This window comes from Podarcis cretensis (assembly GCF_951804945.1).
Source record: "Podarcis cretensis genome assembly, chromosome: 7".
NCBI classification, from domain to species: Eukaryota; Metazoa; Chordata; class Lepidosauria; order Squamata; family Lacertidae; genus Podarcis; species Podarcis cretensis.
Genome location: NC_137176.1, coordinates 29,250,447 through 29,322,535, shown reverse-complemented (window position 1 = coordinate 29,322,535; position 72,089 = coordinate 29,250,447). Strand labels below are relative to the sequence as shown.

General features: G+C 42.4%; 1 long non-coding RNA gene across 1 annotated transcript; it reads right to left on the bottom strand.

The window, feature by feature from the left end:
* Positions 1 to 27,914: 27,914 nt before the first annotated feature.
* Positions 27,915 to 65,867, bottom strand: LOC307221005. Its single transcript, XR_013841272.1, has 4 exons — positions 65,548 to 65,867; positions 63,137 to 63,258; positions 32,746 to 32,815; positions 27,915 to 27,932 (listed from the first exon to the last, which is right to left on the bottom strand). It is a non-coding gene; the product is annotated as an uncharacterized lncRNA (long non-coding RNA).
* Between the last annotated feature and the right edge of the window lie 6,222 nt (positions 65,868 to 72,089).

Genomic DNA, 72,089 nt, shown 5'->3' with positions numbered 1-72,089 from the left:
GAGGCTGAAGTGATTTACCGGGGAGGACCTGGTTGGTGGCACCAGATTCGTGAAACGACCGGGGACTCCATACGAATGCCACAACGGCCATCCTCCAAGCTTTTGAAAGCAGTGGAACAGTCTATCTTAATGCTGGAGAGGGTTTGCAGGGAAGGAAATAGTATTTCAGATGTCCGGGACCTAAGTCATCCAGTGCTTTAGACAGCTAGTCCCAAATATCTGAAAGACCTCCCCCTAGCAAATAAAAGGGAATGCACTTTTCATGTGCAAAGGGGGACAGCTAAAAAGTTTTGTTTTCATGTTCATTTTTTTTTATTTTTACGATTACAGCTGAGGCTGAGAGCTCTGTATCACTCCAATGGGAACACATGTTCAAAATGTAATATTTGGGAGGAGATAGGAGAACTGTGGAAAATATGAAGGCAGACCTCACTCCCCCACTGACCCCCGCCAACATTTCATCAGACTTGCAGTACAATCTTATGCACATCTGTTCTGAGTTCAATGGGTTCAACTCCATAATAGTATGGCATGACTTGGCAGCCTGTGATGGACCAGGGGAAGGAGGAAGAGGAAGAAGAAGAAGAAAGAGCAAATGGGGCGCAGGAAGTCTGGCACCGAGAGATGGAGGAGTGAGGTCCGCTCCTTGTGACTCTGGGTGTCGGAGACTGAGAAGCAGAGCTGCTGGCTCTCTCCTCCACCTTTCTCCAATCCTCACTAGGGAGGAGAGAGGACTTCAAGCAGCCAGAGAGAAGGGCTGAATCAGAGGATGAGTTGGTGGCGCTGGAAGCAGAGGGGCAGGACCTATTCTTGTAGCTCCAAGCACCATCTTTGTAGATGGAACCAGATGCATAAATCCAGATCAGGCAGATGTGTGCATGCAGCAGACATCTAGGGTGAGTGAGTCCTGAGTGAGCCTGCTCCACCACACCTTTAAAAGTGTGTATTTTGAATACTTTGAATAATCTTTATATACACAATTGTCAGACAGAGAACTGGAAGCTCTTCTCATTCCCTTTCCTTATCTCTCATTTTATTTTTATTTTCTATGACTTCTAATTTTTGGTTTTTTTTATCCCTGCTAACTCTATATGTTTTGTTTTGTTTTGGAGTTAATGAAACAGGAAGGTGATGAGTATAAGATGAAGGGCCTGCGTGAAGGGAGAGGGTAGGGTGAATTGCCCCATGTGTGAGGCTGGGGGAAGAGGGGAAATCTCCCAGGTGAGAGCTGGGAGGGCTCACACTCCTTTGCATGGAATAAGGGTTAAGATACAACCTTTGTATCTCCTTCTCCTTCTCCTTCTCTCTTCTTTTATATCTTCCCTCTCTCTTTTGTTTTTATTTAGATTGGTTTGGCTTTTATTGTATTCTATGCAGAAAACTTCCAATAAAAAAAAAATGGATTATAAAAGCTTGGTGGGAGGACGTGTCAACTGCCGATACATCTCTGTAGCTTCTCTTCAGTTATGAGCCTCTTGGTTTGCTCCTCTACTTTGGGAACTTGATTTCTGGACCCTGTGCTTGCTTGCTGAGACTGTACCGCTACCAGCATGATTGAAGACATCTCCCTTACTTGCAAGAAAAAGTTGCCATCATTGTGTTAGGGCAGGGAGCTTCCATGAGGCTGAAGCCACCATTTCACATGGCTTCATATTTCTTTCTTTTTTATTAAAAAACTTGCATCTCATTATTCTCATGTCTGAAAAAGAGTGGGTTGAAATTATCTAGGCTTAAAATAACCATGTCTTTTTGGTATTATCCGTGCCAATTGCTGAAGCCATTTGGAATCTTAAACCCCGTATGAAATAAATAGTTGTGTCAACATGGAGATCACTTGCCAACATATATGCTGTGAATTGTATGTGTTAACATGATAATTGCTTCCATACATAGGAGTACTTGAGCCAAAGCAGCAGAATATGAGAAAAGAAACCTGCAGGGAGACCAAGCTCTGTTAATATTGGAAGCCGTCTTATACCAAGTCAGACCACCATTGCTCCACCTGGAACAGAGATCTCCACACACTGACCGGCAGTGGTTTCGGACAGGAGATATTTCCCTTCCTAAATGGAGATGTCAGGGATTGAACCCTCCTGCATACCAGGCAGATGTTCTACCACTGAGCTGCGGCTTATTTTGCAAATGCTTGGGATGGAAGGATAAATAGCAGGAAATAAGGCTCACTGCCTTTTAATTCACTCTGCAATGTGTGCAAGGCAGTGGGGGGGCGGTCTGCTAGGATGATTGAGACATTGCCCCACCAACCTCAGCCTGTCCTCAGCCAGTCCCCGCCTCCCTGTTGCCTTAGGTCAGTCAGGGGGTGGCTCTGGCTCCACCTACTGCTGATCTCCCTACCTTCCTTTCAATGGGCACCAGCCACTACTGGTGTACACAGAATCGAGGCTTCTCACAAAGCTGTTCAGGCTTTCTAAAGTTGCTGGTGTATATCGTCGCCTGCAAGTCACCATTTGCCTCCTGCAGCAGCACAAATTATTTATACAAAAAGTTCCCTGAGCATCATTCCTACAAGCATTCTAGTTTTCCTTTTTAAAGGGATGGCTGGCAATGCTGCTGAACTCGAGAGTGGTGGCTTGCTGAGCTACAAAGGGAGGAAGAAAAGCCAAGGGAGCTGCTGATATTTCCTTGTTTCTCTGTGATTCTGATTGTGGCATCACTCAGTTACCTGAGTGAAGGAGTAGCATCAAGAGATTCTGCTAATTGTTGGTGAACAATTGAGGTTTCGTGCCCACTAATACTCCATCACAATAAGCAATATTTGAAAATTTGGATGGAACTGAAGCCACAACAAATGCCAAGGTAGTGGCCAAAAGGAACAATTCATGTGAATCAAATGTGGAAGGTGAAAGAAATAGTTTTAGGCTTTAGATCTGGCTTAAATACCTGCTACTGAAGCTTTTGGAAATTAAAACTGCCACCTTGCACTGCACCCCAACTTTTGTCCACTACACGTCCCTTATGAGAGAAACTGACCCTTTGAGACTGTCCTGGAAATTCTTACCACCAGTGAAACTGGGGGAAATATACTGAAACAACACAGCTTATTGGGTTGCTTTTAGAAACCCATGTGAGATGTAGCAGGTGAGATATTCCTTAGACTTCAAGAGGCTGTTTTGCTTTATAGGTCAAACCAGCACTTTTCACTGCACTCGGAAAATGTTGTGTTCTTTACTGTTTGTGTTGTTTCTTTTGGAGGACTGACATGTCTCATATTCTTGACTGCTTGCAGTGTTTCTTTAGGATGGCTGATATGAATTGAAGGGGTGCGAAAAACAAAGACAAACAAAGATGAAAACCACACACAAAAAACACCCCACAAAACCACCACTCTTTGTTCCAGGTTCTACTACCCATAAGTTTCATTCCAGTTTCATTTGGGTCAGGTTTCCTGCCAGTGTACCTTAGTTCCAGTGATGCATCTGAGGAATTCTCTACCATTGGGCAACACTTTATGCTAAGCCGGGGGTCAGCAACCTTTTTCAGCCATGGGCCGGTTCACTGTCCCTCAGACCATGTGGTGGGCTGGACTATATTTTTTGGGGGGAAATGAACAAATTCATATGCCCCACAAATACAGTGGTACCTCTAGATACGAACGAGATCCGTTCCGGAGCCCTGTTCGCATCTAGAAGCAAACGTAACTAGCGATGGCACGTCTGCGCACACGCGCGTCGCTTTTCTCTGCTTCTGCACATGCGTATGACGACATTTTGAGCGTCCGCGCAAGCGGCGAAACCCAGAAGTAACACACTCTGTTACTTCCGGGTTGCTGCGGAGCGCAACTTGAACACGCTCAACCAGAAGCGCATTCAACCCGAGGTATGACTGTAACTCAGAGATGCATTTTAAATAAAAGGACACATTCTACTCATGTAAAAACACACTGATTCCTGGACTGTCTGTGGGCCAGATTTAGAAGGCGATTGGGCCGCATTCCAGCCACGGGCCTTAGGTTGCCTACTCCTGTGCTAAGCAGTAGCCAGAAGGTGACAGTGAGTGACAAATAATAATCTTTAGCAATGAGATGAGAACAGCAGTGGGTGAAGGGCTGGTGCAGGAGAATTGAAGCCTTAGAAACAAGAGTTACAAATCACGAGGGCATTTTGTTTTTTAAATCCTCCTATATTTTTCACACACTGCATTTTTAAAAACATAGCTGTTATGTACTGGGTTGAATAGGATCCAAACTGCAGCAGTCTGATTGGCCCTAGAACAATAGGATCCAAAAGGCAGCAGCCTGATTGGTCCTAGAACAATAGGATTCAGAATGCAGCAGTCTGATTGGTCCTAGAACAATGCAGCAGTATGATTGGTTGGCAGGAACTACCCAATCATGCTCCAGATAGAAGTGAATCCACAACCTGATTGGCTTACAGTAGAATTCCGGAATTAGCCAATCATGTGCAGCCCATTGTGTAAATAATGTATATAAAGCAGATACCTTGAGGGGACTTTCATTCATTCCTCCTCACCACTATGAGCTGAATAAAGAGCATGAAATCACTTTGCGACTCTGAGTATATTTCAATAGCTAAAAGGTAGAGGTGTTTGGAAATACATCCAATGGGTGTATTTTGTGACACGTTGATCTGTGCAAAAAATAATAATGGTGACCAGTCTACACCTGACAGTCAAAATGTTATATAAATTACAGAGGGTGACACAACTTGTTTTCCTGACTTTCCCTTTTTATGGAAATCATGGCCAGGCAATGTACTTTAAGAGGCAATTCTTTTCACCAAATTATGATGCCTGGTCCAGAAGTCTATTTAGCAACACAAATGGACAGTTTCTTACAAATGGTAAAGTTGCCTAATAAAAATTGGCAAAACCTAGAGGTGAAAGCTTCAGAGGTATGAATCACAGGAATTATATCCATAATCCAAAAAGAGATGTAATATTGAAAGCTGGACTCTTTCCCTCTTACAAGCTCAGATTCTTTACGAATGAAATAGATGGCTAAATTTGATAAGGGTCACTAATGGCTAACAAAACCTGTTCCAGATATCAGATCTGACTTGCAGGCTGTCATCAGCCATTCTGACAACTCTAATTTTGATTGCCCTTTTCTCAAACTTTCCCAGCTCTAAAATATCCTTTTTGAGGTGAGCCAACCAGAACTGGACACAGCATTCCAGATGTAGTTGCACCATAGATTTGCATAGTGGCATTATGATATCAGCAGTTTTCAATTCCTTCCCTAATGATTGCTCCTTAGGTACCTGATCATTGGCTGTCCCTGAATTAATCCTTTGCTGACATTAGCACCTTCAGTCCCCACTCTCCTCCAGAGGGAATCAAGAGTATTTGTCACCATGCAGAATTTGGCCCATTCCTGGAGCCATCTTAAGAGCTGGCCTCATGCCAGCTCTATGTTTTATTGATTTGAGGAATGAGTGAAAATGAGAACAGTAACTGTAAGGTTGAAACGGCAAAGGAACAAACCTAGCGAGTAAGAGAATCACTTCCCCATTGTCCCGTTAGAGCAACAGAACAAATATTGCAGGAAGTATGGAACGTTTCCTTCCTGGGCTAGTTTCTGCTTGATATGTTTACTAGCAAGAGTACCAAAAATATGGCCCCCTAAGTGTTCCTTATAGTACCCCACTGTGGTACCTCTGTTCCAAAGCCAGTCATAATCAAATCAATCAATCCAATATACACAAGCCTTTTTTCCTTCACACATCATCCCAAAGTGCCTCACAGAACAGAACAAAAACATAAACTATAAAATAAATTATACCCAGCACTGTAAATAGGCTATAATGCGAGAGGAACAAAGAGAATCTCAGTGTAATAAGAAAGGCAAAACTCTGAGTCCAACTCAAGCCCCAAACTACTGAATGGCAAACAATTCATATCCTAATTTGAAATTGGCTTTGAAATTGGTTCAGGTTAGGTGACGGACCGTGGTTTCAAATATTTATTTACGAATGTTCTACCCCATTTTTTTAAAAAAAGGAATGGGCTTGAACTGTACTGTTTTTGTTCAGGGAATCCAATATACCTTTGCAAATATGCTCTTGTTATGGAATACTAATGCAATAGTTAGAGGTAACAAATAATGAATTGGTTTTAAATTCAAGCCAGAAAAACAGAAGTGTGCATGTTCAAAGTGTTTGCAATTACTGCAGCATAATGTGGTCAGATAAATGTTGTGCTCTGCTGAAATTTCTTTTTCCATACTTGAACTCAGGTCTCTAGGATTCTTCTGCTGTTGCAAACAATCCCTAGGAGACTGGCTAAAAAAGCATAGCCATGACATCATTCATTTCTGAAATCAGGCCCCTCAACAAGAACCATTTGAACACAGCTGGTGTAGTCTTGTTAACTACGACAGATGCATGTTAATAATAATAATAATAATAATAATAATAATAATAATAATAATTATTATTATTTATTATTTATACCCTGCCCAGCTGGCTGGGTTTCCCCAGCCACTCTGGGAGGCTTCCAACAAAAGATTAAAAATACATTAAAACATCAGTTATTAAAACTTCCCTAAACAGGGCTGCCTTCAGATTTCTTCTAAAAGTCAGATAGTTGCTTATTTCCTTGACATCTGATGGGAGGGCGTTCCACAGAGCGGGCGCCACTACCGAGAAGGCCCTCTGCCTGCTTCCCTGCAACCTCATTTCTCGCAGAGAGGGAACTGCCAGAAGGCACTGGACACTGGATGAATGGATTGTGTAAAAGGATCCAATGTGATTTATTAATTAAAACGTTTATTTCCCGCCCTTCTTCTGAAAGGGTTCAGGGTGGCAAATGATAAAGAGCTTCTGCATGTAAGAGGGCACCTCACTGCATGAAAGGTTAGGCAGGTCACAGGCCAAAAACCATTCCCACAATGCATCTGTGGAAAGCATGCTCCGCAGAAACCAGCTCTATGTTTCCTCTGTGTCGAGAAAAACTGTGTTGCAATATATGGGACTCTTTTAGTCATGCTGACTTAATATCCCCATCAACTTCCACAGGCCACAGTTTCCAGCCTGCCTCTTCCTGCCAGCTCCCACATCCATTTGAAATGCAGCATTGTCCAACATTTTAATGGAGCAATCTGGCAGTGAAAGAAAGCACAGACTCAAAGCCATCAACTAAACAAAAAACAGAGATATACACAAAGGGAAGAAAGAAAGCAAACATGTCTATGACTGAATAAAGAGCCAAACTTCTGATAGGTCTTCCAGTCCACAAGCTGGTGCCAACCATCCCTGGGCAGAAAATTAGCCAACGGGAAATTCAAAACGTTGAAAGTCTTCCACACTGCCGCTCCTCCGTGCCCAGGAAGCAGAACTAATATAAACAACAAACATCATCACCCCAGTCCACCATTTGGATTCTAAAGTATTAATAAGCATGCCTGTCTAGTTTCATTCATATATATATATATATATACACACACACTCTCTCTCTCTCTCTCTCTGTGTGTGTGTGTGTGTGTTTGTGTGTCTGTATATGTATATGTGTGTATATATATATATATATATATATATATATATATATATATATATCCTATGTTTCCATAGCAATAACCATGCATTTATTACTGTCCTCCAATGATCGACATGGCTGAGTTCATTCTGAAAGTTTGGAAATATTCTGCAATATATGCTGTGACATTAGGCTCTCAGTTCACCAGATGTATATTTCTGTGGCAGGGCCAAAAGTGGCTTGCACAATTGTAGCCATAAGCCTTATGGCTTAAAAAGCTCCCGATTGTTCTTTGCAAGGGAGGCTTGCTAACAGTGCCAATCAGCTTATGAGCTGTGACAGCAAGCCTCTGGCAATCAGCTATGCTATATAGAGTTCTCCATCAGGGCGGGGCTTGCTGGAAGTGCCAGCATCTCTTTGCATTGCAGGTGATGCAATGGATCGTCCTTTGGAGTTGCAGCTTAAGCTACACCCACCAAGGAATTCTGTTTTGTTTTGACTCACCGTTGTGACATCAGGTGGTTGGCAAGTGGGAGGCTCCTCTGACCTGTCAAAGAGGCCTGCCATAAGGGCTAGTGAGCTTCAGGTCAAAAAAGGAAAAATAACATCCTAAAAATTATGAAGCTGACCAAAATAGGTTAAGGAGTCTAAGGTCACATCCACACCATACATTTATCCCTCTTTAATGGGCATGGCTTCCCCCAAAGAATCCTGGGTCAATAAAGCAAACTTAAAAATATCACCTCTCTGAATTGTACTAATATGCTCTCTAAACAGATGCAGCATATACAGTGGTACCTCGGGTTGCATACGCTTCAGGTTACAGACTCCGCTAACCCAGAAATAGTACCTCGGGTTAAGAACTTTGCTTCAGAATGAGAACAGAAATCATGCTCCGGCGGTGCGGCGGCAGCAGGAGGCCCCATTAGCTAAAGTGGTGCTTCAGGTTAAGAACAGTTTCAAGTTAAGAACGGACCTCCAGAATGAATTAAGTTCTTAACCCAATGTACCACTGTATATGCTTGTCAGAAATGCTGCCTGATGACTCATGAGCACCACGGTCCTCTTTCCAGACTGACCTTGAGGTTGATTTGTACAGTGGTACCTCAGGTTAAGAACTTACCGTAATTCATTCTGGAGGTCTGTTCTTAACCTGAGGTACCACTTCAGCTAATTGGGCCTCCCACTGCCGCCACGCTGCCACCTTGCAATTTCTGTTCTCATCTTGAATCAAAGTTCTTAACCTGAGAGTACTATTTCTGGGTTAGCGGAGTCTGTAACCTGAAGCGTCTTTAACCTGAAGCGTCTGTAACCCGAGGTACCACTGTACTTGCATTCGAAAGCCCTTTGTGCAAGAGTTAACTTTCACAAGTGATGTTCATGGACTTCTAAGATTATATTGTCTGAACCAAGGCTGCAATCCTCTGCACTCTTAGCAGGGAGAGGATGTCTCAGTGGGACATGTTTCTTGCACTGTAGGCCCCTGAGACGGCTTTCACCAACTCCTTTCCCCTCCCACCAGATGTTGTGAGATGACAACTCCCATCATCCTTCTCCACTGGCCATGCCAGCTGGGGCTAATGGGACTTGCAGTCCAAAACAATCTGGGCTGGGGAAGGCTGCCCAAAGTGCCTGTCTGTCAGGATAGAAACAAGCTAGCTCCTCTATGAAACAAATTATTCAGTACCAGAGAGTGAGACAGAACAGAGAAGAAAAGCGCAGAAAGGAGATTCAATGCCAGCTGTACTCTGGCATGCTGACAGCTTCCTTTATTTGGCATCTCGTAGCATGGTTGTACATGGGGTGTAACCTTCAACCCGTTTGCAGAATAGATCTTATCTCTGCCTTTGGCTCTTTCACTAGAGGACTCTCCCTTCCAGCCTGGTGGATCTCCCAGGGGCTGTCAGAGATGGCTCTGGCTGGAAACAGATGGACACAGGTGGTACCACCAGCTGCAAGCGCTTCAGCTCCTGTTGGCTCTGCTTATTAGAACATGCACTGTATATTTAATACATTGTGCCTCGTTGTGCTGAGGCTGGCAAAGTTGGAGAGGGAGGCGAGAGTTATTTCGGTGCTATGGTCTGCTTTCCTGTGAAGGAAGGGGAAGATAAGGGCTTCTCCTTGTTAAGAGTAATTAGAAGCCAGGAGTCAGGGGCGGAAATGTGGTTGTTCAGGCTGGGGAGGGGGAGACACACAAGCCAGCTGCCCTTAATTACAGCAAAGTCACATTTTGGGCCCTAGGACGTCGCTAGGTCCAATCTTTGTCGCAGAACACTGAGTGCTGTGGAGTAAAACTTCAAGGTGGAAAGTTAAGGGGCTGCATTTTTTGCTTCAGTGATACGGGAAATGAGCTGAAACTCTCCCCACATCCTCAGCAGTCCCAAAACAGAATCGCATTTGGAGATCTGAGGGTGATAAGGCAGTTAGCTTGACTCTGCTCTGTGATTCTTCAGTGGTGAGGTGGGTGGGAGAATGTGCCTTCTTGGGACCTGGAAATGGGGACTGCCTGAAAAGGAGACATTTCCAGGTGCTTTTGTACTGATTGATGGGGCTGGGAGTCAACAGGGCAACTCTTGCTCTCTGAAGCTTCCTGTGGGAGTCCTACTTCTTTCTCACCCCTCTTTCTATTTTCTCCAAGTCTCCAGCATGAGAGGAGACACACAGACAGGCTGGTACACAGCCCTCTCCTTTCCTTCTTTTTACAGGATTTGCCTTTATTTATTTGGTCCCATGTACAAATCGCTTCTCATAACATAAAAGGTAAAGGTAAAGGTACCCCTGGCCATTAGGTCCAGTCGCGGACGACTCTGGGGTTGTGCGCTCATCTCGTTCTATAGGCCAAGGGAGCCGGCGTTTGTCTGCAGACAGCTTCTGGGTCATGTGGCCAGCATGACTAAGCCGCTTCTGGCGAACCAGAGCAGCGCACGGAAACACCGTTTACCTTCCCGCCGGAGTGGTACCTATTTATCTACTTGCACTTGATGTGCTTTCAAACTGCTAGGTGGGCAGGAACAGGGACCAAGCAACAGGAGCTCGCCCCGTCACAGGGATTCGAACCGCCAGCCTTCTGATCAGCAAGCCCTAGGCTCTGTGGTTTAGACCACAGCACCACCTGTGTCCCTTCCCATAACATACCTCAAAGCAATTTCACAACAACAAAAAACTTTGGCTTAGTAAGGCTCGTTTAGGCAAAAATGTAAAACTGCTTCTTCATTGGTTTAGGAATAGCCACATGCTTCACTTCAAGAATGGCAGAGCATTAATGAGCTTATGGGATAGGATGGGTTTGTTGCATTTGGTTTGTTGCATTTGGGGGTCTCATCTTTGTACCACCACAGAAGCTACTACAACACCTGAAACTCCCATATGCTCCAGTCTCAGTTTTTCCTCCTACCTTGGTTCTCCTGTTTATTACAACAAGGATGGGGAGATTGTAGCACTACTGGATTGTGACTCCCATCATCCCCAACCATTGGCCATGGGGCTGAGGCCATTTGGACTGCAGCAACATCTGGAGGGCCACAAGCTGCCCATCGCCATTGAATGAGTAGGGATGTCAGAGAATTCTGACAAAAATGGAAAGCTCTTGCAGCAGAGAAGTCTACCCTTGCTGGTAGAGTCTGTGAAATAGGTCAGATTGTTCCAGACTGATTAGTTGAGAAGACCAGTTGAGAAGACCAAAGCTGGCTATCCCTGATGTTTGTGTACTAATTTGCATGTACTTTATCATCAACTAAATACTACCCCCCAGGCTATGAAAATACTATCACCCAGTTATTAATCAAAACCTCAGTGATCATGATCAGCTACTTATTTTATCATCTGTAGGTCAGACACAGGGTTATAGAAAAAGAAAAGTGATAAACTTAGAACTGTACGTTCAAATTGTTGGGTCAAATAATCTTTAGGCTGCCATTCCCTGACTGATGGAAGTTGTAGTTCCAAAATATATGAAGGGCACCATTTTGGGGAAGGTTCTGTAGGCTGAAGGTTTCCAATGAGACAATTAACGTTTCCTGAAATTAAACCAAGTCATTCTGCAGCACACAGCTTGATTACTAGATGTAATCAAAGACTGGCCTGCTGTTTTGGACCAGTTTTTTCCAGTCGGAATAAAAACTGTTGTTACCGATTCTAACTTTGCCTTGTTTTCATCTGTTTCACAGGCTTAAAAAAGAAAGAAAGCTCATCATCAAGAGAAGGGGGAAAGGCAACATTTACTGTAGACCTAGCTTCATGTCATGAACTTTGGAATAGAGAGATAAAGATTTTTTGCTCAACAACTTTGCGGGTATCAGGAATTTTATTTTTTGAAATATGGCAACCCTAATATAGACAAATCAGTCTCTTTCTGGTCTGTGTCACTCATGAGCTCTGCTGTGTTCTGTTCCCACGTTAATCTCTTAAATCTGCATGAAAATGCATGTTTAAATACACATTTGTGAATAATAATTTATGAATGTATTTTCTCCCAAAATATCCATTTCTACATTTTCTCTCCCAAAATATCCATTTCTCTCCCAAAATATCCATTTCTACATTTTGATACTTTAAAAAAATCTATGTCAGAATATTCAGCAAATGCGACATCTGATGGGTAACTGAGTTCTAATTATACATATTTGTCTGAGAGGTACAGACCAGGTCTGCTTGCATCCGAATCTGCAAAGTTCTAATTTCTCAAGCATCCCTAGTAATATCAGGGGTTAACTGTACCATGCAAAACTGACTCAGATTTTACCGTAATCTGATACAGAGATGAGGGACTGTAATGCTCACCTCTTCTTTTGAAATGAGCATTATGAGCCTCCAAAGGTTGGATCTAATGTCAGATACAACAAACTTTGCAGGCATTGCTAATAACAATCAAGAGTGTGGAGCAATCAGATGTCCTTCATGCATGTATGAACCAGCCCTTCATTTTGCTATTAACAGATCTTCTCTTAGGGAGAACAGCATGTCTAGTCATTCTGGTTTTACTGTCTTCCACAAGTCCATGGGAATAAGCACACTTGAAAACACAGAGTTTTTACATTTATGAGAAGATACAAAATCTTTATTTTCCCTTCTCCCCACACCCTTAAACTAAAGAAACAGCTTTGTCAGTTGATTCTTGAGATAATTGTGGTGCGATTGCAAAGCCCCTTCTAGCTTGGCACGGCTCTGGAACGTGCTCCGTGAGTTAGATTAGTATGCTTCCATGGTTGTTTGCTGGCTGCTAGGGCAATTATCTCGCTTTAATTTAGGTCACTAATGATATTATAAGCTGGTTTGATGATAATGTAATTTCTTTTGATGTTGTTGTTACTAGATCTGCCAGTGGGTTTTGGTTTTCGATACCATCCTCCGAAGGAAGGGAAGCAAGATGAAAGGGTGAAAAGAGGAGGGGGAAGTCAGTTCCATTCCGTGCTTCTCTGTTACAGTGGTACCTCGGGTTAAGTACTTAATTTGTTCCGAAGGTCCCTTCTTAACCTGAAACTGTTCTTAACCTGAAGCACCACTTTAGCTCATGGGGCCTCCTGCTGCTGCCGCGCCACCGGAGCACGGTTTCTGTTCTCATCCTGAAGCAAAGTTCTTAACCTTAAGCACTATTTCTGGGTTAACGGAGTGTGTAACCTGAAGCGTATGTAATTCAAGGTACCACTGTATTTGGAAGGAGTGCCTATTTTGGAGCAGAATACTGACCAGAGCCTCCAAGTACCCCTGTTTTCCAGAGACAGTCCCAGATTTACAGAAGCCGTCCTGGTTTCCAGTCTGATCCTAGAATGTCCCACTTTTCCTTAGGACATCCCTATTTTCATCAGAGAAATGTTGGCAGGTATGTCTTGTTGCCAACAGGATTTCTACCTTGTGACTATGCTCATCAGTTGGAACGACCACTGAAATCTGGGAGATCGGACAGCAAGTCTCGATTTCCTGTTGGGTTTGAAATCATTCCCAACAAGCTATGACAACAACCGGGCCTTCACTTCAACTTCCTTTACAGAGGTTGAAGTCTAATTTATAAGATAGATCATTCACATCAGTGATTCTGTCTTTGACATTTTTTTCAGCAGCAGCTGGTGTCTGAGAGTCTTGTATGATACTCCATGCACATTCCTGTTAACATACACAAGTGCCACATACCCCCTTTTTAAGATACCGTATTTTTCGCTCTATAGGACACACTTTTCCCCCTACAAAATTAAGGGGAAATGTGTGTGCGTCCTATGGAGCGAGTGCAGGCTCCTTGGCTTCAGCAATAGCAACACAAAGCCTCCGAAGCACAGAGGGAGCGCTCCCTCCGAGCTCTGGAGGCTTCGGGTTCCTTTAGCTGAAGCCTGGAGAGCGAGAGGGGCCTGTGCGTACTGACCCCTCTTGCTTTCCTGGCTTCAGTGAAAGGAACCCGAAGCCTTTGGAGCACAGCGCAAGATTCCGCTGCGCTCCAAAGGCTTCAGGTGGCTATCTCTGAAGCCTTTGGAGCGCAGCGGGACCTCGCAATGCGCTCCAAAGGCTTTGGGTTCCTTTTGCTGAAGCCAGGAGAGCAAGACTCTCCCGGCTTCAGCAGAGAGGGAGAGCTGCGCAGCGCCCCTTCAGCAAAGCGGGAGGAGAAATGGAAGGGGCTCCGTTTCTCCTGCCGCTTCACTGAAGGGGTGCTGAGCAGAGAGGGGAAGATTTTTTTTTTCCCTGTTCTCCCCCTCCTATGGTCCGGTGCATCCTATAGAGCGAAAAATATGGTAAATTGTTTTCAGCTTAATATATAGCAGGGCTGCAAGCTTTCCAAAGTTCACTAGGTTGGTTTGCAGCATGACCCTGCGCATCTTTATGCAGAAGTAAGTCTCTCTATGTTCAGTGGGGCTTGCATTCTAGAACGTATGCCCAGGATGACAGCCCAAATTTACTAATTGGTGGCACCCAAATTACAGTCAGAGAGCTAAAGGCATGTTTCTTTTTTATACTTATTTGGTTCCACAGCTATATATGACCAACAAGATATTTCAGTAAAATATCCTTCCTTTTATTTAACAATGTTTTGCAACTTTTATCAGCAATCCTGTGCTGGATACACAGTTTTCTGAAATGTGGGCTTTTCGTGGATTTCTACAGATTTCCACCACCATCCCATTTTTCATAGGGCAGGATGTGGTTCAATCCCACTGAATATGGCTCTGGGGAAAGAATTTTGATTTTCAACAAAAAGTAGAGAAACATCTTCTCAGATGCTGACATTAAAACATCTGAGGTCTGAAGTGAGGGAAACTGGGTTACTAAAATGGATAAACAGCACAAGCAGAGCAATTCTAACTCCTGATTGGCTGCACTGGAGCAGTGGTTCTGACCTTCCTCCTGACTCTGCTGGGCTCAACCAATGAGGGGTCTCCACCTCAGAGGTTCTTACTGCACAGAAGCCAGTGCAAAGCCCTAAACTGAGGCATTATGGAGATATGGAGTGGATATGGAGCTGCTGGAGCTAGGCTGGGCAAGGATCCATTGGATCCTAAATACGGATGTAAGGAGGAAGCATATTCTGTTCCACCCAGTATTAGTAGCATGTGGCACTGCTTCTCTTCCACTGCATTTCATCTTCTGCCAAAAAACTACATTATTTGTCTCACTGCCCAGTGTTGTGAAATTATGTAAACTACGTAATTATGTAATTTACATAATGAATTCTGTTGTCACTGTATTATTCCACCCCATTCATTTCAGCTCAAAGGAAACACGATGCAAATGGGGGGGGGGTTTGTAATCAATTACATATTGCTTGCAGACTGAAAGCAACAACAGCAAATGCCAATTGTATCTTCTGAGTTGAATTGTGTTCCAGACATGGGGTGAATAAGTGAACGTAGGCAATTCCCGTTTCCATTTTCAATGGAATTCTCTGGCATCCCCAGTGCTTTCCATGATTCTATGATGTGCTGGACCTGGAAGATCCTATTAGAGAAGATCCTGAAAGAGATGGAAGCACAGGCGCTTCCTTTCCCCCTCCCTGCGACCTTCTGTGGTGGGTGAGATCCGCAAGTGCCACTATACTTGTGGATCTCTGGACTGGACTGCTGGTATTTAGATCTCTTTTTGTTGTAGCTTGGGTGACTGATAAGCATTTTTAGCCATTAAATGGAGAATGTCTGTGGGATGCACATAATGTCCTTTTCTTCATCTCTCCCTCCCTCTCCCCAATTTGAGTGGTTCCGAGGTGATGGATGATTGGGCTTTGGAATACTTGATAAATGGCTTGATTATTTTAACAATTAAATATGTAATGAATATTTGGAAAGGTTCCACACAATTCTCATTTTCAGCATGGTTAAATATGGGCTTGCATAATTAATTTTCAAGAATGAGAAAGAAAAGTGGAGGAACGGTGAACAGATACAGGATATTTTATTAAATGCCATTCATGGGAAACTCATTAATATACACAGTGAGGGTAATAATAATCTCACATAGATGTGAGGGCAACGGTGGTTATTTGCTTGTCAAACCATTCAGATCAGCTAGATGGTTCCATAATGTAATGTCTATGTGATGTCCCACAAATCGAATGCTTTGTGCACATTCTGAAAGATGTAATGAAAAACTTAAGCTCTCTGCCATGCATGCTCAGAAGGCTGAGGACAATAAAGGGTAGAGTTTTAATTGTTCTGGTTGAAAGAAGGATGTATTTTTCTATGTAGGAAAGGAATATTGTAGGTTATGAGATCATTTCATATCTTTTGAATTTGGGGACATATTATAGACTAGGTTTCAGATGGAAAAACTGCCAAAGAGTTTCAGATTTGTATTAGTTTCTCATTTGGATCAGTTTCTCACTTTTCCAATCCTAAATTCAGTTCTCCACATTGCCAGAGCAGTTTGTGGGTTGTTTCTTTAAATAAATAATAATAAACCCTCATGAAAATTTCTTAGCATTTCAACGTGAATTTCTTCTAATATACACATTTTTGTATGCACTCTTAACTAATATGGACATTTTGCAAGCAATTTCCCCTAATATAATGCATTTTGTATGTCATTTTAACCAATACATGCCATTTAAGCACATTTCCCCCCCTCCCCAACACATGCGTGTTTGGTTGGACAACTGCATTGCAAAAACTGAAAATGTCACAAAAACTGCAAATTTCAAGGACAATTGTGTTTCTGATGATGTATCTGTCTGAGAAGTGTGATTTTGGTAGTTTCTCGTGAAAACAAAGCAAACAAAACCAAATTCCTCCCCATCCCTAATTAGCATACACTTGACTAAAAAACCCCAACCTCTGTCTTGAAAATGCATATTTCAACGGGGGGAAAATTAGATCAGCACTACTCAGAAGAAAGTCGCACTAATCTATGACTTACTCTCCTATTAAGGATATCACTTGTTTATATCTTCCTCGGAATGTGGGATGAAGAGAGAGGGAAGGGGTGGGATTTGCCTGTGCAGTTCTGCTGTCCTGCAACCCCTTGCCCACATTTGGTGGAAGGGGTGAAATAGCCTGTGTGCATGCAAACTGCAGGCATGTATTTTCTAGCTCTATGAACAGAACCCATTCCTCAGGCTAAGAGTACAAACAGAGCCTCTGCATGTTTAGATTGTACACATTACGCTTTTCGATCACACATGTGTGTGTGAGAGAGGGAGTGGATACAATCCCACCTCTGTTGGCATGTTTAGAGAAATGTGTGAAAAGAGCTTAAGTGTACACTGGAGTGCAGATGTACAAAGTGATAATAACCACTAGGATGTAATGACTTGGAAAAAGCTGCCTCTCTCCTAGTGGAAGATATACACCAAGGAATCAATGGAAAGGAGGTATTCTTTTCAAAATAAGATGCTCATTTTAGTTGGTCCCCCTGTGTCAAGGTCGCATGTTTGCCCAAGGCTGCACAGGTAAGGCCAGAAGGACTAAATTATCAGATCAAGTTTCATGTCTAGAGGACTAAATGCATTCAATATTTAACTTTCCTTTCTATCCATAGCCTCCTAAATCCTCAGAGGATTTAGAAATCACTCAAGTCTCCTTCTTAAGTCCTTTCTGAATCTCTCTAAGAAACAAAAATGGACAAAAAAAAAAAAATCCCTCTTCAAGCTTATGTTTCAGTTTCTACAGAATAATAATAAGGAATATCAGCAGAAATGTTTGAGGAGGCAAATACCTTCTGCTGTCTTTGCCAAGTAACGAGTAACAACCCCTGGTGCAGTAAACCTAAGGAAGCATCCACATAATCGCCTGGGATTTACAAACGTTGTGAATGTCCTGTCCTGAAGACAATTTCCATAATGCATCTTCATGTAAAGTCTTGACAGCAAATGAGGGTCAAACTAGATGTTACATTAATTGCATCATTGCATCTAATATGTAGGGTCGCTCTGGCTTTCTTTTCTTTTTAAATAGCTTTAGCTAGGAGGATGTTTAATGACAGGGATTGCAGCAATGTGGAGGAGACAAATTTAACCACTTCCTCCTCTGCTGCAGCCTTTCGGAAAACCCCTCATTTGTTTTGGTGTCGATGTAGGTAGCACCTTCAAATGAGTGGTTTTCAACAGGATGCAAGGAGAGTAGGAAATGAATTAATTCCAATAACTGCAGCCACCCTCCCTCTGAATGCAATGTATTTCCCCCCCCCCCCAAAAAAAACCCTTACTTATTAAATGTAAAGATGCACTTAGCATCATGTCTAATTTGGCTCTGTCAGCTATTCTATGCATCAGGGCCTCTCAGTAGCACCTCTGAAATTTGTTGGGTTTTTTTTGGTCATTTGACACGAGGGATGAGAGACTTTGGGTCCACCAGATGTTGTTGGACTCCAACTCCTATAAGCCCCAGCTAACAGGGCTAATGATCAGGGATGATGAGAGGCCTAGTTCAGCGACCACAGGCAAGACCAACCCAAAACATTTTGGCACCTGAGGCAAGCCATAAAATGGCACTCACACACCCCACCCAGGAAGAAGTGAAGCTCTACATTGGGAACAAGGATGTGCGCCTGAGGGGAGCATCAAATCAACCTCACAGTTTTTATTAAAGGATTTTCCTAGTTAACAAGGACACATACAACATCTCTGTTTTCAATTCATAGAGTCCTTTCGACAGGTCAGTTGACGTGGGAATGATAGGCTGTCATGGGGGGCTGCTCTGAATCACACCAGGCAAATGCAGACCCCCAGGGCCCCACCATTTCCCCCCTAAGGGTGTGAAGAGAACAGCAGCACCTGTAGAGGCAGCATTTTGGGGGACTGCCAAGGAGGCAGTAGATCTGTCCCCCAAGGATCACTCTGCAACCATTGCTGCCACCATGGCAATGGGCGATGAGTTCCTTGGAGGTCAGATCAGCTACCCTGGAGATCCTACCACCCGAAGTGATCGCCTCATGGGTGGGCAGGGCCTGAAAACACGTCCTCACTCTTATTTTACATGCATCTGTAATACCACCACTATAATTGGAACCAGAGAAAGCATGTCCTTATATTAGTCATACGTAAAACCAGAATAAGTTTATACAAGCCAATAAAAGATAGCTTTGACATAGACAGTTATTAGATGGTCCAGACCTAAGCTGTAGCATTGGTCTTGGCTATTCCTTCATCAGGGTTATGGCTTCAGGTTCTTGCCCCAAGGAGCAGATGCTCTAGCCTAACCTAACTTAAAATATTGGAAAGCTACAGAATGAGCTCCATCTCTAGATGAGTTTCCCTGGCTAATTATTAGCGACCATAAACTCTGAATGTTTTTTTTATGTTGGATGAAGGGCCGACACATATATAGGAAACTGAGATCACATCCATGCTACCCAGAATGAGAAAGTACACCACAGCAAAGTGTCTACTGACATATACTCCCAGATTACTCAGATAAGTGAGCCAAGCCACACCCTGTGGGTTTTCATCTACATATAATCTACATATTATCACAAAATTCGACTAGAAGACAGCTAAAAACTGAAGAAAAGGTCTAACTTGCCCTCTATCTTGGGCATAACAGTTAAGAGTTTTCCTTAATTATGAATATAATTATAATGGATTGTTTTGCGTCTTACCGCTGAAGATGGTCCTTTCATATCTGCATGGAGACGAAGCCTGTAGCAAAAAACAAAGCAAAACCCCACACAGATGTTTGCTGTGCACCTACCTGTACCGTACAGAAACAGAATTTGGCCATGCTGGGCTGTCAATCTGTTACCTTTACGGTCCCTTCCATGTGCCGTGCACACACTTCAGAGAATAAACTATTTGAAACAGAAGGCGAGGCCTTAAATATTAAATTATGGAGGGGGAGAAATCCTGTGGTGAAAGCTGTCTGCAACTTTGCTAAAGCTATACTGCATGCTACTTTAAAGGAGAGGGTAGGGAGAGTCTCCTTGAGGCCACTGGAAACAACTTTCCCTGTGCATGGAATATGTTTGAAGAATCTTGAAATCTTGATAGTGTAGGCTAAGCTTGTGGTTTTCATTCTCTCTCTCCCTCTCTTTTTAAAAAAGAATGCAAGTGTCCAACATTGACATAAGGAGAACTGATCCATAAAGTAATTAGAGGAAGAATTTGCCCTTTCCTCCACCTTTCCATCTCAAAGCCAGAAAAGAATGAAAGGTGAGCTTTGTTTACTTCCTGATCTATCTAATTTCTGTAACAAGGACCATCCCAGACTACCCAGTTTTGCCGCAGCTGCTAGAAGCCCAACTCAGGAGACTGCCCCAGGCACCGCAGCACCTTCTCAGGACAGCTTGGCCCTAATGGATTAGCTTTTCCCTGCACAGGTGGCGGACTAAACTTTTTACACTTATTACGAGGGCACTGGTGTCAGAAGCAGTGGAAACAGAGGCCAGTGCTCCCTTCTCGCATTTCTTTCCACATGGATGCTTTGGTAGCTGCCTCATTTAGTCCTGCTGCAGCTAGAAACACGGGCCAATGCTGGTCCTCAGGAAGGATGTCAGGAGCATTGGAAGCTGCCATTGGCCCATTTTGCTCAGTATAGTATTGTCTACACAGACTGGTAGCAGTTCTCCAGGGGTTCAGGGAGGAAACTCCTAGCTGGGAAGTGAACATGGGACCTTCTTCATGCAAAGTAGATAATCTACCACTATTTTATTCTCCATCGTTCAACTGAGATCCAGCGCCGAGAGCCTTCTGGCGATTCCCTCATTGTGAGAAGTGAAGTTACAGGGAACCAGACAGAGGGCCTTCTTAGTAGTGGCGCCCACCCTGTGGAACACCCTCCCTTCAGATGTGAAGGAAATAAGCAGCTATCCTATATTTAAAAGAAGGCAGCCCTGTTTAGGGAAGTTTTTAATATTTAATGCTGTATTGTTTTTAACACTTGATTGGGTGCCGCCCAGAGTGGCTGGGGAAACTCAGCCAGATGGGGGGGGGGTATAAATACATTATTATTATTATTATTATTATTATTATTATTATTATTATTATTAGGAGTTTGATACTTCAATAGATTATCATTCTTCAAGGAGGCAGTGATGACAGTGAAGCTGTTCTTAATTACCCAAAGTCCTCAGAATAAGGTGGAATGTCAGTCAAAATTAATTAACTTAGCTGTAGAGTACATGATTTGTTTGCAAGTGGTTTGAGGTTCAACCTCTGGCAATCCCAGTTAAAAGGATTCAGTAGTGGGGAAAAGCTTCTGCTCCGGAGCGCTGCTGTCAAACAAGATAGATGTATAAACAGCCTGGGCTGGTATAAGGCAGTTTCTTCTATTCCTAAATCTTGACACCTCCATGAGTTGATCTTTCAGCTCATGGATAGAACTGAGGAGTCACCCCTACGCTAACGTGGTCACCAAATGCTTCCACCATTAGCTAGGGATGTAACCAGGCATCACTTCTTGGCCTGTCCCATGTTTGTCGCATGCAGCACTGTTTCCATTCTGCTGCAGTTTGTCTTCTTTAAAAATGACATGATTTGTCTAGCTCTCCACTGTGGAGAAAATACATGGCTTATGTAATTTATGTCACTAATTGACTACATTACACTGTCATTTACTCTCTGCCTTGTGGGACATCTTAGGAGGCTTAGGAGTAAACCCTACACAAATCCGGAGTGGAGTCTCTAAGACATCTTGTACGCCTCCTTCCAGCAACTCCTGCAGCCAAGCTGGCGCCCAATGCATTGCTCTGCTTTCCTTTGGTCCACATCAGCAAGGCTGAGAGTGGGGTCTTGTCATCTGGGCAGCCCATTATCTCCATGCCTAGAGAGGTCACTTTGGTGCTGCTAATGCAGCAAAAACAACACAGATGGCAGCAGTTACAAGTTACCAGTCTCTGCAGCCATAGCAGGCGCTGTGATTCTCCATCGGTTTGACTTCATCCACCGTAGGCACATTCCAATGTCTGTCGAGGCAGATGGATGCCAACCAACAATGTCATTGTGTTTTTCTTCCTCATTCATTTCAGTGTGAAGGAAACACAATGCAAATGGGGGAGTATCGTTTGTGGAATGAAAGCAAGGAAAACCGTGCATACTGATCACATTCAGTGGATCGGGATGAATAAGCGAATATTCACATTTCTTCTCCTGTTTCCATCTTCACTAGAACTCTCTGACATGCCTGTCATTAGCTATAGCAGTTGAATACAGTGTCAGGTGTGTCAGAACCTTTGGTTCTATTGTTTTTCTATTTCTATAGTGAAATGATTCATGGAATCAGAGGACACTAAGTTCTCAAAGAAGTTATAGTATTGGATACATCTTGACCCACGATTTTGTCAGTAATTAACAGTTTTTGTACCAGTGCGGTGCTTTCTGGCTTCCATCATGCTTACTTGTGCTTTAAACTGAGGCAGAAATATAAGAACAAGTAAGATAAATCCAATTATCCAGATAATGTAGTTTCATATTAAGGCAATCCAAAATAAACACCCCTCCTATTCATATGCATATCAGATTATTCCAGTGTTCACCAAGCCACTCTAATACATAAAGTTTTGCTATTAAAATGAAAACCATGAAGCTTTCTGAATCTCCCTGGCTAAACTTGTCCCATAAACTAATTAAAGCCTTGCTTCCATCTGTACACTTCATGTTGTATGTTCCCTTATGACAGATATTTGCAATATCTTTCCTATTAACATTCAAAAATATTCATCTTCAATAATTAAAGTATAAATTAAAAATAATTCCTCATCTTGCTTAACTATGCAGAGGGTAATAAAGCAGAATGTCCAATTCGCAGGCCTTTTTTTCTTATTTATACTTTATTAAAGTTTTTCTTTACATGTATTTTAATGATTGCTGATTTAGCCCTTATTAACGCAGAGCAGTGCATTATGGGCCCCTTATAGTGAGAATGACAAGCTACAGGAAAGTCTAAGTAGGAAAGCTGTCTTCTCTTCCAGGTCGGAGGATGACATTAAGGAGACCACAACAGGAAGAGCCACCAAGAGGGGGTCACTGCTGGATCAGGCCCAGAGCCAACAGGGGGCTCAGACTCTGAGCTTCCATTTTTTAAAAAGTAAGTCTCCAACACTTTTGGAATGAAAGCTATGAAACAAAATGTGGAGGCAAACTTCAAATCAATTGCTTTCTGAGATACATGAGCCTGCTCCCAACTTTCAGAGATTTTAGCCAATGAATGGGCAGAGCTGTGATCAATGAGAAATTTAGAGTTGCATAAGACCAAATGAAGACACATAAATGACTCATAAATTAGAGGTGAAACTTTCTAGTTCATCCTGAAGCTGGTTTTCTTCTTGGTGCCTGTGTCACTCTTCATTTCCCCCCACATTCAGACAATGAAGAGGGATTGCCTGATCCATTTTCAAGCTGTTTTTAGTCTTCCTAGTACAGAAGCCATTGTTGCCCAGAAAAAATAATGAAAAAATTCGGAGCAGTATTCAACTACATTGTTGCTCTAGAAGACACTGCAACAATGCTCTCGAGCACAATGGGTCTATTCTTCTCTCCCTACTGCAAACCTCCTGCAAACCTCCTGCCCCCTCTCCAAATCTGCTTTGCAGGGTCAGGAGAACCCCCAGAACAGCACACAAGGGGAGGAGATGGGAGATTTTTCCTTCAGGAAAGCAGTAAAGCTTGCACTGACAGAACAATCTCCTTAGTGCTACATCTCTGGAGGAGAACCTGTGGCCCTCCAGATGTGGTTGGACTTCAGCACCCACACATCTCTGATCACTGACCATGTCAGTGTACCAAGTTTTGTACCAAGTGTACTTTTTGACTCCGTAACCGTATAATGGTTAGAACGTGGTGCTGATAACGCCAAGGTTGCACCTTCGATCTCCTATGGAACAGCTGCAGGGGTAGATGATGCTCACGGTTCTTACAAAAAAGGTGCAAATTAGCTTGGTTCTTTAAATATGTGGATTGAGCAAAATTCTCCTTCAGGCTCAAATGGGATGGCTTTCATTCCCAATGCAGTAAAAAGAGAGCCTTCAAACAAACAAGAGGTCTGGTGTTATTTCATCAGTGAATCCATAGTTGCGGAAAGTGTGCGTTCTCCTCAGTATGTGGAAACTCTCCCATCATATCAGAGGAACAAATCCTGAAGATTTCCTTCTAACACAGAACCCTTTCCTGACTTATACCATGCAAACAAATAAAGTATTTGCTGGTGATTCTCAAAATGTAGTTCTGCTCGGTAAAAGAATGCCCAACTTTTTAATCTACAGTAGAGATGCTTGACACATCAGGACTGATGCTGAGTTAGTAATATAGAGATACAGCATTGGAAAATTAGACACTGAGGCGTATTTCAGAACAATCTAAAATACAGTAATGGGTTTATTTAAATGTAGCCTCTGTTCATTTTTGATTTTACATTACATTGTTATTGTAAATTGTTCTGTGAATGGAAATGAATCAAAATATAATTATGGAAAAGAGAAAAGGCAATCTCTGCTCATCTTGCGAAAGATGTCGTGAGTCTGACATAAGTTGTTTAGAACTCACAACAGCTGCACCTAGATCACTCATCTGCCTTGTCTGAGTTACTAATGCAAGGTTGAACTGAGTCAGATTGCCCAAATAGCAGAAATGAGTTTGATCCAAAAACCATTGGAACATCTCCCTTTCTTTTTATTAGCTTTTGGGCAGGGCCTTATTGCGATGCAAATGGACAGATATATATTTTTTACTAGATCTTATAGTCTGTTCCGCCAAGTGTGGCAATACACTCCTTCCACGTTTAGCATATTCTATTGTCCATAGCAAATGAAAACAAAACGATACCTTGAGGATTAAAATTATGCACTACACTTTCCTGGAGCGGTGTGATATTTACCGTGACTTGCGTAATCTACTGCAGTGTTTTTGAGTTTCGTGCTACTTTGTTGATTTTGTACACCAGGGGTGGGAAACCTTTGGGGATTGAGGGGGCAGTTTTGATGCTGATGAGAAGCTGTTGGGAAATTCCAGTAGCGGGAAGCGGCAGACCATAAAGTGGGTGAGGCCAGACTGGCACACAATCATATATCCATGACACAAACATGCATGCGCATGCAGACACAAAGCCTTTTCACGTGGCAGTACTGGCCTATCTTTAATTCTTAATAATGGCACTCAAGTGTCACTTTCCATTTTCTTCATGGGTGGTTTTTTTCTCTGCAAAGCACACTCCTTTATCTCTGGAAAAATAGAAGTACAGTTGTACCTTGGATCCCAAATGCCTTGGTACTTGGACGTTTTGGCTCCTGAACACCACAAAATGATTGTTCCGGTTTGCGAACATTCTTTGGAACCTGAACATCTTATGGGGCTTCTGCAGCTTCCAATTGGCTGCAGGAGCTTCCTGCAGCCAATCAGAAGCCGAGCTTTGGTTTGTGAACATTTTGGAAGTTGAACGGACTTCTGGAACAGATTCCCTTCGACTTCCAAGGTACGACTATAGTTTCTCCTGAGCTTGTTCCTGCAGGAAGGATATTCCTGACTAAAGCAGGTTGCATGCATATACAGGGTACAGGTGTGGCTATATACACACTCTAAAAGGTAAAGGTAAAGGGACCCCGGACCATTAGGTCCAGTCGTGACCAACTCTGGGGTTGCGGTGCTCATCTCTGGTGAACCAGAGCAGTGCACAGAAACGCTGTTTACCTTCCCGCCAGAGTGGTACCTATTTATCGACTTGAACTTTGACATGCTTTCGAACTGCTAGGTTGGCAAGAGTAGGGACCAAGCAACGGGAGCTCACCCTGTCACGGGGAATTGAACCTCCGACCTTCTGATCAGCAAGCCCTAGGCTCTGTGGTTTAGACCACAGCACCACCATATGCACCCTAAGTTTTCTTTTTAATCACATGTACCATTTCTGCTTATGTTAATTTTGTGTGTCTAAAGAACTTTAATGTTTTTTAGAACTTTCAAGAAAGTAGCTGTGTTGGTATACATTTGCTTGTGTAAACTCTGCAGCTGGGAGCCTATTTGAAATTCAAAGCCACATGCATTCATTGACTCAGATTGCCATATTTCCCATGCTATTGTTATCTACTTTGGCACGTAGCTGCACTGCGGTATGTCAATTTCTAGTCAATTTGTTGTCATTGTCACGAGAGCTTGAAGGTTTCAGTGACATCTCCAAAGCTGATTAATTGATCTTCATCAGGTGGAAGCTTAAATGAACACTGTTCTCATTAGAAGTGGATTGCTGTTTCTTTTTCAGTGTCACCCACAAGTAGCAAAGCCTATGGAGACAGGCTCACAGAGGTTTTGTTTGTGTGCCAATACCCACTGTCCTCTTCTGGCTCCTAGGCTTCACAGCTGAGGCCACATCCGAACTGAATATTTAAAGTGCCCTTATATCATTTTAACAGTCTTAATACCATTTTTAAGTGAACCCTGTTCCCTGGGAATTGGACTTGATTGTTTAATTACTCTGAGAAGTGTAGCTCTGTAAGAGGAATAGGGGTCGCCTAATAACTCTCAGTGCCCTTAACAAACTACAGTTCCCAGGATTCTTTGCAGGAAGCCATGACTATTTGAAGTGGTATGATACTGCGTAGTGCAAATGGGGTCTGGAGCATTTGTGTGGTGAGGAAAACTGCACCTGTCTCTTTTCTATTTGTTATGTAGCTCTTAATCACATCTTATGGTGCTCCAACCCTGTAGATCAGGCATAGGCCAACTCGGCCCCCCCAGATGTTTTGGGACTACAACACCCATGATCCCTAGCTAACAGGACCAGTGGTCAGGGATGGTGGGAGTTGTAGTCCCAAAACATCTGGAGGGCCGAGTTTGCCTATGCTTGCTGTAGATCTTGAACAGTACAAAAACAAAAAACTAAAAACTGGTGGGATTATGACCCAGGAAGTCTCGATTATAATTTGCTTCATGTGTCTACGATTTATGGAACAACTGCTAAAACTTTAGCCACTGCAATTGGCCTGATTGCTGCCCAAACTCTGGTAGGAAGGGGGATCTTGATGTTAATGTTTACATTCAGCCCATGAGAACCGAAGTCTGAAGCAAATTTCTTCCCTGATCTTGCTATGCTTAATGACTTCCTCTCCCCGATTACAGAGGAAATCATTAGAAGTAGAAAGTGTGCAATTCTTTCATCGTGCCTTTTTAAACACAAGGGAGGTCACCCAGTGGTAAGTTGAGAAAAGATCAGTTGTTCCAAAGGTTTCATAAGACTTATTATCCTACAATTACTTCCATATCACTGGACTTGACTTCCTACATTCATTCTCCAGCAGGCATGTAGCCGGGATGCATGCTCCTCCGGGAAACTTCACAAAGATGTGGAGATTTTCACAAATCTGTCAACTGGAGGAGGAAAGACTTGGTTTGTAAAGAGCAAATCAGCACCAGAATTCTAGAGAGCCAGTATGGAATAGAGAGTAAAGGCCTGGTGAACTCATATTCAAATCCCTAAGATCATTGGATGGTCTTACATCATTCACCTTATATCAGCCAAACCTACCTCTCAGGTGTGTTGTGCGATAAAAAGTGGGAAAGAGAACCACAAGTGCTGCCTTGAACTCCTTGGGTGAAGGGTAGGATATAAATATATAACACCAAGAGGTTTAAAGGCATATTTCATTCAACGATGAGCCTCTCCTCATTCCATTTCCCACCCCCCATTTGATTCATGTTCTGTATAATTTGGGACTTGTGCACAGAGTTAATGCATGCAATAATTATAATTCTCCCTTACTGCATTATATTTAAAGGTGTAAGCTTCTCAGTCTGCCTCCTTTAGGCAAATTACCCCTGAGAGAGCTTCTACATTACAGATGGAGTGAGTGTGATCCCATTAATTGAGCCAGGAAAGAGAGCATTTGAATCGCAGACTCCAGAGCATAGCAAAAACCCTTATCTCATTAAAAGAGGAGCTAAAGAGACTTTCCTATAGGGCCGCAACCTTGGCTGTCCCTTTGAACTGCATGCTGAGTCAGAAAGGTGAGTGATGAATAGATTTATCTGCCTCTTGAGGCATTTGGGTGGAGTTCCTTTGAGAACACCTACCTGGCTGTACTCGCCACCCGGGTGGAATCTTCCCCACAGAAGCAGATACTCAAGAAGGCATCTGGGACAGCCATAGAAAATTAACCTGGAAGAAGATAACTGTTCCATAAGCTATTGATGTAGGTTTAAATGATTCAGATAGGTACTTATTGCCAAGTTAATCTTGTAAAATGCCCAGGTTTCTTTTTGTAGGAGAGGTGCCATGTAACACAGGGGTGGGCAACCTATGTGGTCTTCCAGATGTCATTGGATTCAAACTCCCAGGGGTGGTGGGTTTTGTTGCAGTCCAACTTCTGGGCCACAGATTCCCCATCATTGAACCAAAACACTACCTTTTCAGCATCAGGTTATGGTTATTCAGTGAACCACTGCCAGTTGCAGGCGTGCCATCTGTGCAGGGCCACATAGGAACTATGGGACATCACACACACATGCCAGGCCGCTGCAGTGTGGGGCAGAACCCGGCATGCCTAGCCTGCTGATAGGTGAGTGTCTGTTGTGATGTCTGTGGGGTGGGGGGGGGACCCTCAGAAATTCTGCTGTTTCCCCCCTCGTATAGCTCTTTTGGCATCCTTTGGTGTCCTGCTTGAGGCTCAGGACCACACTATCTCAAGGACTGCCTCTTTCCATATGAACCTGCCTTCAAACCTACCTGGACCCTGAGGTCATCTTCTGAGGGCCTTCTTTGTGTGAGTCCTCCATGAGAGTTTTGGAGGGTGGCAACATGAGAACGGGCCTTCTCTGCAGTGGCTCCCCATCTGTGGAATGCTCTCGCCAGGGAAGTTCGCCTGGCACCTTCATTATACAGCTTTAGGCACCAGGCAAAAACGTTCCTTTTTAACCTTTGGTTCACCTAATTGACATCCTATACCCTTTTAAAATATGGCTCTTTTGGGGAGGGTGTTATTGGGTTATTGTTTTTATTTTGATTTTATATATTGCGATCTTTTCTGCGTATCACCCTGAGACATCCGGGTATAGGGCGGTATATAAATTCAATAAAATAATAATAATAATAATAATAATAATAATAATAATAATAATAGAGGAGGAACTCCCAATTCAACTTTAAATTGCGGCTGGTTGTCTGTGCTTCATAGAGTTCACTGTTCGATGTGGCAGGAGAAAGTCAGTGCTAACCTCTTGAGGGATCCTTGGTAGGAGTTTGGGTCCACCTCCACCGGCCATTTCTGGGGGTACAGCACACGCACAAGCAAGTATTATTGAAGACAGCACTCTTTCCCCTTGGCATGCCCAGAGGGTGTTAAGGTGCACATTGGGGCTCTAACTGATGTGGCCTGATCACAACTGAGGGGCCAGTGTGGTGTAGTGGTTAAGAGTGGTAGTCTCGTAATCTGGGGAACCGGGTTCGCGTCTCCGCTCCTCCACATGCAGCTGCTGGGTGACCTTGGGCCAGTCACACTTCTCTGAAGTCTCTCAGCCCCACTCACCGCACAGAGTGTTTGTTGTGGGGGAGGAAGGGAAAGGAGAATGTTAGCCGCTTTGAGACTCCTTAAAGGGAGTGAAAGGCGGGATATCAAATCCAAATTCTTCTTCTTCTTCTTCTTCTTCTTCTTCTTCTTCTTCTTCTTCTTCTTCTTCTTCATAGGACAGGGGGGCTAATGCCAGAGCCCCAGCTCACACCTTAACACTCCAATGCATCTGTCCCACACTTCCATTCAGACTGCCTTGCAGAAGACTGGCTTCCATTTGGAGGTAGTTCAAACACCTCCAAAGTGGGCCCTTTGGTCCAGTACCTGGAGAGGGTCCAAAGTGGAGCCAAATCCCTAGTAAACACAGAATTCTAGTTGCTGGGTGCTGGAAACGTCAGAAACTACTGTAGGGTATTGTAAGAAAGTGATCAATAATAGACGGGATTGACTCACTAGCAATGAATCCTACAACAGGTGACACTGGCGATCCTGGAAAACAAATCCATTCCTATAGTCCTGTCAGGAACGATGCACTACAAAAGATGTTCTTGGCAGCAATATTGTCTGTTTCCTTTCTTTTCCCAGGCTACATATGAAGTCTTTCCTCTGGTCTCCTCCTCCCTCTTGCCATCTTCCGCTCAGCGTGGCTCCCATGCATCCCCCTTTTTGGTGGTGATACATGCTGTATTCAACGCCGTTGGAGGCTGAGAGTCCTCAGCATGAGCCAGATAAACAGTGTTTTTGTCAAATTTCCTAGACTGACGTACTGTAAAGCCAAATCAATGTGTATTTGAAACGGGAGCTGATCAACTCCGCTGCGGCAAGCTCTGAACAAAGATAGGAAAGGGGAAAGCAGATGAATTAGTACAGTGTGCAAAGGCTTTTAGAGAGATTTCTGTGTGTTTGCGGAAGTGGGGAAAAGATGGGGTTGCTCTGGGCAGGGATGGGATTGCATAGATTTTAATTGAACATACAATGCTCTGTACAATGGTAAAAAGCAAGAATGTTTTGATTGCCATTGAACTACCAAGGAAAAGAAGCTAAGTGCTAAATAAATACACCCAGACACTTTGTGGCAAGGGGGAAAAAATGAAGGCAAAGGTTTCACACTGAATTAACTGGGATTGGTCTATGAAATTACTGAAAAATTGCAGTCAAATGGAAAAGAATTAAATATTTTAATGAGAAATTAATTAGATTGCATTTGTCACGGGCATGGAAAGCAAAGTCACCAATATTTGAAATTAAGCAATTTTATGAAAGAAAAGAGTGGAGTGAGCATACGCATAAACAGATTTTTTTTTAATACACCTGATAATTTCTAACTCAAATTCACTTCTAACAGATTAGAAATTGGTAGGACAGTCTTTATATCTGTGATGGCAGCCACAAAGTGAAATCCTGAAAACAGTAGCCATGAATGTAGCCTGGCAAAATCCCCATGGCAAGGAAAGTAGCATTTATTCTGTGGTAATCAGAGGGGCTAAAGCACTATCAAATTCTCAGGCGTGTGCCCTCCTTAAGGGAAGGACCTCAATAATTTGTTTATTTATTTATTGCATTTATGGCCCACCAGTTCCTTCAAGGAGATTTTATTATTATTATTATTATTATTATTATTATTATTATTATTACCCTGCCCTCCCCAGCCGAAGCCAGGCTCAGAGCAGCTAACATCATACAAATAACACAGTACACATAAAAACAGGAATCAATTAATTAAAATACATTTTAAGATTAATTCAAATTAAAATCTGGACAAATGGCAGTTATCAGGTTAAGATTGAGAGCGGTTAATACTTGTCAGGACCAACTGTTTTCACTGATCATATAAGGACCTGTGAACAGGCTGAGAGGCCTCATTCATGCTTGTTCTTATACAAAGGAAAATAGGTCAGACTGCCCCCTGGCCAAAGGTTTATTCTGTCCTCAATTAATCTCCACAACAACCCTGGGAGGAAGGTTAGGTGGAGAGGCAATGACTGTCCCAAAGTCACCCAGTGAAAACTTCAAAGCCGAGTGCAGATTCAAACCCTGGTCTCCCAGGTCCTAGGTCCAACATTCCAACCACTACACCACGCTGGCTCTCACATATTTTCTAACATTAAAGAATTGAGAGGAATGAACTACACGTTGCAGAAATTGGGGTGGTGGTGGCTCCAGATGTAAGCCCACAGAAAGGGATGGCCGAAGCTGACATCCCTGAGCCCTTCTCCCCACACAGCTTCCCCACTTCAGCCCCACAAAAACCGCTCTCCTGGGAGCTGGGTGGATTCTGCTAACTAAGGAGGACCCTCTCCCCTCTCAGTTATTCATGCCTCAGCCCACCCCTATTAAGCAGGGTCTCCTGCAGTAGCAGCCAGTGGGGTGGTGAAAGTGAGGTTGCATTGCTAACCTGACTTCCCAATGCCAGGAGTCATCCCCTGACACTTCTCCCCTAGGGTCTACATGCTCCCCTCCACCAGGAGGGGACAGACACCTTGGCATTATCTCCCATACCAGGGCTGGAGAGACCTCATGCAAAATCCCCACTAAACCATGAAGCCAACTGGGTCACCTTGAACCATTCACTTTAATAAAATTGTAGAGTTGGAAGGGATCCCAGGGGTTTTGTAAGCCCTCTGCAATGCAGGAATCTCAGCTAAAGTATCCATGACAGATGGCCATCCAACCTCTGCTTGAAAACCTCCAAGGAAGGTTCACCTGCCTTCCGAGGGAGTCCGTTTCACTGTTGAATAGCTCTTACTGTCAGAAAGCTTTTCCTGATGTTTAGAACCTTCTTTCTTGTAACTTAAAGCCATCGGTTCAAGATCTACCTTGTTCCCTCTTCCATGTGACAGTCCTTGAGATTGTTGAAGATGACTATCATATCTCCTCTCAATCTCCTCTTCTTCAGGCAAAATATACCCAGCTCCTGAAAACGCTCCTCATAAGGCTTGGTTGCCCTCCTCTGGACACGTTCCAGCTTGTCAACATCCTTCTTGAATTGTGGTGCCCAGAACTGGAGACAGTATTCCAGGTGCGGTCTGGCCAAGGCAAAATAAAGTGCTTCTATTAGTTCCCTTGATCTGGACACTCTACTTCTGTTGCTGTTGATTCTTTCATTCAGCCTAACCTACCTCACAGGGTTGCTGTGCCCAACAGACATCACAGGATTGTTGTCAGGATAAAATTGATAAGCATGAAGTTCACCTGCAGCTCCTTAGAAGAAGGGCAGAATATACTTGCAACCAACCTATCTCTCTATATATCTACCTATCAATGTTTCAGCTATGGTTTGCAATCACACCATTATATTACATCAGCACTATAATTTGAGGACATTATTTGGACCATGCTTAAAAGAAGAAGATATTAGAAGCCATAGTGATCCTCATACAGAAAAAAAAACAGAAGATGAATCATTTGAAATGGAAGCCATGAATCAGGAGAACTCAGTCAAGTTGTTTTGCTGTTGCTACTCACAAAATGTTGGCCATGGAGACGGAATCTGTCCCGCCCCAATGAACTTGTCATACCTCCTTCAACTGTGAATCTTTTTTAAAAAAAGAAAGAAAAAGAAAAGGCATAACATTTTACCTATCAGAAAAAAGACAACCTATGATTATTTCATGACTTAAAAGGATCACAGTGGGCTTCCACCAATCTCTATAAGCAAGGAGATCAAAGTGACAATGCGATTACAGGTACCACTTGAAGGAAGTTATAAGGTGCTGCTGTTGGCTGTTGTTTCTGTCTCACCCCTGGAGTCCTATTTACAGTTTTGTATTTCAAAGTGATAACTTGGTATAAAACCATTGTTTGTTTGCAAGGCATGCTCTTTCTTCCCAAAACAAACGGTTTAGTACCTCGCATTGCGGACATCAATTGCTCTAAGATCATTTTAATCTCATGTGCTGTGAACCTTTGAGTTGGTTTTAACAATTACTAACTAGGCTAATTTGTATGGCAACAATTTAGAAGCAAGGTACATAGAACACCCAAGCTTTGCCTGTTGATGGGTTAAAAAAAAAAAAGCACCACAGAAGCAATTTTAAAAGTTCACATTTGCCTAATCTATAAAACTAATTTATGACTGTGGAAGTAGGAGAAACAAAGGTTAACAATTAATGGCCTGAGTTATTTAAAAATGACTGAGGTAGGCAGATTTTCCTCCCATTTTGATGACTTTTCACATGCAAATGCTGGCTGCATTGTGCAGGAGTTTACAAAAAAAAGTAATCTATGCAGATGTAGCATTCCTTGCCCTGCACCAGAGGGATGGAAATGTGGTTCCTTTGGAAACATTTTTTTAAAAAATAAAATAAAAATAAATCCAGTATGATAAATCCTTTAACATAGCATGTCTGCTTAAGATTTTGCAATCTTCAGCAGAATGACCTAATTGACTTCATATTGGGCATTGCAACTTGCTTCTCTTTGAATTCCGAATCACATTAAGAGGGACGTGAAATGAGGATCCTGCTTTGTGAAACTTTTAAACCTGTCATAAATATATATATACCCACTGTTTCAGCTATCTTTGGGGGTACAGTTGAATATGTTTTTAAGCCTTCAAGTGAGTGCCATGTGCCAGTTTAAAGACCAACAGAAACCAACTCCACCTCTTGATAAAGTTCTGAGTAAAGTTGTGTGTCTGGAGGAAGTGAAGAAATAATCATAGAGAGCATTGTTCGGCATGAAAAAGATTTTTAGTTTTTGTGACATGTGGCTTGTCTTTCAGCAGAAACTTCATCTCTCAGCCCCTACATTTTGTCTCCACCACATACAATGGTTGTGTGGATGGTGTCACTATGTGCTGGTATATGTTATTCACTAAGTTAGCATTAGACTTGTTTGTATCTGGGTGGAGTCCAAAGTTTCCTGTTCTTGTGGGAAGGAAACAATGAAGTTCTTGTCTTCTACCCTGACTGGTATGTCCTCTGAGTCTTCTGTGACAATGGAAACAGAAGGAAGTGGTACATTTCTTCTCCCATTTTTCACCGTATATTAGCCTGCTAGCTGACACAGTGGTACCTTGGTTCTCAGACAACTTGGAATCCAAACATTGCAAACCTGGAAGTAAGTGTTCCGGTTTGCAGACCTTTTTCGGAAGCTGAACGTGCTCCGTTTTGAGTGTTACGCTTCCGTTTTGAATGTTACGCTTCCTGTTTTAGTGCCACACTTCTGTTTTCAGTGCCACACTTCCATTTTGAGTGTGACACCGAGGTCTGTCTGTTTTTGCTATTTATTTTGCATTTTTGTTTTTGTGGCGCTTTTTTTGTTTTGTTTTTGTGACTGTGTGGAACCCAGTTCAGCTATTGATTGATTGATTGATTGTGTGGCTGCAGTACATTGTTTATTGCTTTCATTTTTATAGATCACTGGTCTCGTTAGATAGTAAAATTCATGTTATATTGCTGTTTTAGGGATTGTTTTTAAAAGTCTGGAAAGGATTAGTCCATTTTGCATTACTTTCTATGGGAAAGCGTGCCTTGGTTTTTGGAACGCTTTGGTTTTGGAATGGACTTCCAGAATGGATTAAGTTTGAGAGCCAAGGTACCACTGTACTGATCACTAGTGTACGTATAACACATAGTTTTACTATAATCTGCATTTGTGTTTTGCACTGAAAAACCAAGAGTCTTGTGGGATAAGCTTTCACGGGCCTTCTTTATGCATGAGGCCTTCCAAATAACAAAATGTTACTTGCTTTTAATGGATATTTTAAAAGGAGTACAATATTGATTATCACTGTATCTCAGAGATAGTGTGGGATGGTGGGAGTGAGGGGTGGGGAGCGGAATGAAGAATGCTATATTTCCCACAGACTCTGGTATGATCTTATACAAGTGATAACAGAGAAGAGTGCGCACGTTGGTTCTGTGAAGATCACTGAATCAAGCTAGAGTTAATTAATCTTATCAATCATCTCAGAATAATCAAATTAACAAAAAAAGTAGTCTGATTCCAGACACAGCAGCTGCATTTTATCATATGAACAAATGGTTCTTCCTTCATATTTTAAATGACTGAAATTTGAAAAATAGATTTGTTAACATCATAAAGGGCAGCAAATGTTATTAAAAAAAGTGGTTGGTTAACTTGTCACTGTTCTGTCCCGAAACCTGGCATAATACATACAGTGTGGTATTGATATAAATTGTGTCTTTTTTAGAGAAGGCCAGCATAACGATTCCCTGGGAAAGATTCATTACTGAAAACCCTAAAGTAATTTTCATTTTTCTCCTCCCTCCACAAGATTTGATCTTGTGTACAGCTAAGCGTGTCTATATATGCTGTATTACTGTGAGATCTGTATTACTCAGAGATCATAAAAAAGTGCCATTTTTCATAATACAGAATGGAGACTTTATAAACCCCGAGTATGAAAGACTTTAAATTGTATTGAAGCTACTGGAAACATTCAATGTGAAGTCAGTCTTCTGGTTTGATTAAAGGGCTAGACATCTGGCCTGTAGCTGACATGTGATGGAATCTTCTAACCCATTTGTGGCAGTCTGGAAAAAGTCCAAACAACTTCCTTGAGACAGCTCCAAAGCAAGTGGTGTAAGGCTTATACCAGAAGCTTTTGGGAATATGTGTGAGTCTACACACACTTAATATCTTAATTCCCCAGATGCATTCATCATTTTCATCTGTTGAAGTCAATCACAATGAATTATTTTCCAAGGGCACTCCAGTCACAGAAATTTGGGGAAGGGCTTTAAAACCTGTGAAATTATGCAACTCAATGGAGAGATCTCTATTCTATCCCCAAATATCCATGCTAGAAGCAACAATGTGTTTGTGTGTGGGGATATTTAAAAGAATATTATTTGTGGTGTGGGAGCTTGTTTATTTTAAGCAAAAGCAATATTTTTATTATATAGGTCAACAGGGCAATCTCATGCGGTGAGTTCAATTGGACTTTCACTCTGGTAAACATGCATAGGATTTAGGGATGTGTCAATCTGTCGGTTTTGATTTCCCTCCATTTCTCATTTTTGCTATTCTTAAGTTCAGTTCTCCACATCAGTTAACAAATTGTTAAAGAAAAAAAAAAGTATCCTCATCAGAATTTTAGCACTAATTTATTTTAATATGCACATTTTTGTATGCAGTTTTGACAAATATACACATTTTTGCAAATAAATTTCACCTTACATAATGCAATTTTGCATGTTATTTTCACTAATATGTGCATTTCTATGCACACTTTACCTTAGTATATGCATTTTGTACACATTGCTTGGCTGAAAAACCACACTGCAAAATTTGGAGAAGTGCAAATTTCGAAGGATGGCTCTGTTTCAGTTTGTGTATTGTTTCAGGAAGTGCAAATCAGATAGGTTTGCCTCTAAATGCAAACCAAATTCATTTCTTTCTGCCATCCCTAAAAGAATGGCAGACTTAATGCTTTCTTTCTTACTTTCCTTGGATTCTATGTAAAATATTTATTAACTTGACTATATCATTAATATTACTTTTCTACTCCTCTATTTTAATTTGAACATAAAAGATATGTATAAAAATCAATTGGACAACAGCAGAAATCAATGCATATAATAGTGTGTAGTGTTAAAATTAATTGACTCAACTTACCCAAAGTGAATTTGGACACCAAAGCATTTTGCCTAATGTTTTCCTACAATGTAATTTTCTGGATTTGCAGCAAATGATCACATAACCAAAAGATTATAAAACGACGAGACATAACAGACAAGTGACAAAACTTTGGCACAAAGCCTTTCCCCACTGCAATCCAATTTAAAGCCTAAAATAAAATCAAGATTATATGTAAAGTGATTAAAAGCAAACGTTAAGTAATACAGTGGGATGTCTCGCTATTTCAAAAGCACATGCCATAAAATTAGAAAGGAACACTAATGCATTCATAAACACTAACCCCTTAATCCAGAGTGGGACATGCTTGCGCATAAATTAAATGCCACAGTTATCAGGATCTAGTCGAAGCAGGAAATGTGTGCTATTCAACTTTAATGGCAGCTTCAGACTGAAGAAGCTAGTATCCAGCCTGTTCTTTGTGTTTCCCTTCTGGAAAGTGTTGCACAGCTGTAAGAATGTTCTATACATATTTGTCAGGTGTAGCTTCCCCACAACGGCACTGTCAGTGCACTGAATCTAAACAGCAACACCCTAGTGGTCCCGGGCCCTAAGGAAGTTAGATTAGCTTCAACCAGAGCCAGGGCCTTTTCAACACTGGCTCCAGCCTGGTGGAACGCTCTGCCTCATGAGACCAGGGCCCTGCAGAATCTGATTTCTTTCCGCAGGGCCTGTAAGGCATAGTTGTTCCGCCTGGCCTTTGGCTTGGAGCCAATTTGATTCCCTCCCTCTCTTTCTTTTTTTCTTTTCCTTCTCCTGTGATGAGGCTGCATTTTAATATTTTAATGTTTCAATATTTTAATGTTGTATTTTAATCTTGTTTTTAAGTTGTATTCATTCAACTTGTTTTTATTATTGCTTGTTAGCCGCCCTGAGCCCGGCCTTGGCTGGGGAGGGCGGGGTATAAATAAAAATTATTATTGTTATTATTATTACTAATCCCCAGCTTTCATGAACATCTCTGCTATCCATGGGAGAGCTGTTGGGAGGTCGGTCTACGTTGCTGACTTGCTGCATGTAGCACAAAACTGCAGTATGAACTATATGAAACATAACCTAGCAGGAGCCTTAGACCTGTGTCTAAATATCGTCCTCCAGGTCAATCTCAGAAGTCTCTCCAGACCACACAAATCCCACCCCTGGCCACAACCCTCACCAGGCCTAGCCCAAACTCTCCTCAAGTCACTTTCCTATCTGGAATTCAGTAAGATGGGAATCCTCCACCTGGCAGATGGGTCTCTCCCATTCTTGGTCCCGAGAGCCAAGATTAAATTCACCTATTTTTCTTCATCTATGGATGTGTTCAAACTTCATGCTCTGGGGAAGTCTTCAAAAAGTTATCTCATTGCACCATTTGTGTTTTGGAAGTGTCTTGCCTAATATGAAGAACTTAAAACAAGGATAAAAATAAAGGGCAATTTTCATTTTCAAGATTTATTTTTAAAGCACACCAATAAATAAAATTAATGTAATTACAGCCTACTGTAGTGAGAAGGGTTTGTTTGCTCTAATCTCAATAATGCAATAAAAATGTGCTTTCCCTAAATGGGTCCCAGCTGCAAACAATCACAAAGAAGAAAGAAAGAAAATCAACACTTACGATCTAGTAAAGAAAGAAATATTCCAATGTTTTATCTGGAACGAAAATGAAAACAGCTAACAGATATCAATTGCCAAAATGAACAAATAAAATAAAATTTGGTCTTCTCATGTGGTTATTACATATCTTAGCTAAAACTCCAGAATCCAAATATTAACATATCTAGTCGATGGAGACCAATGTCGTCAAAGGAACAATGTCGTTCTGTTGGTTATCCTGGGGTGCATTTGCAGTTTTAAAGTAATGGCTTTAGATTACCACATAAATTACATTCAATCACCGTCAAGTCACATCCAGTCTGTAGTTTTTTATTCTACCATTACGCAAAACTGGGGGAATGGGAAGTGTCACAACAGGGCAGGTCTTGCTCATGAGAGCAAACCAGTCAAGCACATAGCATAATTTTTACCTTACACAATCCTGTCCCTCTCCAGTGTGTTGACCAACTTTAAATTAGTATAGACAAGAACATCCTATCTCCACACAATTTTAGGGTAAGGGCTTCAATAGCAGAAATAGCATACTCCATCCTTGTCTTAAGTGCCAGGTCAAGTAGCTCCCTAAAGCTTTCCAGGACTGCCAAATCAATAAAATCTGTTATCTGTGCCTAGGTGTTCCATGCAGTGTTAAAATAGATAAAGGCAATCTTAAGGGCAGCAATAGACAGTATAGTGACCTCCTTCCAGCTAAGTCGCTGCAGCAGATGAGGATAAAGAGAGGAAGCAGTGCAGCAGTGGCAAGGTCAGTGCAGTGCAAACAGACTGGCAGGAATGCTGCATTGGCTCTGCTGGCATGTATGCACCATGCCAGCATGCCCCTTCCCCTCTCCATTCCGGTTTGCTGCAGAGACTCAACCAGATGGTGGTCAAGTGAGTGGGACAGCCTCACTACAACATATGCTGCTGTTTAATAAGGGGCAACATCCCAACTCCGCAAATGGCAGACAAAATTACACTCGTTTATCTTCTCTCTCACACACACAAAAGAATAAACCCCAAATACCTACATCTCCCCTCATCAGAAGGAGGGTAGGGAATCCCCAACACAGAACTATACTACTTCGCCAACCAAGTGTGCCACATAATCCCATACATTCTAGAAGACGATACAAAACAATGGGTACACCTGGAGAGAGCCATAATCGAAAATATATCCACCACAGCATATACGGTACATTCCTCCCAAACAAAGGGAAATCCCCACAACACTATACACTATACAGAAGCAGGCAAACTGTCCCCAACCCTATGCCAACTAATCCCCCTGGCTCACCACTCATTCTTCCACCAAGCAGCACAAAACTTCCAGATAAAAACCTGGCAAGGCAAAGGCTTATACCACCTAGCAGACTTCTACCAAAATAACAAATCCACACTGACACAAGAATTATAAGGCAAATTAGGGGACACCCAAATGCCCTGGCTAACACACCACCAATCACATGCCTTCTCAAACAATCCAGTAGTAAAAGCAGCAGCAACTAGGCCCCTGACAACCTTTGAAAACCTCCCCCAAACAACAAAGGGATGTTATCCACAATATACAAAATAATGCTCCAAAATCCCACAAACCCCCTCAATGTAATCAAATAACAATTTCAAAGGCTATGAAATTAACCTCACCCAATGGACTAGAATGTGGTCTAAACATCTCTTTAAATCCATCTCAGCTAAAAGAAAAGAACTCACCCTGAAACTCACTTACAGATGGTACCTAACACCATGGAAACTAGCGCTGATATGCCTAGGAGCCTCACCAAAATGCTGGAGAGGCTGCACCTCCACAGGCACATATCTCCACATGTGGTGGGAATGTCTCCAAAGCCAACTCTTCTGGACATCAGTCATATAAGAAATATGCAAAATAACTAAGCAGGTATTAGAAGTCATCCCAGAACTGGCTCTACTGAACATCTTCCAAGATAATGCTGCCCACATTATAATGAGCTGGTGAGGCAGAGAAGGAAGGGGCCAGAGGAAGTAGGCAGCAGTAAGGGGCTAGCTTTGTGAAAACAGAGGAGGGTTATAGCCCTTGAGATTCATAGAATCTTAGAGTTGGAAAGGGCCCAAAGGTCATCTCGTCCAACCCCCTGCAATTTGGGAATCTCAGCTAAAGCATCCATGACAGATGGATGTTTCTCCAAAATAGAGACCTCTTAGTTTCAATTTGCTGCTTCTGCTTACCACTGCTTGCTCTTTTCCACTTGCAAAGTCTGTCATAACCTTTATCATAGTTGTGTGTCAGGATTAGGTCACAGTTGTTGAAAGTGGGAAGTTGAAACTGAAGGCCACTCAGTCAAGAAGTCCACAGTATACGTGAGACTTGCTAACCTGTCTAGTTTGCTAGCCACCAACCCATATTTACATCTTTGCATGTGCTGCTAAAGTTCTGAATAGGATGCTGGGATGTGAAGTGACTTGAAGCAACTTGCACCTGAGTGAACTCTTCAGGGAGGTCGGGTTCATGCTAATTTGAGCTTTCTCAGTAAGTGGTGACCTTGCCCCACCAAACTGGGAAGAACAGGGTTGGACATTCCTCAAAGAGAATGTTCCAACTTGTTTGGATGAAATCAGCCTCCTGATCTTTTCGTTCTTTAAAAAAATTAATAAATAGGAAGAAAGAGAAAATGAATCCTCAACCAGCTGGAATCTTAATTAAATATCAGTGTATCAAAACAGGAACGATGCAATTTTGTCTGATAGAATTCTGAATTTAGAAGCAGGGTGTGTGTTAAAGGCAGTTATTATTATCAATCATCGCTTCTTTAGAGTGCGGCAGCTGAAAGTTTTATGCCACATAAACTTGTTGGCTCTTGCTGAGCAATATAGCAAGATCTAAGCAACGTCACTCCGTGAATATAAAAATGTTCCTGTAATTTTCTTTTTCTTTTTCAAGCGAGGACATTTAGCGATGCAACATTGCTTCCCGGCTTCATTTTATAAACGTCTGCTGGTTAAATCTCAGAAGGCCTTGCATGCAGATAATTAACCATTCATATCTAATTGACTTAAATATTAACGTTTTCTGGATGGAGGAAACATGTGAAAAGGTTAAATGGCTTGTTGAAGGTCAAAGAAGGATGGAATGGTAGCAAAGAAAAAAGGAAAGAAAAGAAAAAAGCTGATGACAGCTCGGTAATCTCTAGCCCTACTCTACTGAAGAGCTGCACTCTTATGCTTTAGGTTTGCAAAATAAGGGACTTGGTGGGAGAAGGTAATTTCATACCATTTTTAGTGTCCTGTACAACCTCACTGCCTAAATCAGGACTAGGCTCATGCACCAAGTGCGGCCCCACAAGCCTTTCCACCTGGCCCTCAGAACTCTCCTCAGGCCACACACCACCTTACTTCATACCCTAAGTGCTTTTGAATCATGACAATGCCTCTTCCTAGTTTGGATGAAGGCTAGCAAAGGGTGTGTGAGCATCTGTAGAAACCTGCCTACTGCACAAAGGTAACATGAAATTAATATCCATTGCTCCACCCACTGTGGCTTCTGGTCCCCCCCATCCCAGGATATGGACCTTGCTCTGAGAAAGATGCCACAGCCCTGCACTAAAATGCTAAATTCAGTAGACACACTTTGTAGGGGGCAAATAAGATTAAGTACTGTGAAAGTTCAGACAGCACAAGTGGAATGTGATCTTTGACCTGAAGCACATTTCCAGAGGGGGAGAAACACCTCAAGAATCTGTATACACACATTAAAGGGGAATGGATACTATACCAGTAAGGATGGAGGGGAGTAGGAATTCAATGAAGTTTTCCATTTACAGGTGAACCTACCTAATTTACATGTCTCTGAATTTTGCAACACAGTTCTCTAGCCAAGCAATGGTGTATGCTATGATTAAATGTGCATTGAAATGCATATATATTAGGGGAAATAACATACCAAACTGAATCATATTAGGGAATATGGCTTTGCAAAAAATATGTAGAGTTTGCATAGCAAAATGTGTATATTAGAAGAAATTTGCACTGAAATGCTGGTGAATTTCCATGAGGACTTTTAAAAAAAGAAAGAATTGCAAACTGATGTGGAAATGTGGGGATCCGAACTTAAGAAGGGGAGAATGAGCAACCGAAATTGGCAGATTTATTCATCCCTATTTATGAGACCTATTAAACAGATGATGACACTGGAGTGTGCTTAAATTACATCCAGTACTCCTATTACTAACACTGCCATAGTGCCAACTCCCTGGGGCCCTGGGGGCCCGAGCACCCATAAAATTCCCTGTGAAGGGGCCAGGCACCCACAAATTTCAGGGCCAGGGCCAAGTACGCTGCATGGCACCCACAGCCCTGAGCACCCACAGTTGTGGGACCAAGTTAAAAGTAAACTAAAGAGCAGAATGATGAGCTTCCACAGAGATGATCACATATCATTTTGTACTTCTTAAGTGGATCGTTGATCAACAGCACAGAATTTCCTTTTATATGCAGTGTTGCTTTTCAACTGGTGGTTTTTCATAGTGGCCTGGCTCTCCTAGATCGGCAATCACAGCCACTTTGCTCCTTAGCCAGTTGTGCTGAGAGCCACAATTGTCACAGTTCATGTCCGTGTGGTAAGGGCTGCTGGTTTTTAAAAAGGGTTTCCAGAGGCTTAGAGGCTTTTTTAAGGGCCATTCCCAATATAAACAATTTCACGTAAAGGTAGAAGAAGAGAAGAAGAGTTTGGATTTGATATCCCAATTTATCACTACCCGAAGGAGTCTCAAAGCGGCTAACATTCTCCTTTCCCTTCCTCCCCCACAACAAACACTTTGTGAGGTGAGTGGGGCTGAGAGACTTCAGAGAAGTGTGACTAGCCCAAGGTCACCCAGCAGCTGCATGTGGAGGAGCGGAGACGCGAACCCGGTTCACCAGATTACGAGTCTACCGCTCTTAACCACTACACCACACTGGCAAGGTGTGGTTGCCTTGGAACGTAACCCCCGTGTAAATAAGGAGTTGCCTGTATATGTCACTGTGAAACAGCGTGCAACAGCTCCCTTCCTCCTCTCCAATAGAAAGCTGGATATTATTGAATCCGTATCTAGGATGATCTAAAGGAGCAGTTGGTTCCCTCCCTTCAGGGTGTACCCTGATATATGTACCCTGTTCATGATAAAACAGCAATAAACCAATCAAACATACAATAGTTACTAATATGTAATCTCCCTGTATACAAGTTGTACAAGTGACAATAAAGTATTTCAATTGCCCATATCAATACATTGCAGTGGATAATTAGCCTTTATGTAACGAGGACGGCATGCTCACTGGAAGAAGGTCACCCAGTCATGTTTGACCACAGCCATGCTCCTGATTCCCTGGAATGAAACCGTTATTTTGCCAGCTGCTTCTGAACCTATCTGATCTTGCATCGCATTCAAGGCCTTTGATTGAAAAGATGCTATCACCTTTAATGTTGCACTCTCTGCAGAAAGCAAGAGTACAGAGTCAGACTCCGTTCCCGAGGTTTTTTATTTGTTTTTGTTTTTTAAGAAAGCCAGTTCAATTTAGCCTTTTAAAATTAAACCACATTTTGGATTAAACCAACACATGCATTAGTGAGTGCTTCATGAGATTCTGTTTATAAATGTCTTGGTGATACGATCTAAATTAGATTGTTTCTATTGGAGGAGCCCTTTATGCAGAAGCAGTTGCCATGTCCTACATGGACAGCATCATTCTGTTGAGCCCAGGAAGCTCTGAATCCCTTTCAAACTATTATTATTTTGAATTTTTGAAGTCTATTATTTGATCACACGTTAAAGGAATTCAGAATTTTTATTCTGAAATAAAACTAGAAACTGAGAGTATTTTATGTCAGCTTGCCAAAGCAAATAAGGTAAAGGGACCCCTGACCATTAGGTCCAGTCGTGGCCGACTCTCGGGTTGCGGCGCTCATCTCGCTTTATTGGCCGAGGGAGCCGCCCTACAGCTTCCGGGTCATGTGGCCAGCATGACTAAGCCGCTTCTGGCGAACTAGAGCAGCGCACGGAAACACCGTTTACCTTCCCGCTGGAGTGGTGCCTATTTATCTACTTGCACTTTGCCGTGCTTTCGAACTGCTAGGTTGGCAGGAGCCAAAGCAAATAACTTATCCTAAAAACCAAGGGTTTTCATTTTCATTTTACTAAAATTACATTGGTACAATGCATCTCTAGGCCCCATGTTCCAGACAATTATTTGGGGATGGGAAGAATGAAAATGGCTTCAAGTGTGGGAAGGCCATAGCTCAGTAGTAGAACATCTTCTCCAAATCTGCTCCTGGGTTTTATCCCTGGCAACTCCAGGTGGGGATGGGGTGCCAATCATTATAGATAGATCAAAGGTTTGACTCGATATAAGGCAACTTCTGAAGTTCTAATCACATGGTAGAATTATCACATCTGCTGATATGTGCCAAAACAGAGAGGCAACTCCAATAACACAGGGTTGTTTCATATGTGAGCAAGAATGCCTTTCTAGAAGACTGTGGCCAGGGCTCAGAACTCACCTTGACATGCCCAGCTGTGTGGGCTTACCCATGTAAACTCAGTTGAAAGAGTCTTACTACATTAGTAAAGCACCAGTGACTTGAATGTGCTATAGACATGCAACACCAGATGGCACCAGAGAGCAGGAAATTTCAAAATGTGGTTTCCCATAGAGATTTTTTCTTTTGTTAAAACATTCTATTTTTTAAATTATTTATAGCGTTCCCCCCCGTGTTTAGATCCAACCTTAATCTCAGTAAGTGTGTAGAGAATGGCACCCTAAGGCACTTTTGTATACTAAGGTGGTACTCCCAACCCTTCCCTTCCAGTTACACTGCCTAGCCCAATATTCTGTGCCACTCTAGAGGGTTCCCTTATCCTCAAAAGAGTGTTTGATTGTACACATACCATACTTTTCTGTGTATAAGACTAGGTTGTTGTTGTTTTTTACTAAAAAAGAATGTTAAAGGGGGGTAGTCTTACACGGGGGCAATCTCCCCCCCCCATTTTCTGAATTTTGAGTCCCCAAAAATAGGGGGTATCTTATACACCAGGACGTGTTATACACAGAAAAATACAGTATATGTGACACAGTAGTTGAAATGAGAAGCCTGAAGCAACACAGTTTGTAAGCAAAAGGACATATACAGAACTTTGGAATATGGATCCTAGCCTGGAATCCTAGCCTAGTTGGACCAGCTGGATGGCATTTTCCTGGGAGGACTTCCATTGTGGTTGAATCACATATCCAACGGTTAACCAACAATCTGGATTCTTGTGAAATGCCTTGCATTATATTTCTGAGTGTGTGCAAGATACTTTTGTGCTTTTGAAAGGACAGTGTACTGTTATTGATTATGTGCATGTTATAGACAAGCAGGTTAGCATTGCCCTCCCCTCGAAAAAAAAACACCACTCACTTTTGTGCATCAATGGCTTAAACTCGCCATGTTAGCATGTAGAGAGATAGAAGTAGACATGTCTCATGATTCCCTAGGGATAGCTTAGCAAGCTCTTCATTGACAGATGCCAAGAAGGCAATGTAACAGTAGCAAAGGTAGTTTGACTTGATGCTAGGGTTTTTTGTTTTTTAAAAAGTTTGCATTTACTGATTAACCTGGCCTCCATGCCTCAACTGGAAGAGCTGTGTTAACAACACAGTCATAGGAAGCTTAGTTACAGTTCACAAATGCACACACACTAGGGATGAGGGGATTAATTTAAATTTAGTTCACATTTAAAGGAACTGACCTCATTTACTCTTTCCTAAACAATACGCAAACTGAAGCACAGTCATCCTTCGTAATTCACTTTTCTCCGAATTTTGCAATGCACATCTCCAGCCAAGTAATGTGAACAAAATGCATATACTACAGTGAACTGTGCACATAGATATTTGTGTGTGTGCATAAGTGAAAATAACAAGGAAAAATGAATTCTATTAGGGGAAATTGCTTCGCAAACATGTGTATACGAAGTAACATTGCATACAAGCTTGTGTACATGAGGAGAAATTTGTACAAAAATACTGCGAATTTTCGCAGACAATTATTATTATTTTATTTTATTTTTATTACAAAGAAAGAGAAACAGAAGAAAAGAAACCTATGAGCTCACACTGTGTATGCAATTCACCACCAATACATCCATCCACATTTAAACATTTGAATCGACATAAGCCAACAAAACATCCAGATAGGTACCCAAACGAAATTGATTTTTATAAGAAGCGTGATCAAATGCAACAAGGACTTTTTGTAAAAGCACCGTGGAAATGCAGAGAACTGAACTGGGCATAAATGAGAAACTGGGAGAACTTGAAGTTAACATATTCATCCAATACACACAGAGAGAAACATTTCAAGAACGAAAGCAAAATGACAACCGGTGGATATGGCCTGATGTTGTAAGCTGAAAATGAAGACAAGTTCCAGAATGTGGGGGGGGGGGACCCAAAACAAAACACAACAGAAATCCCATAAGCACCACAGTTAGCTTACCGCCATATGCCCGGACCAAAGAAAAAAGAAAGAGAGAAACGCCAGCAGCAGTGGTGAGCCTAGGGAGACCTTGTGTCATTAGCCCCTAACCCAGCAGCAGAAGAAACTCATTTAGCCCCACGCTGGACCTTCATTAAGACAGACCTGAACCAGACTGTTGCTGTGCTTTTGGCACTGCTCTCGCACGGCTCACTGTTGGGGACGCAGCCATATCTCACCTCAGCAGGGATGCCTGGATCGGACGTTCTTTTCATTGACAGATGCCAAGATGCAGGCACAGTTAACAGTAGCAAAGGCAGTTTGACTTTACACTGCCTTTTTTATGTTGGCATATAGTAGTGCTAACTGCTAAGCCTTTATGAGAAGATGGGGGGTTTTTTTGTGTGTGTGTTTTTAAATACTTTGGCTTCTGCAAACCACTGGGCAAAGAAAAACACAAGGCATCTGTAAAAGCTATCATTTAAAGCTACAACAAATAACGAACAACCCCAAAAGCTGCTGTTGACAATCATTAATTCAAACCTCAGGACTTTAATAAAAAATCAATGAAGCAAGAGATATCAATATATTCTAAGCGCAAACCTGCGAGTTCAGCCGCCCCCTACTCCCAACCCCATAAACGGGGGAAAGGACACTTATATAAAAGGTATGAAGAGAACAAGCCATCAAAAGAAGATACACAATTTTTCCCCAAGAAAAAAATTAATTAGAACATTTAAGTGAGTTACATAGAGAAATGCACATCTTTAAAAATTGGATTTTGGATTGATGTTTGCTTAAAATCTGTAATGGCTCCATCAAGAAGACAGAATGAAAAATAAGAGCAAATAATCAAGATGGCAAGGTGTTGCTGTTGTTGTTTTTTTAAAAAAGAGAAAACAAAAACCTTTGCTTTTGCAAAGAGAGTATTCATGAGTACTGTTCAAATTCTTCCCACTGTATACTTCATTACAAAGCATCTGCTGTGAAAAGACTGTGGCTCCCCACCCCCACCCCACCGCTCTCTCTGATTCATACCTAGCAGCTGTCAATCCTGCCTTCCTAACCTCCAGGCTTAACTATTCTAATGTGCAGCGTTGATTTTGAAGACTGTTGAGAAGCTGCACTTATTGCAAACTAAAGCAGAGGTGAGCTACTGGGCATACAAAGCAGCGTATTATGACTGCTCCGGAATCTGTCTGCACTGGCTTTTCCCCCAACCTTCCAGATATACGTAATTCAAGCTACTCTTCCAGTTTGCAGCCAGAAAAAAGATTTGGACCCCGCCTGCCTTTAGGGATCGTTTGTTGCTTTTGTGTTGTTGGTATTGTGGCAATGGCAAGAATGCATTCAAGCACCAAGGGCCTTCAGTGATATGGGGAATCAGATTCTAAGGAAGGCAGGCCTCTCCTTAAACCAGGGGTCAGCAACCTTTTTCAGCCATGGGCCGGTCCACCGTCCCTCAGACCATGTGGTGGGCTGGACTATATTTTTTTTTGGGGGGGGGGGAATGAATGAATTCCTATGACCCACAAATATCCCAGAGATGCATTTTAAATAAATGCACTCATTCCACTCATGTAAAAACGCCAGGTAGGCCCCACAAATAACCCAGAGATTCATTTTAAATAAAAGGACACATTCTACTCATGTAAAAACATGCTGATTCCCAGACTGTCCACAGGCCAGATTTAGAAGGCGATTGGGCTGGATCCGGCCCCTAGGCCTTAGTTTACCTACCCATGCCCTAAACATACCAGGATCCAGCACGTCTCCCACTATAACTGTGGGTTGTATCTCATGCTGGTCCTACGCAGAACAGAACCATTGAAATTAATGGACACGACTAGGCCTGCCTTACTCCTGGATTTCCCTGGATATTACCGGGATCTCAAAGGTAGAATTGAAATATGGCAACCCTAGACATGACTCACTTGGGTCCATTAATTTCAGTGAGTCGACTCTGAGTATGACTAATGTTATATACAACCCTATATCCTCACCTGATAATGTAAGGAATGTGTGTTCCTTTTCCCCCAACAGCCCTTTTTCCTAATTAAAGTTCAGGCTGAGCCAAAATGGCCCCCTGCCATCAGTGAGAGGTGGCAGATAAAATGAGGGTAAAATGAAGGTGAAGGTGAATTCTCTCTGTAATCATTTCCTTCCCAGATGCATCTGGGAATGCACTGCTGACATAGCATTGGTCCCAGAGAATTTTTGGCGAATGAAAATGGTGACTGCCATTTTCACCATATAGCCCTGTCTCCAGGGGAAATGGCAACCATTGGGAATGTTTCTCCCTGCCAGTATTATGAAGCTGACGCCCGCAGCAAAATGAAAGAGGAAGAGAGAGGAGTAGTTTCACTTCCCTTTCAGTGCCATTAACTTCCACTCCTGGAACTTCAGCCACAAAGTTCTCTGCTGATCATCATTGTTGAACATCACAGTAATTAAGGCCAGTCTTTGCTCATATGTGCGTTAGCAATCCTACACTTGCCGGTGCAAAGTCCTATTGTGTTCAATAGGGATCCCTTCCAGGAAAGTGGGTATAGGATTGCAGCCGGGAACACCTGTGGCGATCACACAGGGTCACCGGACGTTTCACCGTCTATTGATCCCTGTGCCACCACTTTATTTCTCGCTGCCACCACCCAGGCCCTACCTGGTACAATGCTGAGTCCAGTCAAGGTTAAATTGGAACATAAACTTTTGTTTATTTATTGCAGTTTAACAAGTGTGTGGTTTCATAAATGGTATCGGTCAATTACAATCATGGGGTGCCTATCCAGACCTATAAGTTCCGCTACCTGTTCTCACTCACTACACCACCTCTCAGATATTTACTTGTCTTCCTAGCCCCTAACTATTCCTGACTCAGCTTATTTCGCTACACTAACTCAACCTACCCACAAACTCTATCCCAATTCACTCCCATTCCAACCAACCTCCCAACAAACTCCTCCCTTCGCCTCTCCCAGAGCTGGTTTTATAGTCCCTCTGACTCCACCCCCTGGGTCCTGATTGGGTAACCTGTTTAACTATTTCACCTCCAGCACTTTCATATGTTAACGTCACAACACCATCGGGGGTGGTCCAAGCCGCCCCCAATTTTCAAGACAGGCCCCCTCAATATTCTGCAGCCTGCAGTGTGCCCTGCCGGGCCTTCCTGCAGCTACAATGGGCCCCGCCAGGCTCTCTTTGGTCCCATGTGGAGAGTCTGGGATCCTTTCAGCTGGAGATACTGGAGATCTTCTGCATGTCAAGTAGGCAGTCTACCACGGAGATCTCCCTCTCCCCTTTCTTTTCCTTCCTTCGTCACTATTGCCTAGTACTACGAGGCATTTGACATGGCGTCTCCACACTCAAGAGTTTGCTCTCCCCTCTTTATTTCAGGGCCTGCAGTTGCATGGGTTGATGGGACTCCATGACACAGTGCTGGTCCCAAGTTATCTCCTGAAGGCGCTTGACGCTTTGCCGAAACTAAGCAAGTGAAGCAGGTCTGGTCAGTGCCTTTGTGGGAGACTCCTGGGAATCAAATGTACCTTGCCATGGGTTCCATGATGGAAGAAAGGGGCAGGGGGGGTTAAATGTAAAACATTTTTTAAAACTCACAACACACATATTGTAGTATGTTACCAGAAAAGATAGGAGGCAGAGGTGCAGGGTGACTATTTTAGGCAGCATCCATATAAACAGTGGTACCTTGGGTTAAGAACTTAATTCGTTCTGGAGGTCCGTTCTTAACCTGAAACTGTTCTTAACCTGAGGTACCACTTTAGCTAATGGGGCCTCCCGCTGCCGCTGGAGCACGATTTCTGTTCTCATCCTGAAGCAAAGTTCTTAACCCGAGGTACTATTTCTGGGTTAGCGGAGTCTGTAACATGAAGCGTCTGTAACCTGAAGCATCTGTAACCTGAGATACCACTGTAGAACCATAGAATTTTAGAATTTTAGAATTGGGACCCCAAGGGTCATCCAGTCCACCCCTGCAATGCAGGGATCTCAGCTAAAGCATCCATGACAGATGGCCATCCAACCTCTGCTTAAAAACCTCCTGAGGAGACCATTCCACTGTCAAACAGCTCTTAATGTCGGAAAGTTCTTCGTAAGGTTTTGTTGGAATCTCCTTTCTTGTAACTTGAAACCATTGGTTTGAGTCCTACCCTGCAGAGCAGGAGAAACCAAGCTTGCTCCATCTTCCATGTGATAGCCCTTGAGATATTTGAAGATGGCTATCATATCTCATCTCAGTCTGTTCTTTTCTATCTCCTGTCAAATCTAGTTCCAGTCTCAAATGTCCCATTGGAAAAATAATGGTTTTTTATAAATAAACAAACAAACAAACGCACATCAGCAATGCAGAGTCTGATTCTTCTTATTCTCCTTCTCCTCCAAAAATAAGAGTTATACAATGATAACAAAGTGAAACCAAGAGATGGAGAAGTTCCTTGAGTTGCAAGGAGCAATGTCCCAACATTTTGTCGGTTTAGAGACCAGAGCTCACGATCTGGAAGTATATTCTCATTTGAAGGAGGCTTAGAAACCATGCGAGAGTATTCTTACAAGATTTTTGTGTACAAGCTGAGCCAGTGTACCAGGTGAGCTGTGTTGAAGCGCCACCTACTGAAGCATTGCTACATTGCCCTCGTCCCCCGCAATGACAAGCTCTTCTGGAATTAGTTATATCACCAACTCAATCTGGTTAAACTGGAATGGACATTGCAAATGAATTGTTGTGTCGAGAAGCAGAGATTTCTGTCTACGGGCCCCTCACTCCCATTGCAGATGATGTTGCATTGACTAGCGTTCTTGTGAATATATATATATATATATATATATATATATATATATATATATATAATCTCATATAGGGGGATCTGGAGGATGAAGCAGCAATGATAGTGTAATTTACAGAAGAGACATCACCCCATTATGGGGTGGAAGGAGGGGGGGTGGGAGGATAAACTAGCCCTTAATTCTAATTGCTTCCATTTGCCCTCTGTCTTGATTTAGAATAAAATAGCTTTAAGTGAATGTGTCCTGACCACAGGAAGGAACAACGTTAAACATTTTAATTATACAGGGAGTAAAAACAAAGCAAAAGCAAAACAATGAAAAACAAAATGTAAAGAAAGAAAAAGCTAATTGATGGAACATTAACATAAGCATTTAATGTAACCAATCTGGTTTGCAGAACAAGGAGAAGAGGAACGCAGCCCAAACTGAGAGCAATCAGAGCACATGGCCGTCTAAGAGGGTAGGAAACCATTAACCAAGCCATTTAAAGAAAATACCATCTTTTTGTGCATTCTGCTCACCCCAGAATATCCACCAGGCTTACAAAGGAATAAAGGGAGGAAGAGAGAGAAGGAGAAATTTATTATCAAGCTGATAAATACCACTTTTCATTTTCCCTCTTCAAACCAAGTCACATGAGAATTGAGTAATGTTGTATGCCATAAATGCAATTTTTTTGAGCAATCTGTAATTGCCCTGGGCCTTCGCCTGACATAAAAGAGCCACATTTATGCAACGTGACCTCCATATGGGCATTCCCAATTTTGCACAGAAGTGCTCAGCCTGAGAAATCCTAAAGCCCTGTCTGTGTGGGTAGCACAAGTGACTTCTGCAAAGGCCTGGTCTGAATGGATATCAACACACAAACACGAATATGCACCAACCACAGTCTGAGAATGCCAGTACGGTAAGGTCTGACTAGAGATTTCCATATTTAAAGCCGCGCGGAACACTCAGAGTTGCCATTGGATTCATCTTGCTCTGTTTGAAGTATCATTTTGTCTTATATCTCTTCATTACATGCCTCAACACGAACATGGTTCCCAGGTTTATGAACTCAGTGGAGCTTGGGTAAGAGTAAGAGTAACTGGGAGCTCCAGTGCAAAGGGATTTGTGTATTTTTTTTCATCTGGAGAACCTATTGTTGTTCACATGCCACACGTGTAAGATTAGCACACCTGAAAGCTGCGAAACATGAGCAAACTGAGATTCATTCAGGGAACTCGCTGCAGTTGGTAGTGTCAAGATGGACACAGTTCAGAACATCCTTTGCCAACCTGTTGCCCCCTGTCAGATGTTTTGGACCACAAAGCCCATCATCCCCAATCAACACAGCTCTACTAGCTCGGGCGGATGTGCATGACAGTCCAAAACATCTGGAGGGCACCAGTTTGGTGACCCCTGGCCCAGAACAACCAATGCAAAAATCAAATGAACATATTCTGAGCCAGACTGAGTCTCATCCCAAATCAGAATACACCTTATTCTGAGGTCACACCATACATTTAAAGTGCTATGTACCACTTTAAACAGTATTGGCTCCTCCCCCCCAAATATTCTGGGAACGTCTTTTGGTTGAGTTGTTACATTTCCCAGAGTTCGCTATGAAGAGGGAACATTCAGGGGTTTCCATGCAGGACACCTTTACATTTTGATCCATTTTAAACAAAGGAAAAATCTATATCTTTTTCGTTTTCTGCCACAATTTGATAGCTGCAATGGTTCTCCTGCGAGGCCAGACTCTACCATTTTAGGGGATGTACAATAGAAATCATGGGGTGTGGAAAAGGAGTGGGCTGGAAGAAATGTCACCCTCCAAGCAATGATCCTGTTACCCTAGGGGTCATCGGCAGGTGGGATTATCCCCTCATGGGTTTCTGGGAATACTGCCTATACTCCTTCAGAAAAAGAGACAGTGCCAGTTTAGATCAGTGCAGTGGTTCTTCTGCACAGGGCGTTGAGCCAAAGGGGTGCAGAACCATCACCATCAAACCTATATTGATACAGGTAGCTACTCAAAGTTAGGGGGTGTCAAATCTTGTCCCCTGAAAGAGATCACACTATTGACCTGCATAGGGAAAGAGATCATGGCAAAATAGCCAGAAAAGACTGGGATAGGGGGAATGTCACCTACAGTAAACACTCTAATACCCTGAGGGTCATTGGTGAAAGTTAGCCTTCTGACCCTGCCATGGAAATTTGGAGATACAATGGAGGTCTCTGTCCATTGACTTGTGTAAGGAAATCATAGAGAGGATGGGGGGAAAGCCTTGTTGCTCAAGCAGAAGTCCTTGAACAGGACTTCCACCGTCGGCGTTGCTGGTGTGCATCCTGCCCGTTGTATTTTTTTGCACACGTAATCCAAATGCAAGACTGTAAGCATTGGTTCATGCCGGATGTCAAGGTCCAAACCTGTTTAGATGGGTGTGGCTGTAATGCAGTCAGTACACTGGTTTCCTAAAGCCAACAGCTCTGAAACTGGAATCTACTGTGCTGAAGGCACAGTTTTGCCCCTCTGCTCAGAGGCTCTTTGGGTGTATCTATTGGGCGGGGGTGGAGTGAGTGGACCTTCGCTGACCTACATTACCTCTTTGAGTAAGAACTGGTCCTCACCAGAAATGACTTCACCAGGTGGAGTGGATGCTACGCTAGCTTCTCAGCAGGTGGGTTGCTGCTGCTGGCCAGGAGAGAGGGCAGGGAAGGGTGAGGTGGCAGGGAGGTCAATGCAATGCAGACGCAAACAGAGAGAGGGGTGTTAGTGATGGAGAAAGGGAGATGCAGTTGGGGCGGTCCAGTGTGGTGTAGTGGTTAAGAGCGGTAGACTCGTAATCTGGGGAACCGGGTTCGCGTCTCCGCTCCTCCACATGCAGCTGCTGGGTGACCTTGGCTAGTCACACTTCTTTGGAGTCTCTCAGCCTCACTCACCTCACAGAGTGTTTGTTGTGGGGAGGAAGGGAAAGGAGAATGTTAGCCTCCTCCTCCTCCTCCTCCTCCTCCTCCTCCTCTTCTTCTCCATCTTCTTCTTCATCCCGGGGTGTGTGTGACAAAATCCCCCCTGGGTGTATTGCCACCACACTAATAGGGACACCCATAGGGAAGGGATGCGCAGCGTCCATAGGGATGGGGCACACTGTGGGGCCTCAGCTGCCTTATAGCTGGGGGGGGGGATGCAGTGGGCAGATAGTGGGTGGGATGAGGCATATGGTGTCCATAGGGATGGGGCATCCCTATGGGTGGGCAGCCCCACCCCTGGGCGTGCCGCCCCTGGTGCCTGAAAGGTTTCCTCCACCACTGGGGGGGGTGCATTCAGATGTGGGGATTATTGTGTTAGTTCTCCTGCTTACGATGCTAGCTTCTGTCCTGGTTTCTGTTGTGGCTTCTTGAACCACAGGCCGCCACCTCACAGTCACCTCAGTGGGTGTGGTGTGACACAACAGCTGCTGTCATCAGGCACACCACCACCCTTTCTGCGCAAATGTGTTTCTGATCCTCCGCCCATGAAAATGGCAGGGAAGAACTGTATGCTGGAATACCGCCCCAAATTTTGTCATATATGGCAGGATCCATGAAAACAGCAGAAACCTTCCTGTGCAAAAAGTCCCATGATTTTCTGAGTCAACAGAGTGGCAAGAAGATTTTTCTTTTATTTTCTGGAAGCAATTAACACAGAAAAGACCACTAAACTTCTACAAGATTCTGCTAAATTTTCAGAAGTGGCTTTTATCAGAAATTATCAGGTATGGAAACATCAAGAAATGGAATCAAGTGAGGGTGGGCATGAATGTTGCTTTAATATGAACCTTTCTTTTTCTATTGGATGATAGGTTCAGGGAATGGATTAAAAATGTGGCATGGGACCCAAAATCACTAATGGGTTCTCTCAAATAAAAAGTAAATATTTCAGTGCCTTTAAACCATTGCTTTTATTAACATTTCCTTCTTTCCAATTTCCTAATAAAAATAGTTTAATTTGTATACTCTTCAGGATGTAATGAGGACCTGCCACAAACGGTTCTAATTTAATGTTTTTCTGGAGTTCATTTATGGAAATCTGGAAGGATTTTGAGTGGCTTGTCAGAGCAAATAAAGGTACATCTTAAATGAAATTTGGCAGTTAACATCACCCCAGCTTGCCTGAATGGCATGATTTACAGTAACTGGATAAAGGCTCCAAAAGATCCCCCCCCTCTCTCTCTCTCTCTCATGTGTGTGTGTGTGTGTGTGCTGTCATTTAGCTTTCCTGTAGACCCATTAAATGAAACTCATTATCAAAACCGAACCTTGATTATGCTGTATCTTAGAAATGAAGCTCAATAAAGTCAACAGTGATCAGAGAGGTTAAAAATACTGTCCTTGGGATACCTCAAAATCAAGGGGACCTACAGGTTTTTAGTCCCTTATGAGCATTACTAAATCATTCATTTATAAGTCATTCATCTTACCCTTTTTTGGAGGGGGGGGGGAAATGATAAATTGATTCAGAAGTACCAGTGCACAATTAGTTTCCCAGAGAAAATTCCTAATTATGAGTAAAACATTAATTCATCAAAAAAGCATGCACCACAGGTCATGAAATCAGCTCTCCAAGCAAGACCTCTAATGTATCCACCAGGTTTCTCATTTAGGTGAATGGAGGAAGGGAACAAATTGGCATGGACAGTCAGATCAGATCCTTCCATTTATATTCAGGCAAAGTTGTGCATTTGGGTGAAGTGTATGACCCATTTATTTTCCGTGCAAGTATCTTAATGCAGAATAAGAGAACCTTGATTATGCTGGGATGGGGAACCAGTCCATGCTGAACCTGCTGAAAGCACAGGCTCAGAGAAGCTATAACAGCCACTCCCTCATTATTATTACTACTGTTATTAATAATAGTTATTACTACTACTACTACTATTATTATTAACAACAACAACAACAACAACTATTATTATTAATAATAGTAGACACCATTGTTATCAGGAAGAAGGAAAAAAAGAAAGAAGGAAGGAAGGAATCATAATTTTGGAGGGAAACATTCAGATAGGGTGAAGCCAGGTCCTTTGGGCTGGGGGCAGCTCTTTTTTGCTATCCATGGCCACCATTTTCTGTTCTGCAATTTCATCAATATATGATTGCTGGCACCTCACTTAAAAAAAAATATCAAAAAAGTTATTTCCAAGCAAGCAAGATGAATTATCAGAGTTCAAGAGCACATTCCAGGCTTTCACAAAAACACTCCTCACAGATCCTACCTCGAGTGCTTTTGCCTGGCTGAAGTGTATCCTTTAACACGGACCATTTGTCCTACACACACATTAAAAAAATGATGTGAAAATGCTTTTTAAAAAAACGTTTTGAAAAATACACTGAATTTGTCATAGTTCACTTTTGCCATCTAGTGTCACATTTGTATATTGCCCTTTACAGCACACTTAAAACTTTTTATTTGCAGCTGTATAGCTGAGTCCCTAGTTGCCTAGATGGAGGTTAGAGAGGGACATATGAATGTATGTAGAAACAAGCCTAATCTAGAGTAGTAGAATAGCCCCACCCACCACTGGCAATTGGCTCTTGGAAATGTGGTCCTCAGGCTGAGTAAGGTTCTTCAGCCCTGCAATACACGGAAAACACAGCAGAGACCAACATGTTAGCCAATGATGCAGGAATATTTTATTGAAGTGGTATTTCACTGGCTCATACCTTTTGCCTTTAAGTGCATCTCATTTATCTTGGCTCAGAAGTTTTATTTGACGTCTAAATCAGAACTAGAAAGCTGTCAGGTTATCTCATAATCCTTTTATTCCTTGCTGTTATGACTTAAGGTAGTTGCTTTAACAAATATACTCTTTACTAGTGGGACCAACAATATTTTGTGCCCTCCTAGGTATGCGTGTTGTTTTTTGTTTGGTTGGTTGTTGTTGTTTTTGAGCAATCCAGTTTAGGGTTTTTTTTTCTAAAGCCCCCCCCCCCCCTTGTAAACCCTGCCCCCTCCAACTCCCCATGTTCCTCTTCTGTGTGGGTGGTGTCCTTGTGGCTACAGAAGGAACAGCATTCAGAAAATTGTAATCATTATTATTATGCAGGAGGATCTTCAGAAGAAAAGGTTTCATTTAAAACCAATGCCAGAAAAGAAAGTTAGTGCAATCCTATAGAAGTCTGTCCAGAACTGGGTTCAGTGGGCTTTATTACCATGTAAGTATAGGTGTGGGATTGCAGCCTTCGTTCAGAGACAGTGAAATGTATTCAGTGCTACTTCTTCTCAGAAGAGACTCACTGACATAAATGAACCTAAGTTAGCCATAGCCATTAACATCAGTGGGTCTACTTTGAGTAGGGCTAGCACTGGGTACAGCCCAGTGTATGACAGCCACACAATTTGCGGCTGGTTATTTCCATAACAATGCATCAGTTTCACTCTTCATCTCACCACCTGGTAGCAACGTGTCAATTTCACCCTTCCTCACCTCAATAAGTGGAGCCCCTGCAAACAGATATGAAGGTTCTTCAAACCCCAGCAGCTCCTGAAATCAGTCCGTCCCCCGTCCCCTCGCTTTATGGCTGCGAAGTAGAAAACTGCTTTATGATGAATGGTTCATGTACCTGAAGATCAAGCAAAAACGAATGAACAAAACTACAGTGGTACCTCGGGTTGAGAACTTAATTCGTTCTGGAGGTCCATTCTTAACCCGAAACCATTCTTAACCTGAGGTACCACTTTAGCTAATGGGGCCTCCCACTGCCGCTGCCACGATTTCTGTTCTCATCCTGAAGCAAAATTCTTAACTTGAGGTACTATTTCTGGGTTAGTGGAGTCTGTAACCTGAAGTGTCTGTAACCTGAAGAGTCTGTAATCCGAGGTACCACTGTACAGATCCTGAATACATCTATATGTGAGTAGGTTGGCTACACATTTTCTGAGAACTAGCAACTAGTGTGAATGTATCTGCAGCACTGCCTTAATGTAAACACTGCTCTGGAGATCCCTCCTCCCTTTCCATATATTTCCTATTTCCTTATTAAGAAAAAGTAGGAAATATGGTAGCTCCTCCAACCAAAGTTTTCTTTTCTTTAATGAGCATATAGATAACAGAGAGCAGAGATGGGAAACCTATGGCCCTCCAGGTATTCTCATAATCCGCCTCCCATCATCCCTGATCTTTGGCCATGTTGGCTGGGGCTGATGGAAGCCCAACAACTTCTAGAAGGCTATAGGTTCCCCATTCCTGACACAAATGTTCGGCATTATTATGATATCATGAGTTAAGGGCTAATTGGTATATTTGAACTGTGTACGTTGAACAAAACCGATATGCTCTTTTTTTTGTGAGTCAGCATAACATAGTTATGTGTCTCAGTTCAAATCTATGCTGAACCATGAAACTTGCTACTCAAATCAATGACTTTGGATGACTCACTCAGGCTGAAAGTCTATATACCGGTAAATTTATCTTGGACTAAACCTTGCTGAACTTACTGTATGTCTAAGTAGAAAGTGTAAGATTGTACAGAAAGGTACAGTCCTATACAAATTTACCTGAGAATAAGCCCCACTGAACTCAGTGAGACATGCATCTGAGTAAACAGATACATGTAAGGTTGCAATCCTGCACCTGCATACTTGGACGTCTCAAGTATCTCAAGAGCTTCTAGGCACAGATTTCACTGTCATTCTCAGTCACTGTCATTCTCAGCCACCTGAAACTATTGTTTTGGGGATAAAATGGGACATCTACATGCACACTGCTCTACAGTCTTTGGAGAATAAAAATGTAACAATAAATAATAATGAGCCTGGCAGATTCAAATTACCGTTTGTGGACATGTCAACCATTTGCCGCCATCTTTTATTTTCAGGTTGTTAGCCATCAATTTTGGGGGGAAATAACTTGACTCACCTTGGGGGAATGAAAATCTTGACATATGAACTTAGAAATCATGAGAGTGGGATTAATTTTATTTGCTTGCTTCAAAACATCTCCGCCGAGCACGGAAACAATTCAGCCTGAAAACCATAGGGGTGAGATGATAAAATGTTCTGAGAGATAAATGTGCTTCAAATAGACAATAATGGCTAACACACTGTACGTGTTGCAGCACACATATCTTCGGACGAAAACATTTTTTCACTTTAACACTTAACCCAAGTGCATTCTTTTATTTAAAAAAATGAAAGACAAATCTGATTGGCTGTTCTTCAGACACCCAGATGATTTCTAACGCAGATAGATCGGCACCCTGCCTGGAACACTGGAACTACGAGGCCACCCTGTAGATTCCAGGCAGTGGGTCTCCCAAGCAGCCTGCGAAGAGTTTGTTCCCGTGTCAACTTAAAGATCTTATTTCCGTCACTCTCTCTCCCCGTTTCTTACTTCCACTTTCTTGTAATGATATTCACCTCCTGCGCACACATTGGAAACAATCCTTAGATCACCATATCATTTTAGTCTACAGATTAGCTTTTCCCCTCTCTGAGCACCGCGTGTCAGGAGGTGTTAATAATGGCGCAAAAGCAATAGCAGTATTTCCATAGGCTGACCTTCTCTTCTGGAGCCCCATTTTCTGTAAGTTCTATTTCAGTTTAATGGCTAGGAGAACAGTCGGCGATGAAGCCATTCCGACGCATAAATTATTCACAAAAAGAGAGGAGGTGAAACGTGGGGGGGGGGGATTTCAGTCCCCACGGTTTCTAAAGTCATTGTCTCATTCAAGAGTCAAAGCGGGGCATTCAACTAAGTTTGACTCTGAGTAAACCAAGCCCACTGAAATTAAGTAACCTAACTTAGGGCTCATGAACACTCCCTCTTGGCCCGCTGCTTTCCCCTGGGGAAAACTGCTCTTTAGCACTCAATCAGAGCAAACAGCAGTTCGGGGTTTTTTCTGGATTGACGTTTCACTTTGATTTAGTGCTAAAGAGTGGGTTTTTCCTGGGAAAGGAGCAGGACAAGGGGAAAAACACTTGGACCCATGTTTTCTAGGCAAGAGACAAGTGTGGGCGAGCCCTTAGTCGTATTTGTTAATTTCAGTGGGTCTGTTCTGAGTAAACCCCAGATGAATACCATTCAATATGGTACTGCAACTACTACTACTACTACTAATAATAATAAAGCACTTCATATGGACCAGTTTGATTTCTTTGTAATTTGCTTTTGTTTGCATAGCTATTGGGCTAAAAATATTACTGCAGACATTAAAACGAAATAAGAATGTTTTGTCAATCTTCAGCTATTGGAATTTTCTGTATTCACCTAAGCAGCCTTATCAATTGAAGCACGTGCAATGACTTCTGCTTGCACAATGAGGCTTCCTGTCTCCTTCCTCTGGCTTGGGGAAGGGTTGGGAGAACTGCCAGAAGAATGCCCAGCTGGAGGCAAGGGAGAATTATTCCCTTGTCTACATGTTTCCTTCTTTTTCCTACAGGGGGATGAAATTCTTCCTGCCCTGTGCTATTCCAGCCTACATGCAGGGAACTGCATGTTGGCTATAGGGCTTACATTATAGAAGGTGATTCTCAGTTTCAAGGGGTGTCCAATGACCATCCTCTGTCCAAGTCCTATCTAAAGATAAAGAAGGGAGAACAGAAGGGACCTTGAAGCTGCCCTTTGACAGCTCCTGGACTCCAGGCTGAGCAAGCACACAGATCCTTGCATCACTGTCTCCCCTGCTATGGTGAAGTGTATGGTATTTCTATTCAAGTTATAGTAATTATTTCTAAATTTGCATGTATAAAATCAAGATTAGGACATGCAAATTTTATGTCAATCTGTGCCCCACCCTTTTCCTATTTTGGATGATGCATAGCACTGTGAGGAGTAAACTACAGTTTCCATGATTATTTTAGGGAAGTGATGCCCTTTAAATGTATGGTTTACGCATACCAAAGACTCAGAAATCAGTAGCACAGTGTATCAAGAAAAGGCGGACGGTAACAATTGAGTCTTCAAGGCATGGTTCTAGGCCTGTGCTGAACTCAACCTTTCATGGTTCCATCAGAGAGGAATTCTGCAACCACAGTGCCACCACCGAGAAAGCACCATCCCATGTGCTTGCCAACATAACTGACCGCAGTTTGACAGCAATGTATCAGCCCAGTATACCTGAAGGAGCATCTCCACTCCCATCGTTCTGCCGAGGTCCAGCGCCGAGGGCCTTCTGGCGGTTCCCTCCCTGCGAGTAGCAAAGTTACAGGGAACCAGGCAGAGGGCACCCGCCCTATGGAACACCCTCCCATCAGATGTCAAATAGATAAACAACTACATGACATTTAGAAGATATCAGAAGGCAGCCCTGTTTAGGGAAGTTTTTAATGTGTGACATTTTAATGTATTTTTAATCTTTGTTGGAAGCCACCCAGAGTGGCTGGGGAAACCCTGCCAAATGGACAGGGTACAAATAAATTGTTGTTGTTGTTGTTGTTGTTGAACCCTCCTTGTCTAAAGTGAAATAAATTGCTCTTTACACTATGTCTTCTCACAGAGAAATAGGTTTCTGTTTTTGTGTGGGGTTTTTTTTTGAACTTCAGCCTGAAAACTGCTTTCCTGAAACCATCCTAGGAAGATTCCCCCCCCCCCCATTCATCCATTTAATGAAGGATTCAACTAACTGCCTCCAGCATCTTCGTTCTGGAGACTTCCTTTGGCTCCATGAATTTGCCTGAAGTCTTGAGAGGATGCCAACCTTCTCCTGATCTCCATTGTCTTCCTGGTGTGCTATTTTCCTTGCATTATGGGACACTTCCTCCAAACATTGCATTTTAAACAATGAATGCCAGCCAAAATAGGCAAAAATCTCTGAAAATCTCACTGTTCACGCTCAGATTAACTAACATTACCCTTTACAGCGCGAAGTCACCTGTTCTTTATTTTATGAGGAACTGCATGTGCTGTGATATCAGGAAGATGTGTTTTAATGATTAGTAGCATTGCACTGGTAGAATGCAGGGCAAAGAGCCCTCCAACTATGTGGCTGTATATTGGAGGTGCCCCATGGCACCTTGGCAGAAAGTACATCCCAGATTCTGCAGCATTTCTGCTAAAGAAACCAAGGCAACAAGGCTGGAAGAGATCTCTGCCTGAGACCACGGACCAAGAGTATGGGCAACATCTTCATATTTAATATATAGGATGCCTATTCTCCCCTCCCCCCATCTTGTGTACTTCACAAAGCATAAATAAAAGAGATCAAGAGTGATGGGTGTATTCACTATGGACAACAATGCACCTCACATTCTACTTTCAACTAACATCTGTCTTTAGCCAAAGGCATTTGATATAAACAGAAATGATAATGAATGATATTCAAGCTGACAACTCAATCTTTGATACTGGCACCACTATTTTAGATTTCTTTGAAGGCCCACAAGACTCAGAATTGGTTATGCTGCCTGCTCCAACTGCAAGATCTAAACAACCTGTCAAAACCTACCTCCTTCTCCTTCTCCTCCTTCTCAGGATGAAAAGGTCTTTGGTTCCCCTGGTCACACACACAAATAATCTATTATTTGTTCATCTTCTGCCCAAGCCTGCTCTAGAACAGAGTATGAAGAGCTGTTCACAGCAGCAGCAGCAGCAGCAACAACAACAACAACAACAAAAAGGTTTTGTACTGAATGAATAAAAACTTTTTAAGGCAGGTATGAAATTTAATCTATCTAGCATATGTTTCACATCTAAAAAAAAAATACCTTTCAAATAACAAATGGTCGGCAAGTTTGGTCTCAGGTCTTAGCCTTGTGCCTTACCTGATTGCTGTTTTAACATGCTGTACCCATGTCTACCACTTAGATTGGAGACTGAGAAATTTTCCAGCCTATGGAATTCTCTTGCGGGGAACCTTCTGGGAGATATTTGTTAGTGGTGACTAGGTCCAGAGGCCAACGTGGGCAGGACAAAGGATGTGACACTTATCATTGTATAGTAGGCTACATTCCAGTCACACAAAGGCCAAAGGTGACTAGAATGTAGTCATACACCAAAGGTGGCCTGTCACATTTCACCACCTGAGATGAAACAGAAATGTACCACCCTCTGCCCCCACCACATTTGCCACTGCTGGAATGCAGCCCCTCTCAGTGAACTCAGCAAGAAGGAAGCATTCTGCAAGGCCTTGCTGCTCGTTTTCTCTGCCCTAGGGGCAGGGAAGACGAGTGGCAACATTGTGTGTGGGAAAGCCCCCCTCTCAATCAAACTCAGCAAGAGTGGAGGGTGTTCCAGTGGTGGTAGAGGTGGTGGGGTGGGCAGGGCACCATCTCTTGCACTTCTGGCACCTGAGGCAGCTGCTTCTCCCTGCCTAATGGGTGGGCCAGCTTTCTCTCTCTCTCTCTCTCTCTCTCTCTCTCACACACACACACACACACACACATCTCTTCATCATTCATCTAAGCAAGCAAGATGCATAATTCACAGACGCATTCCAGCCACTCAGAAGGACTTATGGGGGGCAAAGAGCAGGACCAAAGAGCGTGGTTTGACCCAGGGAGAGTCTTGAGGGCCAGATAATTAGACCTGAAGGACTACATTCAATCTTTTGACCTAAGGTTCCTAATTCTACCATGGTGAATAGGAAATCAACCCTTTATATATTGAGCCAATCCCAAACCAAGGTTGGCTGAGTGGGAGTACAGAAAACTTCCCAGTCTACCATATAATGCCTAGTACCTTCTTTCCCAGTAGTGTTTCTGTTTCAGCTAAATTTTAAACCATAAAAGACCACGAGCCGTTTTATTGGTTTGTTTCTTTATAAGGCATTTCTAAGCCACCTAGTATTTGGAAAGTCTATTGAGTGGTATGCAAAACCACAACATTAAAACCATGCAGTGTCATTAAAGACAGAGATACAACATAAAAGCCAGTGAAGCAGTTATTATAAAAACAGGATCCAATCTTATGGGTCAGGGAAAGCATGGGTAGAAAGATATGTGTCTACTAGATTTCAGAATTAACTTATGGTTCACATGGAGCAAGATCATGGGTTGGGTTCTACATAAGCCTACCACTAACAGAAAGTTCTGTCCATTCGTGCAGGGAACTGCAATACATTGCAGTTGCTCCCTACATTGGCTCCCAGTACGTTTCCGAGCACAATTCAAAGTGTTGGTATTGACCTTTAAAGCCCTAAACGGCTGAAGGAGTGTCTCCACCCCCATCGTTCTGCCCAGAAGCTGAGGTCCAGCACCGAGGGCCTTCTGGTGGTTCCCTCATTGCGAGAAGCAAAGCTACAGGGAACCAGGCAGAGGGCCTTCTCAGTAGTGTCGCCCGCCCTGTGGAACGCCCTCCCATCAGATGTCAAAGAGATAAATAACTACCTGATATTCAGAAGACATCTGAAGGCAGCCCTGTTCAGGGAAGTTTTTAATGTGTGGCATCTTTTTTGGTCTTTGTGGAAGCCGCCCAGAGTGGCTGTTGAAACCTATTATTATTATTATTATTATTATTATTATTATTATTATTATTCAGTGGAAACTTCTGCTTGAAGGTATGAAGGAGGCCATTTTTGTCCATTTCTCCTTCGGTCCATTTGCACCACCTCTCCCGTGCTGCTCCAGAAGGTGCCACAACCACCCAGAGCAAATTTCCAGAGGGCTGCAGCTGGAAGAAGGGATTGTTCAAAACCAACTCAGCTCCCCCTTCCTGCCTCCACTTCCTCCAGTGGGAGACCACAGGAACTCGATCCAAGCCACGATGAGCAGATCTTAAAGAACGGAGCTGGCTTCAAGGCACAGATTGGGCAGAGGAGGCGGAGGTGCATACCTAAGCTATGCAGGAACTCAGCCATTCGAGAAAGCATTCATTTGCTGTATCCTAGTCTACATTTATTCAAAATCCACACTCACTCACCCAGACAGATTTCCAGAATAATGCAGCTTGCGGAGGTATATTTCCAAACTGTGCAAGCTCTAAGTCAAATCGGACAGGCCATATTTTGAATGAAGCGATGGGTTCCCTTTCGGCTTTTTGCCTGCATTTCTGTGCATAACCAAATGCAAGTTATAATTTGTGAAGAGTCCCAGAATAGTAAATGCAGTTCATGTCTGGGCACTTACTGGCTCCTGCACTTTGAAATGTAATTGAACAGGAACAAGTACAAGTGCAATTGAATATGTAGGCTAGAGGCACTAAGCTGCAGCCTCAAAGAGGTCATGCCGAAATGAATTTTTAAAAAGGGACTATAAAATTGCATCTAAGATAGATGGGATGCAAAAGCAATATTTAAATGAAATTGTTATGGATATAAGTCACTTGCCAAGTATTCTAGCCCATTCCCAACATAAAATATCTTTTTGCTTCATATATAAAACATTGTTATTATTCACATCTTATGTCATGTTAACGTATTATAACTTAAATGTTTAATGTATATATTAAAATCCGGTGTCATCATTAACATAGTTGATGAATCTCCTTGAAGGAAAAGAGACTGGGCAAGACATGCCGAGAGACAGATAATTTTTACAATTAGAATTAAAAATATGTGACTTTGAGTGTGAGAAGACAAAGATGTGTTTTTCAAAAGTTCCGCGTTTCCTCTTTTATTCTCCCCCCCCACTTTCTTTCCCTGAAACCTGAGTGCCATTTGTTTCCTCTTAAACGACATTTCAAATATTTTACCATAAACATAAATCACATATCTTTTTGAGAAGGCAAATGACAAACTAAATTTCAGGACTGACTCCTGTATTCCTATGTGCTGCCTGGGACCAAAGAGATGAGCAGTTGCTTTATAGATTGTATCTGAAGGATAAACAAAGAGAGGCACTTGGAAATAGAAGATACGGCAGTTGAAACTGACATGCTCCCTCATCATTGATGAATGTCATTCACAGCCATGTATCCCTTCCCTCTGTGCATATCTCATTTCACTAGTTTCATGGTGAAACAGCTTGTGAGTTCAGTAACACTCACCCTCTTTTGCAAATAAAATAGTGTTACATTTTAACCTTCATCTCTGCTTCTTGCTTAATTGAGTGCTTGTTTCCCAACAACTGTAGGGACAGCCTTTCCAACCCAGTGCTGCCCTGGCAATGAGTCAGTCTTGACTTATCTCAGTTTCTCATCTTTTCAATCTATAGTTTAGTTCTCCACATTCCCAGTTTGCATTTAAAAAATAAAGAAAAGTTCTCGTGACAATTAACCAGCATTAATAAACACATTTTTGTATGCAATGTTCACTTAATATGTTACTTTTTGTATGTTATTTTCATCAGTGTATTAAGATATTCAATTCTATCCACATTTCCTCCTTAATATATGCATTAATTGAGTGGAGAATTGTATTTTAGTTTTGAAAGATAACTGAATTTTGGGTTGTGTGGGAAGTTTGTAATTAAATATATTTTTTCATGTTGTAAGCTGCTTTGAGCTTGGTTTGAGCATATGGAAAGGCAGAATACAAATGTATGTATGTATGTATGTATGTATGTATGTATGTAAAAAGTATATTTAAAAATCCTGTCAACTCTTATGTTTCATGAGCTGTTTTGTTTTTAATTTGTGTTGGAAAATTAATAAAAATTATTATGAAGGAAAAAAAAATCCTGTCAACTCTTTGCTAAAAGTCTGGAAATATTGGAAGGAAAAACTGATGCTCAGCATTTCTCCACTGATCCCCATTAAGGGTTATCCAGATTTCCACCCAAAAGACAAATAGTGTGGATTGGTTAACTTTAAAAAAACAGGGCTTCAAAAATCAGATGAGAAGTCCCAACCCATACAAAGAAACACATGGAGAAAGCAAGTTAAAAACACAAATACTGTATAGTGTGGCTTTATTTATCATATAAATGTATTGTGTGCCTATATTTATTATGTAAATGTATTATATAAATGTACAGCTAAATACATTCATTAGACAAGATCATGTTGAGAGGCCAGGGAGTGGGACTTAACTGAATTTGCAAGGCCGGGTCTGGAAAGAAGGCATCATTTTCTCATCCCAGATTGAAATACAACTATCCCGACAACCAGAGCAGCTCCTGCAGTTCCAGCTGACTTGCTTTGCTCCAGCTGCTCTGCTCTGCTCTCCTATAGTTATTCTGAGCATCCTGGACTGGGTTTAACAGATGGCTTGAGGTCCATGGGATGAGCCGCTGAAATGGCCAGCTAGGACTGCCAGCCAAAAACTTTTAAAATTACCAATCGTCACAAAAATGTGCATCGCGAAGAGAGGGAAAACATTCCTACGGACGACAGTGCCAGCATATAAAGTAAGAAATAAATTAAAGGATTACCAAAAGCTACTATGAATGAGAAGCTGCCAGGCATGCTTGTAATGTTGGATGATCACAATAAAACTTATTTTCATATGCACTAATGCAATCATATCCGTTGGCGACTTTTTGGTACATGATACAAGGCTGTCTAATGTTGGTTTAGCCAGCTTGTTTATAAAGTTCAACTGGAATGTGCTTTTCTTATTTCCCTGGTAGCATTTTCCAGTCATAGCATTTGCATTTTAACTATCAACCGGATTTCCTTGATATCACAAGGAGCAGCTGAAAGCAACCTGCTAAAGCAGAACGTTGCAAATGTTAGCCGGACCGAAGATTTTAAAATTGGCTTTTTGAACCATCCATTGTGCAGGTGGAGGTGAAACAAAAACCCTTCCAAAGATTATGTGAGAGGAAGGCATTTCTCTGAAATTTTTGGAAGGGAGGTGCTACATACTTCACTTAATCTTGTAAGATAGCCAAAGTTTTTTTAACTTAAAAAAAGCCCTGTGGTGCTCTCAGAGAAATATTCTAGCTCATAGTTCAAATAATTAGACCCCCAATTTTTTCAATTGGTATTTGGTTACAAAGTACTAATTGACTTTTCACATTGATTGACTTTTTCAAAAAATATCTCAGTCTTTGAAGTGTTAAGATTGTCATTTTTTATATTAAAAGTATAGTATTGTTTCATCTAATCATTGAAAGTATGGATCTGTTACAGGTGGTGGGGCAAGTAAATTTAAAATATTACTGCATTATGGATTAAAAACATTGCATTGAAATCTTATGCATGTCTCCTCAGAAGTCTCCTATATCATCTCCTGAACATCTGGTGGGAGGGCGTTCCACAGGGCTGGCGCCACTACCAATAAGGCCCTCTGTCTGGTTCCCTGTAACTTCACTTCTCACAGTGTGGGAACCGCCAGAATTTCCTCTGTGCTGGATCCCATCTTTATCATATCAGTATATTTGAAAGAACCAGATGGAACTGATGGTAGAAAGGCTGATGCTTCCACAGAATGGGAAAGCAAGCACACATCACATTCTGTTTGAAAATGGTTAAGTAAGTATTGATATATGGTAAGTTCTCTGAAACCAATGAAAAAAGACATAGGTGGGGAAACTTGGGTTGTGAAGGCCTCATATAATGCTTTCTCTTTCGCCATGTGAAAGAGGAGGCTGTTACATGAGTCACTTTTAGTCGCAGATCTGCCACAGCACCTCTACTTTACCATAGTACACAGCTCCTTGAATCATTAAACATCAAATATAATGTAAGTAAATTGGATGCATCCCTCTCACCGATTGTGACTATCAGCCGAGCTGAAATATTTCCATTATGAGCTGTTGTGGACAGTAAACCTCTCTCAATTTCATCCCATCCTGGAATGAAAATATGCCTTTGTAACTCACAGCACAGGCTGATATTTCCCACTGTGGCATGAGATGTCAGGTTCTGCCAGTCATGTCAGTTGATGTGATGTGACGGGATTTAATGTGAAGGGTCTGATGCTCTGCTGAATGTGTGTTGTGTCACTGTTGTGTCAGTGCACTGTGTTCCTTACAAAGTACCGCGGAAGAAACCAGGATTCTTGGGACAAGAACAACTGTATATTTCTGACATGGGGAAAGTGCAGCCGGAATCATGATATGTGTGTAAGATGTTAAAATATATTATTCTTGCACAAAGAATATTGTTGGCAAGTTTGAGAACATTTGAGAACATGCAGTTGGGTACCCCTTGCACTCACAAAGCTTAGCAACGCCAGGAAGCATCTCTCTCTTAGCAAAACGAACATGTGATGAATGATCACTGTGAGGATGCTAAAAAGCATGGAAAACCCAGTTTTTCCCCTTTCCCACAACATTTAAGCACTGCATATATCCTCTCTTCTCTTCACATCAATTGCTATCACTGGCAGAGTTGGGCAAATGCAAGCAACTGAAGTTATGGAGATAACTTATTGTGGGATTTCCATTTTCAGAGGCCCTATGTTGAACATCTAGTTCTGCTCTGAGAGTCACTTTTGTAAACAACAACGGTTATTGCTTTTTCAGAAGAAAGATCAGATAGACAACAAACCTTTAACAAAGCAATGTAACATTCACTCTCCCCTTCAGGAGCTGCTTGTCGTCATATCCAGTTTCGTGAGTCTACAGATCAGGAGTGGGAACCTTTCTCAGCCCAAGGGTGCATTCCTCATGAGCAGATTTCTGGGGGCCAAAAGTCAGTGATCACTGGGGGCAGAGGTAAAAGTGGGTGGAGCAGCAGATGTAACTCTTACCCTTGTGCTGTAGGAGACATTCCAGCCATGTAATAGTCTAGACCAGGCTTCCTCAACCTCGGCCCTCCAGATGTTTGGGGACTACAATTCCCATCATCCCTGACCACTGGCCCTGCTAGCTAGGGATCATGGGAGTTGTAGGCCAAAAACATCTGGAGGGCTGAGGTTGAGGAAGCCTGGTCTAGAGGTTTCTTTCCATCTAGAGAAGCAAGAGACATCACTATTCAGGGACAAAATTCAGTTACAAAAAGCACTTAAGAATAGTGTGGAAAGGGGCCTGGGGAAGGGGCATGGCACTGGGAGATTCTTGAGACCCAGATAGAAAGGCCTGGAGAAGCTCATTTTGTCCCAGGTCTACTGCAAACCTATCACATAGTTGCACAAAACATTGTTGTAGTTGGTTCCATTGGTCCAGCAAACAAGCTTGTCCAGATATGGACACGAGTGCCTGGAGGTCTTCTTTTATTGCCCTGTGTGTCTCAGCCACCCTGGGTCTGGAAGGGAGATCTGGTCACATCAGATATCGTACCCCTCTCTTCAGTGGAGAAAAGGAGGGTGTAAGAGAGGGGTACACTCTGACACCAGCAGATAAAGGGGGAGATTACTTCTCCTATGATGTCCTTCATCAATGAATCTAAATACTTCTCTGGGGTGTAACTGGAACTTCTCAAGGTACCACTGGGCTTCCAGGTGTAAGGATGCTTGGGAGGACCTGAGACGACACAGCTTTTTTAAACAAGTAAAAAAGTTTATTAAGATGGGAAAAATAGGGAGGATTAAGGAAAAGATATCTAGCCAATTCCCCAATGATGCAAAATAAAGTTGATTAAAACACCACCCACTTCCCCTGAGTTCTCCTTACCAGACTGTTACTCTCAAGTAGCAGCCTTTTATTCTTTGTTTGACTCTCTGCCAGCTTTTCCTTATCATGCTGAGATCCACCTTGATCTGCTTGCCTTCAGGCTCACTGCCGTTTTTATATCATTTGTCTATCTGCCTGCTGCCAACCGCATGCCCTACCCCTCTGGTTAGAGGCTCTGTGAAGTTTGGAGCTTTTTCATTTTCCTGCCCTCAGACAAGAGATCTGCCATTTTTCACGTCCACCATGGTGTTGTACTACCCTTCCATCTGAGCCCCAGGGCAGATCAGGCATCACGAGATAACCCTATACTCTCCAAACAAGCAGACAAGAAAGATTTGCATTGCCACATCATTCACAAAATTCCATAAAGGTCCATCCAAGCAGTCCATGAAAGCAAAACCTAATTCCTTCACATCCTGTCTAAAACAGAACCTGATTGAACAAAATTGTCATTGTCTCTTTGTCTATCCTTGATTTAACTTGAGGTGTAAGTTTTTCTAGCAGAGCATGTTGCCAGATTTTGGCATGACGTTGATCTATTGTCAGCTTATCAATATCCTTCCAATATGTGCTGATAAGTAGTCTCACAGCTTACCAAATAAAAATGTATTCTTATTGTTGTTTTTAGCATCATTTTGAAACAAAGGTAGTGGAGCAAAACATGAAGCACATAGTACTCTTTCTTGCATGATTGTGTTGATTTCATTGACTACTGCCATCAAAAAATGTTGCATATCTTGGGATCTGCAACACATATGACAGTAAGAAATTAAATTATCATGGCACAGGTGTCATGGGGCTGATCTGAAGGCACATGAGGCAGAAATGTTTCTGAAAAAGGTCTCAGCTTGGCTAGTGTCTGAATGGGAAAACAATTGGAAAGTCTAATACAGTGGTACCTCAGGTTAAGTACTTAATTCGTTCAGGAGGTCTGTACTTAACCTGAAACTGTTCTTAACCTGAAGCACCACTTTAGCTAATGGGGCCTCCTGCTGCCACCACACCGCCGGAGCCCAATTTCTG